This window comes from Sinohyriopsis cumingii, chromosome 2 (assembly GCF_028554795.1).
Source record: "Sinohyriopsis cumingii isolate HCF-2022 chromosome 2, ASM2855479v2, whole genome shotgun sequence".
Lineage (NCBI taxonomy): Eukaryota > Metazoa > Mollusca > Bivalvia > Unionida > Unionidae > Sinohyriopsis > Sinohyriopsis cumingii.
Window position 1 is genome coordinate 148,686,931 of NC_142962.1, and position 72,089 is coordinate 148,759,019.

The 72,089-nt window shown below is 35.4% G+C and overlaps 2 protein-coding genes and 1 long non-coding RNA gene across 3 annotated transcripts in view; 1 reads left to right on the top strand and 2 right to left on the bottom strand.

Annotated features, from left to right (window-relative positions):
• Positions 1-6,177: 6,177 nt before the first annotated feature.
• LOC149806053 (cytosolic Fe-S cluster assembly factor NUBP2 homolog) lies at positions 6,178-42,270 on the bottom strand. The gene is made up of 8 exons (XM_089950923.1): positions 42,100-42,270; positions 35,273-35,385; positions 34,299-34,387; positions 28,381-28,490; positions 26,243-26,397; positions 23,827-23,937; positions 18,330-18,399; positions 6,178-10,110 (listed from the first exon to the last, which is right to left on the bottom strand). The coding sequence occupies exons 1-8, from the start codon at positions 42,113-42,115 to the stop codon at positions 9,968-9,970; spliced, it is 807 nt and encodes a 268-aa protein (XP_089807049.1). The 5' UTR covers positions 42,116-42,270; the 3' UTR covers positions 6,178-9,967.
• A 299-nt stretch (positions 42,271-42,569) lies between these two features.
• LOC149806054 (uncharacterized) lies at positions 42,570-58,061 on the top strand. Its single transcript, XM_089950924.1, has 2 exons — positions 42,570-42,904; positions 50,195-58,061. Exons 1-2 carry the CDS (start codon positions 42,706-42,708, stop codon positions 50,458-50,460), a joined length of 465 nt encoding a protein of 154 aa, XP_089807050.1. The 5' UTR covers positions 42,570-42,705; the 3' UTR covers positions 50,461-58,061.
• A 9,480-nt stretch (positions 58,062-67,541) lies between these two features.
• The window catches only part of LOC149806055 (uncharacterized), an 18,473-nt gene continuing 13,925 nt past the window's right edge, over positions 67,542-72,089 (bottom strand). The window contains exon 2 of the long non-coding RNA XR_016419846.1: positions 67,542-72,089. This exon is cut by the window's right edge and continues 4,027 nt beyond it. This is a non-coding gene — a long non-coding RNA (uncharacterized LOC149806055).

Consider the following 72,089-nt stretch of genomic DNA (forward strand, 5'->3'; position numbering starts at 1 on the left):
CCACAATCATCGTTAACTCAGCGCAACCGCTAGTCAGCATAAATATGCATTAAGCGCAATGGCTGAGCTAATAAAGTTGACCCCGAGAGTGCAACCTCGCCCAAGCTCTTTTAAGAAGAAACCGCCACCTAAGAAGTCATGCCAAACTTCCAAGGCGCGAACCGCAACCGCCACCAAAATCATCCCCCGACTCCAGGCCAGGCCGACAACCGCACCAGAACTAGTGAACCAGTGGCAATGCATAGCCGTGAAGCAGACGCAACATCCTATTTGATTCCATGGCCCCCAGCCTGTGGGTACCCCTTGGTAGGGAGATCAGCAACCACGGCAGCGTGAAGTTTAGGTTTGTGCTGGCAGCCCAACTCAAAAATGGTTATATGCGCTTGCAGTTAGCCGACAAGGTAACATGTTATTTCCATAACCCTAGCATTTCCTCCATGCAGCCCGACAAGGTATAGTCCGAGTTTCTTCTGAACCTTTTCACCCCATCTGAGATATTTTGACATTTCCGTTCGGGTGTGATATCAGTGCGGAGAAAAATCAAGGTGCCAGTCATGATCCACAATCGAACGGCCACTGCGGCTGTCTTCATCGTCATCCCCAACAGTATGGACAAATATATGGTGTTTTCCCTAGGACAGTTGCAGTTTATTAACGGCATTCAGGTCATGGACAGCAGCCTCAGCATGACATCTTATTAAATGGGCGTGTACAGTTACGAGCACAAAAACTGGTGGGAGCATTTCAAATGAAGTGCAGTACTGAGAACTTCGGTAGTGGTGTGAGCCACGCGGAATTTAAAGTCAGGATACGAGCATGCACAAAAGGTTTGGACATGTTTGTGGAAAACAGACGTGTTCCTAGTGACTGACGTGTCCAAGGCCTTTCACGACACCTCGACAGCGAACAACGGCCACGATGAATAACCAGCCAATTGGTGGGTTTCGTTTGATGGTTCTCGACGTTAAAAGCCAGCATGTTAGCGATCTTATCCCCGAATCGCCAAAGGGATACATCTTCGGGGTTGACTTCGAGTATCAAGAAGAACTCCACAACGCACAAAGATTATTCTGGAAAAGTGAATTAGTTTCTACCAGGCCTGTACTTTGTATCAGCTAAAGGGCAAGTTCGCCGACTACACGAGGCTGGTCCAAATATATGCAAGAAGGAGAGCTATTTGGTCCACTAATGGAACCTGCACTTGTGAAGTATCACATGGATGCAAATCAAGAAGGTTAACAGGGCCCTGAATTTGGTCCATGTCTAAGATGGCGCAAGATATTCAGTTAAACACCGACGGGGTGGGGGGCAACGAGTTTAAAAAAGGACTTCTTTAAGCTATTAAATAATTCTGTCTTTTACAAAACGATGGAGTACCTGCAGAAGCGAATCAGCGTGGACCTGGTCAGGTTTGCCAACCCCACATTTAAGTTGAGGAAGGTCTTTGATGGGAACCTGGTGGTAATCCATTCGACAAAATCTCTCCTCAACTAAACCGCCTGATCTACACATGCTAGGCCATCTCCAACCTATCCAAACAACTAATGTTCGACTTCTACTCCAGTCAGTTGTTACTGCTATACGTCGACAACAACAACAACCGGCTTTTAACGGTGGAAATGGAGGATCTCTAGCAGGATTTGACCAGGGATGTGATTAACCCCAAGACAAACCTCTCAGCAGCAGCGCTGACGATAAGGTGGTTGGAAAATTCAGGACGAGTGCAACAAGAACCACATTGCTGAGCTACTGGGCCTTTGGCAAACTATGTACTCTTTATTACTTATCAACAGCCACGAGATCAAAAAGAAAAATGCATAACAAAAGCCACTAAGCAAGAGGAAATCCACCACAGCCTGTAATTGGAGAGTCTACTCGGCATGGAGTTCTGCACAACAGAACCACCATACATAACAACTAGCACAAAATGGGTGTGTACCGCATCAGCAAGACCAGCCTCTCACTCTTGGACATGAAGTGGATTATGCTTCAGTGAGTCACACGCCTACAGCTACTGCCAGACGGACACGTACCTCAGTGAGCCAGCGGGTGAGCCCATCCGAGTCCGTCTGTCAGTGATGAAGACAAAAACACTGTGATAGCATGTGACAGAACAGAAGGTCGTGAGAATTTCTTGTAAAGAATAAAAGCTGTTTCTGGCCTGATCTGTGTTATGTACTCCTGCTCTAATTAGTCCCCACATGGCCACCTCATGCTGGTGTTCCCATCTGTACCTCTGGCTTATGAGTTATAGGGTCATATGCATCGCCCCATCTAGCTTTATTCTCCATCACATCATTGTTATGATTCTATGGTTATACTAGGTACATGTAACAGAAAAGAGCGAAAACCTATATGTTTTATAAAATTAAACAAATAATTTCTCTTAAATACAAAAACAAAAATTTAATAAAAACTTACAGTATTGTGAATTAAATTCCAAATAGCCCTAAAACTTCACAAGTCCAAAAATCTAGAGTTCAAATGAATTCCAAGTGATTCAAATCAATTCCAATTATGAAAGTACTGATGTACCAATAGCCTCAAATGTCCTATGGTGCCAAAAGTTTTGATTTATAACGATGATATAATCCAAAATGTCCTTGAATGCATTCACAGTACTCTCAGACTAGTGATTTAGTCCAATAATTATTAATAAGTACTTTGTAATTCCAGTGAATAATTTAAAGAAATAAATCCTCTCAAATTAAAACACAACAAGACTGATTCCAATTCAGATAGTACAGTAGGAGTAAGTAATTTTGAGGTGAATATCAATGTAAAAGCTATGACACAATAATAAAACCAGGATGAAGGTCAACTTCCTTTCTAAAACATTCAAAGCTGTCAATAAGACCAGGAATTTCCAAGTGAAAAACTAATGTCCTAAACTCACATACAAGTAAATATGTTTACCATTAATAATGATCAGAATATTAAATCTGCAATCTAAGAGAAATATTAGCTATGTATTATGCTGTTCACAAAATAAATATCATGAAATATAGACACACATATCATACAATCATGGAGAAAAACCAACAAAGAATACAAATTAAATATACATAACATCACAAAGCACTGTTCTCATTTCCTGAGCTCAGCCCCTAAACTGGTATGATCTGAGGCTTAGCAGCAAGTTATATAATACCAGAGTCGGCATGAGAAACATTTTTTGTCACTTTGAGCTCCCTTAATGCTGATAAATGCAAGAGCATGTGTATAACTGGATCCATCCAAAAACATATTGTCTACAGAATGGTTGTGGCAGCCCCAATATTGCTTCGCTCTGCAGCCTCTTTCACAGACCCCTTAATGACACTTGTGGTTTTAATGGTGCATACCATATAAGCATGCTGACTGCTATTTTGTAAACTTCCAGTGGTACAGGACATTTACACTGTGTTTGGTGGCTTTTCTTCCAGCCTTTCCTAGTATTTGACTAACTTCCGTGACTAAGACTGTTGTTCAGGCGGTTCCTTCTTCTCGGTGATCATAGGGTGGAGCTTTTTTTAATAGCATTGCTATGGCGGCACACCACTGCAATCATGCCCTCAGTTCATTGTTTGCTCTAGCTGCTGCAGCATGCTGAAGTATTTATTGTTTTGGCCTTTCTTCAGTGTAGACTAGTTAGGATTACACCCTTCTGTTTCTGCATGGTTGGAAAAGCCTGGTCAGAGCTTGGGTTCCCACCCCCCAGGTCCTGCATGGAACTGGTTGGCTGCTTCCCCTGCATTGTATTCATGATAATCTTACAAAACTATAGCAAGCAACAGTGCCGACAGAGGCTTGTACCCCCACCAATAACCATTTGCATGTGTAATATTCTTTCATTATAGCATATCAGTGGACTAATATTTCTCTAACAGGGGTGTAACATATGACGGCAGGTGCCCCATCAATTGGTGGCATAATGGCATTCTGAAATAATAATAACAAGTTTTCTATTACCAGGATAGATACTGGTCATAGAAAGTTATGTGGGTGGTAGTATGTTGGTAGATAAATGTTAGTTGTCAAAAGTTTTATATGACTAGGAAATAGTAGGGAAAACAATTGCGAGACAATGCTAGTCACAGAAAGTGATCTGTGGGTGGTAGTATGTTGGTAGATAAATGTTAGTTGTCAAAAGTTTTATATGACTAGGAAATAGTAGGGAAAACAATTGTGAGACAATGCTAATCACAGAAAGTGATCTGTGGGTGGTAGTATGTTGGTAGATAAATGTTAGTTGTCAAAAGTTTTATATGACTAGGAAATAGTAGGGAAAACAATTGTGAGACAATGCTAGTCACAGAAAGTTATCTGTGGGTGGTAGTATGTTGGTAGATAAATGTTAGTTGTCAAAAGTTTTATATGACTAGGAAATAGTAGGGAAAACAATTGTGAGACAATGCTAGTCACAGAAAGTGATCTGTGGGTGGTAGTATGTTGGTAGATAAATGTTAGTTGTCAAAAGTTTTATATGACTAGGAAATAGTAGGGAAAACAATTGTGAGACAATGCTAATCACAGAAAGTGATCTGTGGGTGGTAGTATGTTGGTAGATAAATGTTAGTTGTCAAAAGTTTTATATGACTAGGAAATAGTAGGGAAAACAATTGTGAGACAATGCTAGTCACAGAAAGTTATCTGTGGGTGGTAGTATGTTGGTAGATAAATGTTAGTTGTCAAAAGTTTTATATGACTAGGAAATAGTAGGGAAAACAATTGTGAGACAATGCTAGTCACAGAACGTTATCTGTGGGTGGTAGCATGTTGGTAGATAAATGTTAGTTGTCAAAAGTTTTATATGACTAGGAAATAGTAGGGAAAACAATTGTGAGACAATGCTAGTCACAGAAAGTGATCTGTGGGTGGTAGTATGTTGGTAGATAAACGTTAGTTGTCAAAAGTTTTATATGACTAGGAAATAGTAGGGAAAACAATTGTGAGACAATGCTAGTCACAGAAAGTGATCTGTGGGTGGTAGTATGTTGGCAGATAAATGTTAGTTGTCAAAAGTTTTATATGACTAGGAAATAGTAGGGAAAACAATTGTGAGACAATGCTAGTCACAGAAAGTGATCTGTGGGTGGTAGTATGTTGGTAGATAAATGTTAGTTGTCAAAAGTTTTATATGACTAGGAAATAGTAAGGAAAACAATTGTGAGACAATGCTCGTCACAGAAAGTGATCTGTGGGTGGTAGTATGTTGGTAGATAAATGTTAGTTGTCAAAAGTTTTATATGACTAGGAAATAGTAGGGAAAACAATTGTGAGACAATGCTAGTCACAGAAAGTTATCTGTGGGTGGTAGTATGTTGGTAGATAAATGTTAGTTGTCAAAAGTTTTATATGACTAGGAAATAGTAGGGAAAACAATTGTGAGACAATGCTAGTCACAGAAAGTTATCTGTGGGTGGTAGTATGTTGGTAGATAAACGTTAGTTGTCAAAAGTTTTATATGACTAGGAAATAGTAGGGAAAACAATTGTGAGACAATGCTAGTCACAGAAAGTGATCTGTGGGTGGTAGTATGTTGGTAGATAAACGTTAGTTGTCAAAAGTTTTATATGACTAGGAAATAGTAGGGAAAACAATTGTGAGACAATGCTAGTCACAGAAAGTGATCTGTGGGTGGTAGTATGTTGATAGATAAACGTTAGTTGTCAAAAGTTTTATATGACTAGGAAATAGTAGGGAAAACAATTGTGAGACAATGCTAGTCACAGAAAGTGATCTGTGGGTGGTAGTATGTTGGCAGATAAATGTTAGTTGTCAAAAGTTTTATATGACTAGGAAATAGTAGGGAAAACAATTGTGAGACAATGCTAGTCACAGAAAGTTATCTGTGGGTGGTCCAAAACTATCCTTTTACTACTACTTGCACTTATTACAGAGGTTGATTCCTATCCACCGCCAAATACAGTTATTCAAAAGACTAAGACATAAACAACATGTGAAAGCCAGGTATTACTTTTGGAAACATGTCACACTGGAAATATAAACCTTCTGTGATTATAATCATAAATATTGTTATAGGAATATTGTATTTTTGGGGCAAATATAAATTATGAATGAAAATCTTTAATATGCTATATTTTGTTTTAAACAACTTATAAATATGAATGGACAATCCTATGGTTCTAAGAAAGGGTAAATATCAGATCATTAAGAAAATGAGGACAGACCAACTTTATGATATTTAAGAATTAAATTTAATGTGCAGAATCAATACTTACAAAAACTGTAATTAGGAAAAATTTGACAGTAAAAGATAATAAAAATATGATTGTAATTGTGAGAAGAAGAAAAAAAGTTTGTAAGTCATCATGCTTTCCTCTGAACAGGAACTAAATTTGCATCAGAATGTAGTTCTACATCAATAACACGTGGCCATACATAAATGTATTGATATGATACTTTATGAATAATTTGCTTAAGAAAATATACATGTATACGTCTCCCATTTAATAAGTGTGAATTATTCTTGTGTATACAAACATTGGTGTCAAGACAACCACATTTGCTTATTATCTGAATTTTCATCATTTGTCATGTCTTTTTTCTTTCCTTCTTGTATTAACATGTAGTGACCTAGATTAATATCTGTGATATAGTTCAATATTAATTAATTACATAATAATAATCGAAACCACTGCACATCTAAAAATATATAAAGCACTGTAAATGCAACATCTAATAAATGAGGAAACATTGTCTTATTATGAAATTTTGTACAAGTAAATGTTTTCTGTTTAATATCATAGAATAACAGTATTATACCATACTTATATACTTCACATTGAACCAAAGATTCCACAATTTTTTACACAACATATTGAATATGGAAATGATGTAAACAAATTCCAAAACTGCTGAATTTTTTCTCTCACAATTTACCTCTGAAGTCCAAGATTGTATGAATTGTAATGTCTTTCTATGACAAATTTAATACAGAAGACTGGGCTGTGCTCAACATGTTTAATCACTCCACTGTAGCACATGTTGCACATTCCATGTTCTTTTTTCAAAAGAGCTTACAACAGTAATAAGGGAAATAACTCGTACAACCTTACTGTGAACTGGACTAATACATGTACATATGCATTATGTTACATGAATAACCAAACAGAGCCAGCAGCTTTTGATATGTGTACATCTTAAGTTATCTTTGCTACCCAAGGTTCTGATATGTTAACTGTATCTACACATACAGCAGGTATTTTAGTGCCATGTCCTAGCAACATCTGTTGGATTTCGTGAGTTGCCTTCCATAATATGTAATGCCAACTAACCAACAGTGTGTAACAGTGGTGCATTGTACATCTGCTGAAAATGATGGACACAACTGACTTCAAAAGGATACTTTGAAAGTTTAACATCGAAAGTACCAGAGAGAAGCCAATACAGGTGTATTTGAGTGAAAGGTATTTGTACAAACAAGGACTGGAAATTGCTTATTTATTAGTCCATTCAAGTTGTGTGCTCCCCTTGTCTTGATCATATAGGAACAGTGTTCAATTTTGAATAACTTAATTTTGAGTCGATGTGTTGGCTTGCCTGCCACCACATCCAGTGAAATTCACAAACCCAAAGCACAGAAATATCTGCTCAATCCACCAAGTGTAGGCAGGGTTAACATATTGAAGCCTTGGCTAGCAAAGATGAGCTAAAGTAAGGCAAGCTGTATTCTCTATAACCCAAATTCCACCCTTCAATCATACACCAGGATAAAGGGAATTAAAAGTTCCTTTAGCAATACTTTATATATACTTTTTTAATAGCCTGGATAACCAGCAAGGAAAATCGGGGAAATTCATTTTCTTGAAAATCAAGCCTTATGCAAATCGAGCAACTGTTGAGCACAATCCAAAAGGTAACCTATGATAGTACCATAATTGCCAATTTTATCAGCCAGAAAGATGAAGTCTTCAACTTTCATGGTTGGAAGACTGATCAGTAATGGTTGAAAAGCATCACTGTGCCGAATGATTTGAATCACTTTAAAATTTCAGAAAGCTGCAATTCCACTGGCAAATTCAAAGATCACCAGAACATGACCTATAAGTGGTCACTGTCAGATCTTCACATAGGACAGTAAAGATCTGATTTTAATTGGACAGGATGATGATTAAAATGAAAACCATATATACTCACTTATAAGTAAAGTCCAACTGCACATAACAAAGATCCTGATCTGCCATAGCACAATGCACCTGCAGATCAGGGTCTGTCTTATTTGTTGTACTGATTATTCATAACAAACTGCATACACTCAGATCAGCCATTGCATTATGCGATTGCAGATCTGAATCTGTGCTGTTTGCAGTTGGACTTGTCTTATAAGTTAGTACATTAAGTACTAAGTTTCACAGCAATCCACCAAAAACTGCAAAATTGTGTCATACATTTCATCCAGGTGAATGAAAAAAAAGGCAAAACTCTTGCAAAACTCGAGAGTTTTGGTTTGGTCATGGTGCTTTAGGACACATCAATACAAGTAAGTTATTTAGTACTGAGTTAGTTGAAGTTAAGTGCCTTGCCCAAAAACACAACATGGTAGCCAATCCTGGCTGATCTAATGGTGGAATTTGGTCACAGTCACACAGATCTTAACCCTTTTTATTTTCTAGCTTCAAATCACATATACATGAAACTGTCGTGAGAGTCTTAAAACTGATTGGAAGATGACCATTCAAGTTATAGGGGTGGAGGGACTGGCTAATATAATCAAACATTCGACTCTGCTTTTTGCTATGTAGTGAAACAAAGTGATCATTTAAAAACAAATACTTCAATGAATACTGGGATTATTTTGTTGTTTTTCCTCTGTTCTTTAGAGAATGACCTCAAAATTTCTTAAGGAACTCGCTCTAAACTCAGTCAAATGGCTTACTCCCAGTTTGGTTTACATGTACACACACCTGCTTTCTCATCACAAGAGCATTATCAGGTTAATACCTTCTACCTTCTGTGTGAATTTGCAGCTAAGTGCATGTACTTTTCAAGCCTAAATACTGGTTTCTTCTTAGAAACTCTCAATGTCTGAATTATGAATTTTACTGTCAGTCAAAAATTAGACCATTGAGACACTTCCAGCAATTATAAATGTTGCAAAAAAACACCCATTTCATGAATTTGTTGAAAGTATTAGCAAGAAATTAAATGTCAGGATTTATGCACATTTTTGATGGAACTACTACCATGGATAAAAACAGATTCAATTGGTGAGTATACAGACTCGATAGTTTACGCTCATTTAGCAGATTTCGTACATATATAAATATTAAAATGAAAAATTGTTTTAATTCTGTATGATTGTGAACAAGCTGATTGCTGTGTCAATGATCCATAGTATTGCACCCACTTCTATCCCCACCCCTCCTTTTTTTTTTGGTGGGAAGGGGAGCAGGTAATGCATCATTTTCTTCAGCTAACTGACTCGGTTACAACATGGTTTGCTAAATAGCACGGTCATGTTTTATGGACCTTGACCACTGTGTTATAGCGGGGACACACTGTATCACTTCTAATTATTTATAATGGGGGAAAACAACACAAAAGCAAGTAATAATAAGCTTAATTTAGAACTTAAGAAATCGAAAATGCTCCAACATGGTATAAACAGCAATAAAATAGTCAGACAACAAGTGGAAGGTCTGAGAATTGATAGTTTGAAACTATAATGCTTTTGTTAAGTTAAACAAGTCCCATGTTTTATCCATGAATGACTTTTAAGCATTTATAACAAGAAATAATACTGACAAATAACAAAATACATTAAATCCTACCAAGTTTGACCGCACAAGATTAAAGACAAGTATCCTCCCCTGACTGGTTAGACCATATCAATTGTCATTCTTGATAGGTTTTCTTGTCTGAATCATAATATGCATTTATCTTTCATAAAATTGCTAAGTAGGATTATCAAAATGAACTGTGCTTAATGATGTATAGGAACTGTCAGATGTACTGGATACAGTTAAGGTAAATTTTCATCCACTAGTATCAGTCTCTGTATGACAGTCTGCAGTGCTTTGATAGCTACCGACCCTGTAAATGCCTCAAAAAAATCTCTGCCCTCTTCTGTGCTCTGAGTTAGATGAGGATCTAGAGGAATACACCCTGCAAAAAAAAAACAAATCAGAAAATTGTGATATCAAAACAGCACTGTCACAGAATTGTCGTTTTTTGTGTAGAACATTACCCAAGGGTGATTTATGTATAATGTACAATATTTCGAAACAGTGAGTTCGGTTTATCCTATGCCGCACATGCGAAGTGCTTTCGATGGGAAAAACCAAATACTTCCAGTGCACAGATGATGTATAACTGCATCATCTGTGTATAAATGCCTCACTGTAAGACTAAATCTTCACATTACGGAATGTCTTGTCAGTGAGCGGTCTACTTTAAGGACCTGCACATCTTCAGCTGTAGAGGTATGTGAGTTATTTATTAATTTCTTGTGTATAAGCTATAACTATTGTACTACCACATTTATTTTTGTACATCTTCTAGGTAGCTTCGGCTTAGGTAGTATAATGCCAATATTTTCTATTCTTGTTTGTGACTTAGCAAGAGATTTATATTAACAATATAAAGTTGCATTTTAAGAAATGTTTAGTACCATATGATTCTTATCGGGCATGGGTAGGTTTACTTTTGAACCTGTTGATTGTTTTGTAATTATTGTGCCGATAATGTAATTTGTATCACTTACCATATATAACATCAAAACATGTTATCGTATATGCCTGTGTCATGTGTAATATAAGATGTATTTCAGTTGATTGTAGTCAAAGTTGTGGAGCTGATTTGGAGTCAACATGGTACCAGCTGTAGAGCTAACCACAAAAGATGACCATAGCAGCTGTAAAGCTGAATCATAGCAGCTGTAGAGCTGAGTGAACAGTGTTGCTGGTCAAGTAATATTAATAATAATAATAATAATAATAATAATAATAATAATGAGGACTTTGTATAGCACCTAATCTTTAGAAGCTCTAAGCGCTTTACAACATTAGACAACACCTATAAGATAAAAAACATATATTAATATTATTAAAAAACAAACACCATGAAATTAGAAAAACATTAAAAAATAAAAAACATGCTGAGAATATTTCAGGTAGAAAACATTATTAGGTCTTTAAGTTTGTTCTTGCAGTCGAAATAAGTGAGTTTTGAGAGCACTCTTGAATGTGATCACTGTGTCTTTGTGTCTAAGTTCAGTGGGCAATTCATTCCACGTTGCTGGGCCCTGGTATGCAAAAGAACGCTGTCCATATGACTTTGTTTTCATAGTGGGAATAATGAGTATACGATTGTCAGAAGAGGAGCGTAAGTATCTTACTGGTGTGTACACATGGGTGAGGTTGGATAGGTATGTTGGACTAGAGTCCGACAGTGAAACGTAGCACAGACAACAAATTTTGTGTTTGATTCTGGATCGAATGGATAGCAAGTGTAGGGTACAGAGCAGCGGGGAGGTGTGCTCTGATCGTGGTACTCTAAGTATGATCCGAGCAGCTGTGTTTTGAACTTTTTGAAGTTTCTGGAGTAGATATTGAGATGAACCAGACAGAATTGAGTTACAATAGTCCAGTCTTGAAAGTACTAATGAACACACAAATGTTTTAGTGGCATCAACTGAAAGATATTTGCGAATTGAGCTGATGCGTCTCAGCTCAAGATATGCAGCCTTGCATCTGTTCATGACATGTTGGTGCAATGTGAGAGCACTGTCCAGAGTAACACCTAGGTTTCATACTGATTGTGTGAATTTAATGTTGGCATTGCTGATATTTATTGTTTGAGGTAAAGGATGTGAATGAGAAAGTCTTTGTGTTGTGATTAGAATGGCCTCAGTTTTATCATCATTCATCTGCAGCTTGTTACATGTCATCCATGATTTCACATCAGAAATGCACCTCTCTACACCTTGGATGGTAGCATCAACTTCAGTTGGATGGCTAGATTTGTATATTTGGGTGTCATCAGCGTACAATTGGTGAGACACTGGATGATGATCTATGACACTTGAGAGCGACTGAGTGTACAGAATGAAGAGAACAGGTCTAAGAACAGACCCCTGTGGAACACCACAACACAGATCAACTGGGCTGGAGTGTATTCCATTTGCAGATACAATCTGTGTCCTGTTGACCAAGTAGGACTTGAACCACAGTAAGGCTGTATCATGAATGCCAAATACATGCTGGAGACGGTGAAGTAATATATCATGGTCTATTGTGTCAAATGCTGCAGACAAATCAAGGAGGGCGAGGACTGTAATCTTTCCGCTATCCAATGCAGAAAGAATGTCATTAACTACTGTTAGAAGAGTAGCTTCAGTACTGTGGCAAGGGCAATATGCATATTGTACATTGCTAAAAAGACTGTTTGAATTTAGATGAGATACAAGCTGGGATAGAACAACCTTTTCTAAGATTTTTGATATGAATGGGAGATTAGAAACTGGGCGGTAGTTCTTTAAATCGTTATGGTCTAGTGTTGGTCTCTTCAGCAGAGGCTTAACAACGGCAGTTTTGAAAAATGATGGGAATTCCCCGGATGAGAGAGAGGTATTAATAACATCAGTTAGTGAAGGCAATACTGGATCTAAGCACTCAAGCAGCAGTGATGTTGGAATTGGATCAAGTTTACATGACTTTGGTGCACTCTTCATCACGACTGTACGTACGAAATCCATAGAGACAGGTTCAAATGTTGCTAATGGTTGCTGCTCAAATTCTGTATACCAACTGTATGGTGACGACGAGTCAATTTAAATTGTGGTGTCAAGCTTATCTCTAATGGCTTGTACTTTGTCATGGAAGAAATTTGCAAACATGTCCGGAAAGTCGAGTGGAGAGAAGGTAGCTTCCATGATCTTAGTAGTGTAGTGGGCTGATTTTGCTGCATGGACTATATCTGTGACATTCTTCTTAGCGACTTCATAGATTTGCTTATGAATAGTGAGTCTGGTGGAAAGCCAGAGCCTCTCAGCTTTACAACGGTCTCTTTTAGCAGTGCAAAGCTGGTCCCTAACACTGCTATACCATGGAGAACACTTTTGAATTGATACTCTGCACTTGGTAGCTGGGGCATGTTTGTCAAGTAATGAACGCAGACAGTTATCGAGTTGTTCTGCGGTAGAAGGTAAGCAAGTTGTCAGGTTAGCTTGGATGTTGTGCATTAGTTTGGTTCTATTTATCATACGGAGGTTTCTCTTAGTAGCAGATAAAGGTGGAGGGTTAAGGACTGATACGTCAAGATGGCATATAATGCAGAGATGATCTGATGCAAGGTCATGGGATACCAGGGAGGACCGTAGAATGTTATCATCAGGTCTATGAAGAATCCAGTCTAAAATGTGACCATGTTTATGGGTGGGTTGGTTAACTGACTGTTTGAGGTTGAAAACATTAATGGAATCTAGGAGTTTTGATGTATTTGAGTTTCCGGGACAGTCAAAGTGAAAGCTGAACTCTCCAAGAATAATCAGGTTGCCATCGAATTTCCATAGTCAAGGAGATTCGGAAACTGCTCCAAAAAGAGAGAGTCAGCCAGCTTGTTTTTTCTACTAGGAGGAGGATGGCATAGGCAGAAAAAACGGACTGGCCTTTGCTCCAGTGTGAGTGTGGTTTGGACTAGTTCAAACGCTGTGTGGTCGAAATTGAATGTTGTGGTGTAGTTAAGACGTTTTATCATGGAGTTCTTTGTGATGACAGCAATTCCACCTCCGCGAGAATTACGGGGGAACGACTTGATGGAGTAACCAGTGGGTGTTAGATCCGCACACTTGGGATCATCACCTGATGTTTTTAGCCATGTTTCTGTCAAGAAAAATATGTCAACATTCTGGTTGTTGATAAAATTAACTATTTATGTGTGCTTTTCTGGTGGTCCTACTGACTGGGCATTGAATAATGCAATGCACAGAGGTATTTCTTGGATAGCTGACACAAAGGTTGACGAATTAATAGGGATTTGAATTAGGTTATCTAATGGTTGAAATTTTTTTAAATAGTTGTGCCAAAATAAGGGAGATAACTGGGATTCTTCTTCCTATTCTATGCCGGCCAGCTTTTTGAAACGTTTCTTTTTTCGCTTCTGTTTACATTTAGGTAATGATGAATGTAGTCCCAGTTCATTTAGTCTAGAGCACAATGTAGCGTGGAGAGCCAAGGAGTGATCATTTAAAGCAATTAATGAGGGTCCATCATAGCATGAACGGGTTGACTGGCGAGTATCATGTGATGGTGGTTTGTTCAAAAACAGTGGAGCAAGACAGCTGAGAAAAAGTCTAATTATTCTCATTTCCAAAACAAGGAGATGAAGAAACACATACGAATTTAACAGCCAATACATAATGAACACAATAACGAAAATGAAAACAGGCAACAAGCACAAATATCATGAAAACGGCACTAAAAAACGGAACAGCTGCTTCAAGCCGGTTAAGCGATAGCAGCCATCTTGTTTCTACATTCAAGTAGCAGGTGATCAGGCACTGCTGACCAATTGGTAGGCACTGATTGCTTGATTGACCAAGGAATTGAATGATGGTGGTGGCTACCTGGAATACTGACTACTTGACTGACCAGTGTGACTGGTAGCCAAGTGTGTTGGTGACGAAGTGTGTAACTCCATACATGTAATCTTTTAGCTGTCGGTTAATTTTGGAGTTTGTAATACCCAGTGTTTTGGGATTGTAAACATATTTCACATGATATCTGTCCCTTAGTTTTCATCATTTTACTTTTTGAGTAAAATACCTCATTTATCACTATCTGAGTTAATTCAGTTTTACTATTTGATTAAAACACATCATTCTTTTCGTTGTGTGAAATGACTGTGAATCATTCACCTTTGTCCTTGTACTGTGTAAGGTCATTTAGTTGTATTTCATTTGTTGCATTATTAGGTTCATGTGGATGATGTTAATTTGTCCAATATTTGGATCTTATACATGCACATATTAATCATAATTCTTTCCTCATTCATCATTAAACACTGTATTTGTATCACCATCAAAAGTGTTCTGTTATAAATCTGAAATCCAACCCGGTTATCTTGTTACAAGCACCATATTACATACAGAGCACAGCAAGCAATACAGGTAAACTATGAATAAACTGATGGCAAAAAATGATGCAAATCTTGATTCAGAAAAAGAAAGTGAATACATACACACATACATATAAACATACATAGATGCACACAGCTCTCTCTCATTATAACTGGGTAGTTGGGATCAATAACTGCTGTGTTATGTAATGAACTGTGGGATAGCAGAAACTGCAGTATGTACTGAACCATGGTATAGCAAGAAACCAAAGAATTACTGAATTGAGGTACAGCCAAGGAACATGCTATCAGGTGAAGTGGGTGACTCAAATAAATGTCACCTTCTTCTGTAAGAAAAGCAAAACTTACTCCACCTTGTGATTTTTAAAATGTTCACTGAACGACATAAGTTTATGGCTTTTGAAATGCTAGTTAGTATTGTATTCCCCAAGTGAAATGTATTGTATGTAGCATAGGCTGGTGTTGACAACTGCACTGAGAAAAGAAATTCATACACTTTCAAAGACAAGTGTTCTAATGGCTGATTGACCATCAAAACAGTACTCATTATTGCTGTGAAAAAGTACCAAAAATAGGACATACGTGGACACACTTCCAAATACGGCCATGTTATTTAAGGTTTATGTGTTCTTCTTGGTGATTACACAATGTATTTTGGCCATATGACTTCACATTACCTAGACTACATTGTTGTAATTACAAATAGGTATAAATGGTTGCCAGCTGCCAATAGAGTATGCAATTTAATTTTATTTAGTTTTCAAAACTTCACCAAAATTTTAACAAGTAAAACAAAATCATATTTTGTGCTTCATTAAGCCCCTACACAATTAGTTGTCAATTTGAGGCATTCACCCAATATGCGTGACCTATGTGGGTTGAATAAATGAACACTATCATGTGACGATACCTGTGCATGTACTCTCATGTATATTTTAGTTTTGAAAAGCTTTTGACTCTGACACAGAATCAAAATGAAGAGCTGCTTAGAACTGTGAATAAAACTTGAATATCCTGATTTACATATCTGGGAAAATGGAAAGAAGTGATAAAGATATATAAAATGTTAAGTTATTATGTGATAGTCATGACGATGTAAAAAAGAAATACTGCAATGAAGTTTATTATCTCTTTCTGTCTGTAGACAAATTTGTATCCCTAATGAATCATAGCAATATATTAATTATAAGAAATCTTTCTTACTACATCAATTTGGCTTTTCTAGACAATCTCTGATCACTCAAAAGAATGGTGAATAACATGCTTAGAGGTAGTAACATCTGTATAAAACAATGCACCAATTATTCTAAATTATGTCTGTATACTCATGACGAACACTATATTTAACTTCTTTAAACCATGGCACACATTATATTTACTTGGACTGTATTTTGTAATATGGGCTGGTGGCCTAAATTAATGAACAAAGCATTAATATTAGTATAGCTTCCATGTGCCAGCACATGTAAATCCTATAAGGATTATAAACCTTTAAAAGTTCTAAACCATATATGAATTACTGATTGATGAAACTGAAACATAATTATATCATAATGATGATTGTTTTTTATGTTCATACTGCCATCTTCCAGCCAAACAGAAATGTATATATTTTTCATTCCATACACAAAGAGTTTCAAATAAGAATAAATACACTGCATATATGATACATTCAAGCACTTACCAAATGTGTTTATTATAAACAGTAGAAAATTTTCTACCTGAAGATAAAAAATTGCTTAAAAACAATGTTCAATGCAAATAAGCATAATGAGAAATTGAGGACAGTTAAAATAAGAGAATCCAAAGCACATACCAACACTTTTTCTGGTACAGTTCTCACTACTCTTAATTCTGCTCAAAAGGAGAAGTCACTTCTCTCTAAAACTGAAGTCTAGATTCACCCTTGATATATGTGTCTGTGTGCTGGAGAGAGCAATAATGTGGATATAAAGCTATAATACCAAGCTTCAAGGGTTTTTTTTCTCCCTTCAACTCAGATTTTCAGTCATTTGATAGACCATTTCAAGCATAAGGTGTAGTGCCAATTTGTCTCCAGAATTGTGTTACAATGAAATGTTTTAGCTGATTAGTACATAATAGGCTACATATGGTGGTTAGTATGTCTGGTAGACGAAGAGCACAAAAACACACTGCAAAGAATCATCAAACAAAGGGAAGCTGCTGACACTCAAAGCCCAGACATCTTTTACAATGGGGAAAAGCTGTACATACATGCATGCACTAATCTATCAATCATCCATACATAGTTAAACCTGCCTCAGTGGAAACCTCTAGGTAAATGACAGATGCTTATAAAGGACAACATTTATTATTCCCATTTAAATTTTTTTAAGCATAAACTAAACCTGCCGATAAAGGGCACCTGTCCATAAAGAATACAATTTTGAGGTAAATACATACATACATACATGTAAATATACATACATACATGTATGGTGATACAATGCTATACAGCAAAACAGCTTTTTACAGTTCATTGTAACAGTTACTATTCCTTGATGAGTTCACTAAATATGTTTAAGACTGTTTAGAGTACAGTATCAGTTTAGTACAGGGGCCCCGAGTGTCCGAGTGGTCTAAAGCGCTCTCCGTTACGGATCACTGCCATCTCACCTCTGTCTGTGGCGGTTCGAGTCTCTGATTCAGCCAATGTGGGTATGTGAGAAAGCTTGCCAGTAGCTTCTCGTGGGTCGGTGGTTCTTTCCGGGGTTTTCCTGGGTTCTTCCTACACCATTAATACTGGCTGCCATGTATAGCCTATCGTGTGCTGAAAAATGGCGTTAAACCCCACAACAACAACAACAACAACAGTTTAGTACAATTTCAGTTTAACTGCTCCAGTGGCCAAGTGATTAGAGTGTCCACCTCAGATGCAGGAGGTCATGGGTTCGATCCCCGGCCGAGTCATACCAAAGACTTGCAAAAATGGTACTAACAGGTGCCTTGCTTGGCGCCCAGCATTAAGAGGTTAGTGTTAGGACTGGTCGGCCTGGTGTCAGGATAATGTGACTGGGTGGGACATCATGCTACATGTCTGCAGCATGATGCCCCAGTGCTAGACATCACTATAAACTGCTACACTGCAGACATCATAGTGACATGACTGACAAATCGTTAAAGCTACGTTAAAAAATCCAAATCACACACAAAGACACACACACAATTTCAGTTTTAAATTAACTCAGATGGTATCTATAATGTTTCATTCATTTCTACATTTTTACCTAGAAATGGTACACTGAACTGTTTGGCTAAGGACTCGCCGCCACCTTTGGAAAACACATTTGTGACTTCCTGAAAAAAAGTACAACAACAAAATCTTACTTTGTAAGTTAACACCTGTATTATAATGCTCTAACAAGTTATATAGTACTCTAGCAAGTTATAGTGCTCTAGCAAGTTATACAGTGCTCTAGCAAAGTATATAGTGTTCTAAGAAGTTATATAGTACTATAGTAAGTTAATTAGTACTCTAATAATACAGATTTCTTGCAAGTTAAATAGTATTCAGGCAAGTTATATAGTGCCCTAAAAAGTTATAAAGTACTCCAAAAAGATATAATATAGCAAGTTAGAGAAGGAAAATGATTTATAAAATTGAAGATCAGGACAAATGTTATTAAATACACAATCGCTCCTCTACAATATGTTAAGTAACTAAAGCTTATTTTCATGCTTTATAAGATAGTAGCCTTGAGTCCAAATAAAAAATGTCCAGATTCCCTAAACAACGAAACAAATCGTAAGATGCATGTAAGAAATTATATAAAAATACATCTAACATTAATTTATTCTCCTTTTTCTTCCAAAAAGAATCAATACCCCAAGAACATGTTTTCTGCACATTAATTTGACACAAGCTGTTCTAAATTAATTATTTTTTTCTTTTAAAATATTGTATTTTTGTCTGTACATCTTGGGCTACATCATCTTCAAATCATCTGTACACCAAAAGATACACAGGATGTGACAGCAGATCCTGTTAAATGTTACTTATAGCTGATGTGGTTTTAAAAAGAACACAACAGTAAATGTATTGTTTTCAGCAATAAGAACAACAATGTGAACAACTCTTAGAAGTGGGAACAATTCTGATTTGCTACATGTATCTGTACTGTACTTTTTTTCTTCAAACTTAAACACAAAATCTTTAAACTTAAACAAGAACAAAAACCACCCTTTAATTTTCACTTTTCAAGTTATAAAACAATATTCTGAGACATAATTTCATGCATCAATGACACCACAACAGTCGATTGTAAAGGGAAGTAACTCATATTTCTTCGCTTTTTTTAAACTCATTAACCCCTAAGCCAAACAGCTAGGCAGTCCCCTACAACATATATGCAGAGATCACCTAGACAGTGTTAGCCTTACCAGTGCCTGTATCCCTGAGACTTGCTGAGAGTACTTGGCTTGCATATTTTTTCAGACAGAGCTACTTGCAATAAATGTCATTTTCTTATTTATGTTCCTTTAATTTAGCTAAAATTTGGCACAGCAGTTCTCAATAAAATTATGTACATAATGGTATAAATTTCATGCAACATGTAGAAATAAAAATCATTCATAAAGATGAAATAAATGAATTTCTTACCAATTTGTTTTTCTTGCCATGAATAATCCATAAAATCCATGTTGAATTCACACTGAATAACTAACACTATCAACACATGAAATTCACCCCATTTTATGTACACAGGAATTCCACTTGTCATCTTTCTTGCAAACTTAACCTCATGTGAATAGTATGTCAGAGTCTGTCAAGTAAAAGTCTACTCCCAGCGGCTGAATCTCGTAATTTTCATCATTTTCTAATCTAAATATTTGCACTATTTTTGCTGCTATTGAAGTCAATTTTTTTCCCCTTTGTTCATCAATGTTCAATCTATCTATGTAGGCTAAACTTTTATTGGTTAAAATGTCTGCATAATTAGGAAATGGCTTGAAATCAACCAATGGTTTGTGATGATTTAACTCATCATGTGGGATACAGGCCTAGACTAATACTGCCACTCAGACTTGGTGCTCAGGAAACAAGCTAGGTAAACTGCGCCATGTTAAAGTGGCACTCGGGAGATGAGGAGGGTAAAGTACGATGAGTTATAGTGGTGGCAGGGGTTAATGAGTTAAATGCATACATTGTATTATGTGAATCAGGAATTGGATTGGTTCATTAAATGTTAATGCCTGAAACTAACAACAAGTATTCCAAGGGATTACATATATTGCCCAATCCCATACCTGATAAGATGTTTCCAATATTGCAAATGATCTTGACCTTGTCTGAGTTGGTTGTTGTTTAACACATTATTTGGTATATCATGGCAAGGAAATGGAAGGTAAGCACCTTTCCCAAGGATACATTAAGGCAGCTGGTCTTGGCAGGTTCTGAAGCAGCAACACTGAGGTTACAAATCTACCAACTGAGCTACCATTGTTTCCTGACCTTGCCTGAGAGTTTCGAGGAAAATGTACAGGTGTATCAACTCAAAGGACAAAAGCTTACTGATTCTACTGTCCAAGTTTGACACCTTTCCCTCTGAGGTTTTGTGATAAGTGATATTACAGAAAACCTTGAACAAAAATCAAACCAAAATTTTCCAATCACATTGTCCTTGAATGAGAGTAATAGGGAGAGAATGGTTGCATGTATATGAAAGGGTAGTACTTACTCACTCTACAGTCCAAGTACTGCGTGTATATGAAAGGGTAGTACTTACTCACTCTACAGTCCAAGTACTGCGTGTATGCGAAAGGGTAGTACTTACTCACTCTACAGTCCAAGTACTGCATGTATACGAAAGGGTAGTACTTACTCACTCTACAGTCCAAGTACTGCGTGTATACGAAAGGGTAGTACTTACTCACTCTACAGTCCAAGTACTGCGTGTATACGAAAGGGTAGTACTTACTCACTCTACAGTCCAAGTACTGCGTGTATGCGAAAGGGTAGTACTTACTCACTCTACAGTCCAAGTACTGCGTGTATGCGAAAGGGTAGTACTTACTCACTCTACAGTCCAAGTACTGCGTGTATATGAAAGGGTAGTACTTACTCACTCTACAGTCCAAGTACTGCATGTATACGAAAGGGTAGTACTTACTCACTCTACAGTCCAAGTACTGCGTGTATACGAAAGGGTAGTACTTACTCACTCTACAGTCCAAGTACTGCGTGTATACGAAAGGGAAGTACTTACTCACTCTACAGTCCAAGTACTGCGTGTATACGAAAGGGTAGTACTTACTCACTCTACAGTCCAAGTACTGCGTGTATACGAAAGGGTAGTACTTACTCACTCTACAGTCCAAGTACTGCGTGTATACGAAAGGGTAGTACTTACTCACTCTACAGTCCAAGTACTGCGTGTATGCGAAAGGGTAGTACTTACTCACTCTACAGTCCAAGTACTGCGTGTATGCGAAAGGGTAGTACTTACTCACTCTACAGTCCAAGTACTGCGTGTATACGAAAGGGTAGTACTTACTCACTCTACAGTCCAAGTACTGCATGTATACGAAAGGGTAGTACTTACTCACTCTACAGTCCAAGTACTGCGTGTATACGAAAGGGTAGTACTTACTCACTCTACAGTCCAAGTACTGCATGTATACGAAAGGGAAGTACTTACTCACTCTACAGTCCAAGTACTGCGTGTATACGAAAGGGTAGTACTTACTCACTCTACAGTCCAAGTACTGCGTGTATACGAAAGGGTAGTACTTACTCACTCTACAGTCCAAATACTGCGTGTATACGAAAGGGTAGTACTTACTCACTCTACAGTCCAAGTACTGCATGTATATGAAAGGCTAGTACTTACTCACTCTACAGTCCAAATACTGCATTCAACTTCATAATTACCTTGTGTGCTTCAAAAATTATAATCTGAATAAATTTCATGATGTTCATCCTCATGATAATAAGAGCACACCTATGATTTCACAGTGTCCTCATCACATGTATGTTTCTACTTGAAGAGTAAGTTCTAAATATACATGCTGGAAACTCTACTCTGGAGGTTCATTCTCTATTCCAATATGGTCGTGCCCAATAAGTCACATGTAAAATCCACTTAGATACTAATTTAGCCCACACAATTATGATTCAACAGGCATTCATAGCTGCCAACCTTCGAGGCTTGAAATTAGTGAAAATAGGGAAACAAATTTAGTGAATTTGAACATGAATTAGTGAAAAATACCATGACAATAACTCCATCCACTCTGACCGTCAATACTACACTACTGCAGTATATCAAGATTGCAATATAAAACTAAAACACTACATATATGCAGAAATATATCTGCATTTCTATTTATTATGGTATTCCTAAACTTCACTTGTTCCTGTGATTATTTATCAAGATATGATACTGTGGGAGACTTGAACTTAATCAAATGCTTGATTGTAAATTTGTTTTCAAAACAGTTTAGACTTCTTGCCTGCTGGTTGATCTTGGTGACTAAAATTGATGACAAATTTTCTGCAACTAAGGAGGCCCTAAAGTCTGTCTTATTTTTCCTCACTAGAGAAAATACTCTTTCACTGACTCTGTTGCTGTGAGGAATGCACAGGAGCTGCAGCACTTTTGGTTCTTCCACAAGAAAATTTTGGAAGCGATCTTCATGTCCGGGAATATTTGTTGGAACAAATGTTTAGCATGGTCTATAGCTGATAAAGGTAGATTGTGTTTGACAAGAAAACTCACAAATAATGCTTCAGCGGTCTTCTGTCGATGGCTTAAAATATTCCAGAGCTGAAATCTGTGAATTCTTAATTTTCCCAACTTCTACCTGTTTTTGGCAACCGATGTGCTTCCTCACATCGTCTCTGCCACCATAACCAATACTAAAATTTGTGGCACACTGTGTGCAAAAAGCATGATGTATATCAATATTTAATGACAGAATGCACTGCCAATATTTGGTATATTCCAAATTTTTTTTAAACTTCCCCTTTTTTTGTTGTTGGAACAATACATTTCTTTTTCATTGGTGGTGGAGCCATTTTAAAGCTCTTACATGTGATGCCGAATGGTAATTCAAATCAATGTTGCTGACACATGAGCGAAGCAAAATTCCGGTTAGGCCCCGGTTTCTCTCAAAAGCATTTGTAAACCTAGTCTTATACATATAGATTAAAATAGGCTAAAATGCTTGCTACCGGGCCAACTGTACCAACCGGCCGTAGTTCTACTAATATTGTGACCAGCAGTACCGGACCATTTCGGCAATTGCCAATATCACGACTAACGCTTAAAGGGAAATTGGTTATTTTATTAAAGATTTAAAATAACTGAGAATTGGAGAATTCGTGAATTCATGAAATTCACGCCAAAATGGTGAGTGTTGGCAGCTATGGGCATGCAAGACAAGAGAGTCTGAGAAAATCATGATGTTCTGTGAAGAGTTAATCAGTCACCTCACTGCCAGAAATAATGCTAGGACTGAGACATGCACATACATGTGGCCATTTTATGCAAGTTTGACAAAAAAAGGTGTATGCTTGTTGAGGCATGTAGTGGTATTACATCAAAATATGGTATAATAGTTATCCTTCCCCGGGTTTGGGATATTTCATCATAAAGAACAACTTTAACCAAAACCTTAACCATTGTTCACACTGACCTCATTGATGGTCGAAAGATACTGATGTATCAGCTTATTTAGCAGACAAAAGAATAAATTAATTCAGATAGATGAGAGAACACCTACCCCACAGCATGGACACACAAATCCACTCATGTTTTCAATGATGCCTATAATAGGAAGGTGGGTCTTCTTACAGAAAGTCAGCTCTCTTCTCACATCCCCAACTGCCACTGCCTACAGGAAGAATGTAAAACAAGGCTTGTCATAATTATTTATGGTTCAAATAAAAACCTGGCAATCATATAAACAGTAATCATTAATGACTTAGAAGAAATAACACATGTCTACAGCAGATTCACTTGTGTAACAATTTCCTTATGGTTGTTGTAATTACATTTATTGATGAATTTGTTTTTGTTGGTTTTGATGGCACTTTTAACATAGTACTAGTATATATCATGACAAGAAAAAGGAAGCTAAGCACCTTTCCCATGGAATCACTGAGGCAGCAGACCTCAGATGGCCTGGGGGGGGGTTGGGTTGTTGAACCCACAACCCTTGGATTAAAAATCTGATGTTCTACCAACTGAATTATTGTGGCTCCCTTCACAGATGAAACAAAACATGATCCACCAATATAAAATACAGGGAGCATTCATCCATAGTGCCAGCTTGGCAACTGACTATGCAGGAAAACCTAGAGCCGGTGCATCGCAAAACATTCTGCTTACTACAATGAGCTCTAAGACCTTAAAGAGGAACTTGTGTCCAAAACCAAGTTAGGGAAGAAACGAAATTCAAGGGCCAATAACTCCTCCAAATGATTACCCGTTAAGCTGGAAATCTAACTCAATAAAGGTCTCATCATTATAAATGTGCATGATATATTTTGTTGAAATCCTACACAAAACAGTAAAGTTTTGCTGTGGAAACCAAAGTTAGCAAGACTGGTACTATAGTTCTTCAAAAAGAAAACATGGCATGCTGGAAATGAAACTCATTAAATTTCCTATCACTATACAGAAGCAAGACAAATCTGGCCAAATCCAAGCATCCTTGATAAAGTAATACATTAGACACCAAAGTCAGAAATGACCAGGGCCATAACCTGCTTGAAAAGATAACGCAGAACACAAGAAATGAAAGCCTTTTATAAGGCTCCATGTAAAATGTAACTGAAATCAGGGGGACATACAATCAGAGGCTATAATTGGAAATGATATTATGCAATGCTGGAGATCCAATTTATTCAAGGTTGAACGAAAATTACTACAATGAAAGTTGAATGAAAACTTTGTTTGAAATCCAAGAATCCTTAGTAAGTTATGCTACAGAAACCAAAGTCAGAAGATGTGAAACAAGCGACAACATCTCCTCTCAATAATGTTCTAGACAGCTTGGAATCAAACAATAATGTTCTAGACAGCTTGGAATCAAACAATAATGTTCTAGACGGCTTGGAATCAAACAATAATGTTTTAGACAGCTTGGAATCAAACAATAATATTCCAGACAGCTTGGAATCAAACAATAATGTTCTAGACAGCTTGGAATCAAACAATAATGTTTCAGACAGCTTGGAATCAATCAATAATGTTCCAGACAGCTTGGAATCAATCAATAATGTTAAAGACAGCTTGGAATCAAACAATAATGTTCTATACAGCTTGGAATCACTCAATAATGTTTTAGACAGCTTGGAATCAAACAATAATGTTCTAGACAGCTTGGAATCAAACAATAATGTTCTAGACAGCTTGGAATCAAACAATAATGTTCTGTACAGCTTGGAATCAAACAATAATGTTCCAGACAGCTTGGAATTAATCAATAATGTTCTAGACAGCTTGGAATCGATCAATAATGTTAAAGACAGCTTGGAATCAAACAACAATGTTCCAGACAGCTTGGAATCAATCAATAACATTCTAGACAGCTTGGAATCAATCAATAATGTTCTAGACAGCTTGGAATCACTCAATAATGTTTTAGACAGCTTGGAATGAATCAATAATGTTCTAGACAGCTTGGAATCAATCAATAATGTTCTATACAGCTTGGAATCAATCAATAATGTTCCAGACAGCTTGGAATCAATCAATAATGTTCTAGACAGATTCAAATCACTCAATAATGTTCTAGACAGCTTGGAATCAAACAATAATGTTCCAGACAGCATGGAATCAAACAATAATATTCTAGACTGCTTGAAATCATGATCCAAGTCAATATAAAACTGCATGCCAAGTTTGATTGAAATCCAACACTCAAAGTAATTATGTGGAAACTCAAGGATAGACAATCATGGGGTATAACTCTAGTAAAGACAGACAGACAGATTGACAGATGTGATTACTATATAGCTCCATCTACATCGTGCAGCAGAGCCATAATTTTTAAAAAAATGAGTAGCATGATTTGTTCATGTTCCAAAGAATTACACTTGCATTCCTAAACACATCTGAAAATGGCTACTTGACAATCACTTCTGTGTTAGTTTATAACATATATCCTGTTTTGATAATGATGTACTGATTACCTGGGGTGTTGTTACAAGTATAGCACCATCAGGATTGTAGCTTTTCAGGTTCTCTATCACTGTGAGGTGTTCATCTGTGGTCCCAGGTGGTGTGTCTATCACTAGATAATCTATGTCACTCCAGACTACATCACTCAGAAACTGCTTGATCATTGCTGTGCAAAACAAACAAAATTGCATGGGATGAAATTTAGACTTAGATGTAGGGGTAATGTATACAAAAAGCTAACATAAAAAGATATTATATGTCTTTGCTTTAGAAAGTAAAATGTTCTGATATTTTAAGTCTGTGACTTAAATTCTCACACTTGATAACAGTCAGCACACCTTCTTGTACAACTCAGACTTGATAACAGTCAGCACATCTTCTTGTACAACTCAGACTTGATAACAGTTAGCACACCATCTTGTACAAAGAAAGTCAAATTTAAAAAAAAAATAATACAATAAACAATCAGACTCAAGATCAGGGCTGTACACATACTTGTCTTCATACATTTGTCCAGTACAAATGATTTTGGAAATCTGACTAGTGTAAACAAATTTCTGACTAGTCCAATCATTACCCAACATATACAAATAGTACTATGAATTTCCGCAATTCTGAGACCATTACAGGTCACCATCTCTGCCTTGTTATTGGATACTTTAGTAATATTGAAAACTAAAATTAGCGTAAAAAACTTAGTATGAACAGCAAGAATGAGTTTTATTATTTATCATTTGTTTTTAGATTTATCAAATACTACTCACCAGAATCACATGAGACACAATTTCGCAGTAGCTGAAATAGACTGGTCTAACACAATGTTTTTGGTTTTCAAATAGTAGTTAGAATTTCACTTTTCAATTTATAAGCATTTATACTTCTTCCTTTGCTGTTTAGCCAGTCTGACATCCCTTTGTTTCTGAACAGGTTTGACACTAATATAAATATCCCTGTCTCCTTCACTGATCGATATAAATATCAGTCAAGACTTCAATACTGTAGCTATGACAGGCAATTATGGGTTGGGTTGAGAGCATTCCATCTACTATGAACCAAAGAACACACCCAAATTTGATGTTTTAAATGTCAACTTAGTAAACTTTGCCACTTGACAGCAATCTAAACAAATGAACCCAAGAAAACATATTGGAGTAGTCAAACCCATGACACTGTACTTCACATTTTGACTGGTTTTCCAAATCATACTGGAAAGCATGTCTATTTAAAAGTAAACACACAGTAATCAGTCCATGTTATTGATCTTATTGCTTTAAGTAATAGTCAAGGTGTTAAGCAGCCCATGTCTGATCTAATTCTTAGTAAAAATTCTTTGAAAATTCCCCTTTGCATTTCTCCAGATGATGGATAAGTAAAGATATATAGGTAAACAAGTATTCTTTATGATTAAAGTGAACAAAAAATAACTGCTACCTGCTGTTACAAGTCTATGCTCTTAAAATATGTAACAGAAAAGAGTGAAAGACAACAAGCTTAGTAAAATTCAACAAATAATTTATTTTCAATGAACAGATCATGTTTGGTAAAACCTCAAAAATTTATACCCACAAGAATGAATATTGTTATAATGATGCATTATATTCATACAATTAGAAGGGATAACAGAAATGTATCTTCTAAGCATTTGTATGAATTCTGGAAGGGTTTATCTAAAACACTATATTTCTAAATCAACATTTATCACATAACCACTTAGCAATGCATGGATCAAATTAAGGCACAATACTATACATTTAACTGTACTTACATATTTAGGTACTAAATTTCATTTTTTTCACCCTACATTGCAACATCTGATGAATAATTATGTTTTATTAAATGCAAATTCCGAGTGTAACGCATTTTCAGAATTTAAATGGTGGTTATGAATTGAATGGCGCCTCAGTGTTTTGAGAAATTTCTTTGTAATAAACTTTTGCAGTCCTAAAACTCAATATCTGAAAATGAATTTCTAAGCTAAATAAATTGAAAACATTTCAAACATTTAGAAAACAAACTGTAAATATATTTTTCAATCTTATAAATCTTCTCATCTCAATGCAATTGTCTGGTGGGTAATAGTATTTTTGTAAATAGAATCTTCTGTATTTCCTGTACCCATGTAATTATTAACACTAAATGATAATCCCACCATTTTTCTTTGGTCCTCTCCACACTACAGCATCATCTTTATTGGACAGAAGGAATCCAATTGACATTACCCCAAGTCTCTGTTCCTTGTCAATATAAACTGGAAGCCATCTACAAAAAAGAAATAGATCTGAGTTTGTAACATATGTATTCCACACTGAAGACAAAAATGATGTATGTAAAAAATTATTTTTAAAAAATGTAGAATAAATCTCAATTTTTTTATATATACTGGCATGCACCAAAAATCTGCTAGTAAATTATGTTTTATCTGACAATACTTACATGAACAAACTGACATTAGGAAATTACCTCTGCCACCTCTGAATCCAGCCTCCCCTGAAAGACGAAAAAATGCCATTCCATCTATCATTCATGCATGGGGAAATAACTTCAGATTAACACCTCATGCCTCCACTGGTGACCATTACTATAATAGATGTTTACCAGAATGCTTGCATTTGTGGGAAATGGTGGGAAAGATTGACAGCAATGTGATTGGGTAAGCATTTCAGAGAAACGTAATTTAAAAATTTCATTTTTCCATCAAATATATTGCCCAATCACATTAACATTAGAAGAATAAGTAAGATGACCAGGAAATGCTTCAGCATCCAACCTCTACCCACTTCACCCTGTATCAGCATGATGACATTATACTTGTGTGAAGAAGATCCCTGTATCAGCATTATGACATTATACCATTATATTTGTGTGAGGAAGATCCCTCTATCAGCATGATAACATTATACTTGTGTGGGGAAGATCCCTGCATCAGCATGATCACATTATAATTGTGTGGGGAAGATCCCTGTATCAGCATGATCACATTATACTTGTGTGAGGGGGATCCCTGCATCAGCATGATAACATTATACTTGTGTGAGGGAGATCCCTGTACATGTATCAGCATGATCACATTATATTTGTGTGAGGAAGATCCTTCTATCAGCATGATAACATTATACTTGTGTGATGGAGATCCCTGCATCATCATGATCACATTATACTTGTGTGAGGGAGATCCTTGCATCAGCATGATGACATTATACTTGTGTGAGGGAGATCTCTGTATCAGCATGATAACATTATACTTGTGTGAGGGAGATCCCTGTATCAGCATGATAACATTATACTTGTGTGAGGGAGATCCCTGCATCAGCATGATAACATTATACTTGTGTGATGCAGATCCCTGCATCAGCATGACAACATTATACTTGTGTGAGGGAGATCCCTGTATCAGCATAACATTATACTTGTGTGACGGAAGATCCCTGTATCAGCATGATGACATTATACTTGTGTGATGGAGATCCCTGCATCAGCATGATGACATTATACTTGTGTGATGGAGATCCCTGCATCAGCATGATGACATTATACTTGGGAGGGAGATCCCTCTATCAGCATGATGACATTATACTTGTGTGAGGGAGATCCCTCTATCAGCATGATCACATTATACTTGTGTGAGGGAGATCCTTGCATCAACATGATGACATTATACTTGTGCGAGGGAGATCCCTGTATCAGCATTATGACATTATACTTGTGTGAGGGAGATCCCTGTATCAGGATGATGGCATTATACTTGTGTGAGGGAGATCCCTGCATCAGCATGATACATTACACTTGTGTGAGGGAGATCCCTGTATCAGCATGACATTATACTTGTGTGAGGGAGATCATTGTATCAGCATGATGACATTATATTTGTGTGAGGGAGATCCCTGTATCAGTATGATACATTATACTTGTGTGAGGGAGATCCCTGTATCAGTATGATGACATTATACTTGTGTGAGGGAGATTCCTATATCAGTATGACATTATACTTGTGTGAGGGAGATTCCTGCATCAGCATGATACATTATACTTGTGTGAGGGAGATCCCTGTATCAGTATGATGACATTATACTTGTGTGAGGGAGATCCATGTATCAGCATGATGACATTATATTTGTGTGAGGGAGATCCCTGTGGGATTCTGCACCTGGCTACTGCCTTATGTGTAATAACTTCCTGGGCAATTTCAGCAAGAGTTAAAGGTTATGTCCAGAACTGAGGTTGAGTCTTCATGAACTGTTGGGACAGCAATCAGTGGCCTAGTGAGATCAGCTCTCTCCTTAAAGAGGCTATGTAATGTAAACAAAAGTTGGAGAAAGCTGACTGAGCATGCCAGCCAACTTAACCATGCTTCAATCTAAGACATTACATCTGAAGGCCAGGTTCATGGAAATTGCTTGTATTTCATGAGATAAAATCTTGAGTCACATCTGATCCATTGAGGGCTCATCATATGCCGTTTTAATAACACACTTTAGCCAAGCAGCCAGAGCTTGTAGGTTATGTTTTGCTTTCTCACGTCATATCTGCTATATTCCCATACTGTTGGGGGTGTGGGGTGTGGGTTTTGAGACTCAAAATGTGTGCTTTGAGGTCACATGGGGGAGGAGAACAGCGCATGTGGTGCACAAAAAGCAATGTCGTCCGATTGATAAACTTTAATTTCATATAAGCCTACAGAAAATGATTGGAAATTCCAGTGTGAATAAAAGAAACTAACTTGTCTGTTTTCTTTAAAGCATTTAATAAACTTAAATGGACAAAAATATTTGGCAGAATCAGCACTGCCAAATATCATCACCACATACAAGTGCAAACACCCACATAATCACAACCACAATGATGTTATAAACAAATATACAAGTTTCTGTCTTTATAATCCATTAGATAGCAAAATATTGGCTTAATAGATCCAGTCTTTGCTTTCTCAACAGTTCAGCAGGAATGTTTATATATAATGTAAAATCCAACTTCAAAGAAATGTTTCGGCTGTTCACAGACTTGTGTATAATCTTTACCATGATGGCTTAAACATTCTCATTCAAAGCAATGTGTAATACTTTTTGTTCTTAAAAATGCATCTCTTTGAGTTACCTATAGCTAAAAACAACTGGGTTGTTCCACTTTGTGAATTTCACCTATGCAAATTAGCATAATGGGCTCCTCCAAAGCAGTCTTCCAAAGCCTTAACATACCTGCCTAGCTATTGCCTGCCAATTAAGCAATATGTGATATGATGACTGTTTATACCTGACCGCCGTGCATATTAATTGCCTCTGTGACAAGCAGCTGCATAAACTGCCCCAAAAATAGTCTTAAACAAGCTCTAAGCAGGACTGTATACCATTCATACATGCTACTACAGTACATGTTCCAGGTATGTATTAAGTTGGTGGTGGGGTTTTTTTTGGTGAAAATTCTTGAAAATGGTGTATTTTTAATCACAACTGTGTCAGGTGGGGGTGGGTGTTTGGAAGTATAACAATGCGTTTTTAACATGACATGTCGCAGGTATGCCACCTTAACCAGTGAGAATAACCTTTAATGGCCATAGCAAACATTCTCCGTGTGCTTCAGATACAACTTGAGTGTACATACTGGATCCCACTGTTTGGCTTCTTGCAATGGGCTGAGCAAAGAGGGAGTGCAAATATAATTGTTTTTACTGCAAATAAACAGTAACCCATTCTTTGATACAAAACCAGTTTGCATCATTAGTACAACTTAGCTGTTCCATGGACAGCACATGCTCATTCACCCTGCAAGCTGAAACAAGTCTTGTATGACAACAGCTTCAGAGATGTCAAAGACAAGGGTTCAAAAGTTTAGATGAGTTGAGACATGTCAAGGCTCAGCAGACGTTCCATACTGGGAACAATGTGAGCAAGCACATTCTTGATATTTCAAAATGAGACAAGTCAGAAAGTTTCTCTCATCTCTTCCATGATTATTGAAACTGTGTGAAATCATGTAATGTTATCCCTTGATTGTAATTGAGGCTGGCCTTTTGTCCCAAAAGAGGAAGAGAAGGCACTTAGCCAATTTAGGAATGGTAGTTGAGAGTGATGTAATATGGATAACATAACACCAATCAGGGAAAACACAACTTCCCATATATGCCTTCAAAGTGGAGGGCCAATTATCTGTCAAGATACTCTCTCTCTCTCTCTAAAACTGAAGTGAAGAACCTTTTGCACAAAGATGGCATACTAGCAACCTTTGATTGCACATAATATGAAAACTGTTTCAAGGTATCTTCATCTATATATGATGGCACATCTTCATCCATATATGACGGCTCATCTTCATCTGTATATGATGGCACATCTTCATCTGTATATGATGGCACATCTTCATCATACATGATGGCACATCTTCATCTGTATATGATGGCACATCTTCATCGTACATGATGGCACATCTTCATCTGTATATGATGGCACATCTTCATCTGTATATGATGGCACATCTTCATCGTATACGTTGGCACATCTTCATCCATATATGAGGGCACATCTTCATCTGTGCATGATGGCACATCTTCATCCATATATGAGGGCACATCTTCATCCGTATATGAGGGCACATCTTCATCCGTATATGAGGGCACATCTTTATCCTTATATGAGGCCACATCTTCATCCGTATATGAGGGCACATCTTCATCCATATATGAGGGCACATCTTCATCCATATATGAGGGCACATCTTTATCCGTATATGAGCGCACATCTTCATCCGTATATGAGGGCACATCTTCATTCGTATGTGAGGGCACATTTTCATCTGTATATGATGGCACATCTTCATCCATATATGATGGCACTTCTTCATCTGTATATGATGGCACATCTTCATCTGTATATGATGGCACATCTTCATCCGTATATGATAGCACATCTGCATTTGTCCAGTACTGAAGGCTTTTTATGCCAGGATGACAAAGTTGATACAATTCTACTTATCAGTCTTTTATTATTCCACTTTTAACAAATACAGCATATCTGACAGTATATTGGCAACACATTATAATCACAAGACCTTCAAAATAGGATGCTTTCTGTCAAATTTGAACAAATTCTGTTACATAGTGTTTTTATAAGACGTTTATGGTCTTTTTATATTTAGTAAGACTATATTTTATGCTTTAAATTTTAAACCATTTATGCCAGGTTGCTTTTCTTCAAATTTGGTCAAATTCTTTTCAGTGGTTTTTGAGAAACCTTTTACATTTTTCCTATTCAAGCTAGGATGCTGTCAAATTTGATCAAATTCTGTTGAGAGGTTTTTGGAGGAATAAATCATTTAACAGTTTTTCTAGTTCCAGCAATGGTGCCAATATTTGATGATGGATCAACATCATTTGTTTTTCCTGCCAGGATGCTTTCTATTAGTTTACAATTTGGTTATATTCTGTGGCCATATTAAATGATGGATCAGCATCATTTGTAAAAACCTTAATGTTTTTCATGCCAGGATGCTTTCTACTAAATTTGGTTATATTCTGTGGCCATATTAGAAGATGGATCAGCATCATGTTGTACAAATTCACAAAGCCATAATTTCAAGCGCCAATACTTCCTGCCAAGCATGACTTAAACTGGATTCCTGCCAAGCATGACTTAAACTGGCTTCCTGCCAAGTAAGCTTGAAACTGGTCCAATTTTGAAAATAGGTTGAAAGTAGCAACTGCAGATGGATGCTGGGTCATGTTATGCTTACGTATGTAATGCTACAAAATGGAAATAGTGTCTTAAATGTATGACAATCAAATCATATTTATATATGTATACAGACTGTGTCAGAAACTTAAATATGTCTGAACTAAATGTTGAAAGTAGAATGCATTTTATACAATATACTTTTGAAAGAAAGGTTTGGGGTGAGATTATTAATACAAAATAAATCTGATTATTGAAAGCCTATCCCTGTTTAAATGATTTAAAGCATTTCGTTTTATCATGAAGAAATTTACTGAATGATTTTAGTACTAATATATTATGTATATCTTTTATGTATGTACTGTAAAATATCTCTTTGAGAGCAGTGAGATTCTGTGACTGTACTGACCCTTCCGGGCACTGGTGGATATCTTTTTCCTCCACATTAAACATCTTAGGAATGCTTGGTCCACACAGATCTACATCCAACAGTCCAACCTGCAATGCAGAAAATGCATATCAAAAGTCCAATGCACTCAGATGGTTCAGTAAATATGACAATGTGTGTCACTATAATGTGAGTTTTTAGAGTGGCTGGAAAATGATGAAAAGACTATCACAAAGAGTCCAAAAGTTTGGTAACTAAAGATTGTGGAGTACTTGAGTTATTGCACTATTCATATTACCCCCAAAATACCAGTAATTCTCCTTGTATAAAACAGTATACCCTTGGAACCATTTTCATGTTCCAAAATCTTTTGGGGATCTACATTATTTTTATTTTTTAAACTTTATTTTATATCTGATGCACAACAGGTGTCCTCACTAATGATAGTACAAATCCTTGCAAACAGTCTGACGGTATTATTAGCCTTATTCAGAAGTGCACAACTAATTGAGGGGCCCCAAGTGGCCAAGTGGTCAAAAGTGCACACCGTTACGGATCATTGCCATCTCACCACTGTCTGCATGGGTTCGAGTCTCAGGTTCGGCCAATGTGGGTATGTGAGAAAGCTTGCCAGTAGCTTCTCGTGGGTAGGTGGTTCTTTCTGAGGTTTTCCTCGCTTCTTCGTTCACCATTTATACTGGCCACCATGCATATCCAACAACAACAAAAACAAAAACTGATTGACTAATCTCACAGGTCTAATTTATGCATACTTAAATAGACACAAAGTACCCCTTTACATCAAAAATGAACTTGCTTGAATTATTGATTTAATCTATTTTACCTTTTACCTTTTAAGAACCTACAGTTCTGTAATGAACTTTTTCAAATTTTGCTGAGAAACCATAATAGTGCAAAGTTATCTGCTTTTTTATAATGCACTGATTGAATGTTAATTTAAGCTTAATCCAATGGCAGTAAAGCAAAATTCATACCTTTTTCCCAGCATGCATAAGACCCAGGGCTATCTGTGAGGCCACAGTACTTTTCCCCACCCCACCTTTGCCAGACAGAACCACAATGACATGTCGCACTGTAGACAGATGATCTGCAAAAAGATATAAAGTCTTCTTGTATGCATGAATGTATGTATGTATGTGTTTTACAGCATATTTGCACAACCCTGGCTATAAAGGGTCAAGTTTGGCTGTCAAAAAAGAAGGCACACATACAACAAAATATAACTTAAATAAAATATTTAAAACAAATAATTACTAAAAAAAACCACAATCATATTTTAGATATGAAAAACTCTTTTAAAAATCCAAGAACTTCTCAGCTGAACATCAATCACTGCAGGTCACATCCCTGGACAAAAATGTTGACTCCATTTGAAGCCTCCTTTGAAGTGTAGGAAGCACACAGGGTGTACTGTACACTCCGTTTGAAAACTCCTTTAAGTGTAGGAAGCACACAGGGTGTACTGTACATCCCTCAACCCACAGCTCCTTGAGACTTAAACACTATAGTTAAGATCATGAATTTCAGGCAGCAATGTCTCAAATAAGTAATGACATAAAAAGGTGCACTCCCTTTCAAAAAAGCAATTTAAATAAAACATAATCAACTTATTTACATGATTATGTTACCCACCAAATTTATAATAATGAAAATTATTTTAAATGTACACCAGCAATAAATAAACAATGGGGGAATCTGACAAACTGGGATGCATACCATTGGGTAGATTGAAACAGGCAAGGTCAATAATAAACTGTCCATCATTACACTACCTGACATGTGTACTTTTGCGATAGAACAATTCATGTTTGTCCTGCTCAAGTACAAATCTGCAAAGCCTGAATGCACTATCTAATGTTCATGTATGAACGTAATAGCACTAAAATGTGGATTCTACCTATTTTGAGCACCATATTCTGTAGACAGCTATCTTTGCAAAATGAAAGATGCACCAAGATGGTTTGCATCCAACAAAAAAAAAGATAGACCCAACAAGAATATAGCATTGTAGTGTTCTATGACTGCAGTACTCAATGGGCACACCTTATAACCAATGCACCAGTGACTCTACCCCTTATATCGGAAATGTCTCAACAAGCACCAAGATAATCCTGTCTCTCCCTGATCTCAAGCTTCCTTGTGTGTATATATATATATATTTATAATAGTTCTCTTTTGCTCATTATATAAGAACCCAGGTTGTTTCACATACAATCCCATTCCCATTCCATTCTTCCTGCAAGTTGTTTTTTCACCATGTCTTGTCTTTATCCTTATGTCAGGAATAAATACAAACAAATAATAACATCATTTTTTTATGTTTTAACATTTTGTTTTAATTATTTTATTTTTGTATTGTAGGAAGTATTTTGCTAAATTGCAGACAGAATGACTTTATCACTGCAATCAATGTGTGCAGCAAATGAACTGAAAAATGGATAAATCATTCTTATATGGAAATGACACTGACTCATTAATGAGAATTGTCATTTAACACAATGACACAAATACCATCTGATACCATTAATTTTGTGACATATCAGAAAATGATGATCAGAAAAAAAGACTATTGTTATGCATGATATTTCAAATGAAAGCAATAAAATTCTAACTAAAGTTTTCAAGACTCATTTTAAGTAATAAATATATAAAAATATAAAAGATAAATAATTTTCTTATTTTTAAATATCTAAATGTATCAAATGATTGCCTAAGTACATAAACACATCTGTGAAGACGCCAAAACAGAAACTGGTTCTATTTCTAAGATTGCTGCTGTGGATAATTATACCATTTACATGGCACAAACTCTGGCTAAGTAATTCACTTTTCAAATGTCAATAAAGAATCAAACTTCTTATACAATGATTAAGGAGATACTTTAATAAAACAACAAACTTGAAAGCCCTTCTTTTGTACTCTTCCAAAATTGTATATGAATAAATTGCAATGTTTCCAGAGATAAATATAAAGGATAAATTATTTTCATTCTCATTAGTAGAATATCTCTCTCATTACTAGAATATCTCTGGATTATCATATATATATATATATGTTGGAGTGTGTGTGTGCGTGTATATATATATATATATATATATATATATATATATATATATATATATATATATATATATATATATATAAAATATACACACGCAACACGCACACTCCAACACTGTATTATCCCGGAAAGCAGCATTTTCTGATTAATTTTGCACACACACTGTCTAGTGGTTGTTTACAGATGCAAAGCTGTAGCCAGTAAGGACACAGCTTTCTAGTAGCATAAATTCCTCTACAAAGTCAACATTTTGTATATGTTTACATTGAAATACAATCAACATCACCTCTTTGTGAAGTCCATGCAACTCAACTGATCATCATACAGAAAATTATGGTTGAACTTGCAATACCTGAAGTGGCATTGATTACGAAATAAACTCAGTGTATCATCTGATGTTTGATGATTATAGGTCATATACCGATGATGACATACATGTCCTCACAAAGTTAAGCTTGGAATTTCATTCCATGGTAGCCAACATGGGCATAAATATGACCAAATGAATATGATCATGCTTCTTGTATGTAAATAAGAATACAACAGTTAAACTTTCTTGAAATCAATAATATTTCAATAATAATAATAATATTAATAATTATTTTGTAAACATTTATATTTCTCTTCCCACACTGCATTTAAAATTCATCTAAAATTAAACAATATTTGTTTGTAATTTGTAATGTTGTTATTCATGGATTTCCACTTTAATAAGCAAGTTCACGATAATATACTGTGTGCCGCCATATTTGTTGTGATGTCACGAGTCAAAAGTTAAGGGACCCAAGCGGTACACCCTCATTCATAATGCCATTTAACAGGAGTTAACGATGTCTTTTAACGGTGAGAATTTGTCTTTTGACACATTAGAAAGGAGAGAAATGCATTAAAACAATGCATAATAATGTAATATGCAGGCTGTGTGATTCAGTTTGCAAGGAACCCAAGGATATTGTGACTGATGATGATAACAGTATTTGTTGTGATTATTGTAAAAAAATGGTTCCATTGGAAGTGCCTGTATATCACTCACAAAAGCAAAGAAGTTGAACTTGACAAATGGTATTGTGAAAGATGCTTAGTAAAGACATAAGTTTATGTTGCATATGAACTCCTTTGAACATGCAAAGTGTGAAACTCCTTTGAGCAAGTGTATAATGTAAAGTGCGTTTTTGTGAATTTTTTTGTTATAGTCTGATTTTCTTATTACTGAAAGCAGTCACTATGAACTTTGGTATGTGAAATCATTGTTTTATAGTTATTTAAGCATGATAAATATCTACACATAAAACAAAGAATGCATTAGTTTACACAGTTTATTTCAGTATATAAATTAACAACAACGCAGATGTATATTCTTAAAAGATAGCTTGCATGGTACCATTATATTGCTACTCATATGAAGAATGAGTTGAACATTTATGACAGTACATGTATTTCAATGCTGCTGTACTGGTGAGAGATATTTTTTATTTATCATGGATGTATGCCATTAAAATTCCTAAAAATGCCATTCCTTCTCTTTTCTGTGTGCATATTCTATAGTATGGCTCCTCTTGACTTTTATTGTCTTTTGTAAACAGATGAACAAAAATTTCATTCATCCTAAGCTTGAGGTCAAGAAAGGAAGATACTCATCAAGTCTATTACTTTTCTTATACCATGGTACACAAGAAGAAATCTCATTTTATTTTACCCAATTAGTTTAGGTAATAGTGACAGAGAACATGATACTTCTGGAATTCAGTTTTAGGATGGACTTTAATATCTGTTACACCTGAGAACCTAAGGTAATTGTGGTGATATTTCTGCATTCATTCACTGATTAATGGTGGAAGCAAATTACATAATGCAGCAATTACACTGATAATGTCATCAATAATTGGCAGCAGTGTAATTGGAAGAGTTTCCTTCAAAATCCATTTTTTCCTCCTTTCAGGATCTTTCATCTCCATTGGTAATGGATGCAGTTTAATAGGGCATATACAGTCACAAAACATCCTTTTTCACTTGTGAAGTTCACAGTACTCATTATGCCAATCCTTTATATGTTTTTTTTTTATAATGCTTCATCCTATAACTGCACATCTTTTGACTGCTTGGCATGTTGCTTTCTGTAACTAAAAAGAAAAATGAATGTTCCCAGAAATTCATAACAAGAGGTGTTGACATTGCAAGACTATAGTTATTAAGATACGTCAATATAACAGGCGCACATATCAACATATTGTATATGTCTGTAATATGAGGGATTGTCCTGGGCTTCGCCAATGTCGCAAATTGCGATTTTTTTTCCTTATTGGCGACAAAAATATCCCATCTGGCGATTTTTTTGGTGACAGACTTAATTTGTACATACAATCATGGATTTGGACTGGATAAATTAAAAGGGAGAACGAAAGGAAGCCCCACCTTTGACTAAGCAATGCATTGGAATCAATCTGTTACACAAACGATCCTTTGTTCGTATTGACAACCCCATCTTTACAGTGCATTGTCACATCATAATCTGCTTATGCTGACATCTGGGCTGAGTATTGTACGCTGTGATACAGTCAATCATGCTACCGAACTATGCCTACAACTGACTGACTTCTGAAGACGCGAATAGAACAGATACAATTAATTGAATGGCTAATACTTGTTTTTTTTATTACATATACCAATACAATAGTTTTGCTGAACCTTCACAGAAAACTGATAACCTTTGAAGTACCGACTACTGTGTACAAATACAAAGCAAATGGAAAAATGTCAATCACAATTATATCTGTCACCAGTGCAGCATTTTACTCAATGATCTTTTCCTTTTGCCATCAATCCGTGTTACGGCTAAAGAGACTTAAACTCCACAACAAGAAACAGCAAAAAAAAAAAAAAACAGTTTTGCATAATTAATAATAATTATTTATTTCTCAAAATACAGGAGTGAAAGAATCCCTAAACTGGGTGTGAATTTATGCTGATATATACGGTCCAATATTGCCAGGTGTTGACTCGTGTAAGTTTCATTCGTGGGAATGGAGATCCTATTTTGCTTGTCAAGAAAATGTATACAGCATTCAGTGATCATTCTTGGGATTTAGGAAGCAATTCACTAAAAGCTTTGTGAAGCTAGCCATAAAGGGGGGGAGGGGGGCTGCTGAGAGACTACTGATGTCACCTGTCAGCACTGTAGACTGTGAACGTGGATTCAGTAAGATGAACCTCATAAAAACTGACATCAGAAATAAACTCTGCATCTCATCTCTCGAGAATTTAATGAGAATCGGCATGTACAGATGTGAAAAATTAGACTTTGAAACTGCATTCAAAAAGGAGGCAGCCCTAAAATCACGACAGATCTTCATGTAACATTTTGTTAATGCTTGTTGTAATTAACCCATCTTTTGTAATTTTCATTGCCTGTTACATTAATAGACTAAATTAACACTTGGAAAAATGTACAATACTTGTTCTGGCGACACTTTTTGAAAATTGGTGACAAAATATTGAGGTTGGCAATTTTTTTGGCGACAGCTTTTTAAAAGCCAGGACCATCCCTGAATACGAAGCAGTATTTTACCATGGCTGAGTTGTAGATGGGCCATATTATATACCTCTGCCTTCCTACAATGATCAAAACACTTTGACTTGTCCATGACAGTTTGTTGTCGGAGAAAATTTACTTGTGATTCGGTGTTGTTTTTTCTTTATCTTTTACGCCATGATGGGCCTGTTTACTGTCAGAAGTTTAAGCTTGCCTCATCAGAGACTTTTATCAGCAAATAATGTCTTAACTTGTACCTAATCAGAGAGTAAAACATTCTTACCTGATTGAAGTGCTGCTTATCGCTGTGCTAAATCTCTGTGATATGGGTCCTTTTGACCTTTAACCCGGATACAGCCGTGAAATTCCTGCGCATGCGAAGTAATTTTCCGTGAACTCACTTATTACATTTGTGTGTTTGATTTGATCACTGGATCATTTTTTGTTTTGTAGAAATATAATGCCAGTGCAGGGGTGGACATTCATTCTCATACTTAATTTATGCAATTTATGTTTATTAAAAGATGTGCATACTACCATACTCATGTCAGGCATATACAGCAATAATGTAGAGTTGTTTGCACACGGTACGTTAATCTGGGTCAGTCACAATATGCTGTTTTATTTTCATTTACATGCTTCAGTTGACAAAGATTTTTATATAGGATTATAAAGAGTTAAAGTAATAAAAACTTTACAAATTTAAAGTAAGCAGCAATAGAAAAACAGTTTTAAATTGTACCTATAAAAAACATTAAGTACCGAGATAATAAAGCGTTCCGGACGATATATTAAAATTCTGTACATAGAACAAATTGCCCTTAAAATCTCTTTCGGTATGAAGCATTGTAAGTGAAGGCGGTGAAAAAATTTAAAGATGAGAAGTGTATGATTAGTAGGTAAACTGTAAGAAGCTATACGAGCCCTGTGTTTGAGACAGTCACGTTAAAAATTATAAATCAAAGGATGAAGTGACTAAGTTTTGTGAACTTAATAGATCCTTGTTGTTTATCGTTTTCATAATCAGAAGGCGGTACAAACAAGATAGCGTGGGAACATCATCGTGGCAGTTTTTGTTAAATATCTACAGTATCTTAATCTAATACAAAAAAGGTAACCAGCAGTTCTGCTGTGTACAGCTGAAGCATAATGGCCAAAATATAGTATGATGACGCATAAGGAACGTAAATGGACCGAATGTCACAATTTACCTCTGGACGCAGCCATGACAGATAGTAGACTGGTAGAACACTTTAAATTTTATCCACTACAGTCTCAAGTTTCGGGATTTTACATAATCAATCACTTCTATCTTAGCGTTATGGGAATGCGGACTGCATACAATATTTATTTGCCTCCGAAATTAAAGAGCTACATAACATTCAAATTACGCATCGCCGAATTGATTGATTACTGGGATTTACGTCGCGTGCGCCCAAAGTTTTAAGAATGCCTCCAAGAGGCATAAACAATTTTACGTTAAGTAAAAACACATGCTAACACATTTTTACGAAGAGTTTTATTTAACTTAAATTATAATCAAGGCATATATTAGAATGACCGTAGCAAGTCATGAAAATAAACAAAGTAGTGGGGTCAAGTGTTTGGAACTATTTTGTTATTACGCTTAACATACAGATGTGTCATAACAGCTTGTCGGCGTAGGGATAGTATCCGACAGTGGAGTAAATCGCCAAAGCAGAGTCTCTTATCAATAGTGCTATGTCTAACAATAACATGTGCCAGTCTGTGAAAGAGCAGACCGCTGATTTCTTCTTGCAGTGATCGATTGTTTCTACAAAGGTTTCAGTAAAATAATGGATTCTCTTACGGAAAATACGTTTGTTGTGTATGGTACATCTATATTTATAACGGTAGTTGCTTTGGTAGTTGCTACATGGTATGCATTGTCCAATATCTTCAGATTATGGGAAGCCGGGAAACCAAAACCAGCTGATTCTGAAACTGAAGATTCTTCGGAAACCGAGTGTAATGATGAGAAACCCCAATCGCACGGTAGGGGGCCTTAACACTACCTATGTATCAAGTACATATATTTAATTTTTTTTATACGATTAAAGATAACATCTGGATGAAATTATCAGGGCTTTCTCTTATTGTTCGCGAGTGGATGAAAATAAATCAGCTTGCAAAATTTTATTTTTGCTGGCAGTTTTAAAAAAATACAAATTTCTGATATTTCATATACCGCAATCAGTTTATTTGGGGATAAGAAGCAATTACAATACTTTTCTGTTCGTTTGATTGTAATTTTTAATAGGGCGTAAATTGAACGGAATTTTCACCCCATAAGGATGAATAGACTGAATGCTGTTCGATTTTTACTAAACCTGATTGGGCCCAGATTACAGGCTGATTCAATTGCAGACTGGTTCAGATGTGAAACATAATTTTTAAAAAACAAGAATCCCCCCCCCCACACACACAACCAACCAAAACAATTAAACACAAATACCAGATTTCATTTAGTAGTTATTAATGTTTTCACAAACATAGAGGATGTCAAAGACAAAAGTTGATTTTCAGCTCCTGAATTTACATCAGATAGTTCTTAGCCAAAATCAGAACTAAATAGTGTTATTTATATTTAATATATATTGTGTGATTGACCTTGGTCCATGAATAAGGGTTGAATTTTTGCTTACCTGACTACTGTCTCTTGCCTACCATTGTTTTGTTATGATTGTGAGTGGTAAACATGGTGTTTACTAAAATTTAAGTTCAAGGCCTAATCTTGCCTTTGTGTTAGTGAAATTTTCAATTAGTTTTTGCAGAAAATCAATTACATTACAGGTGAAGTGAGGTTTGTATACATATAGAGGTTTGATGAACAAATTTTTCATTCCAGTTTTATGTCAGTCCTTGGGAGTTCGAGCTTGTAGTTGTGTTCAGACTTAATTATAGAAGAATTATTTATTAAAGTTATTAGAATTACAAGGTGCTCGATGACTTTTTGGACTAAAACGCTACTTTGAGATTATTGTGAATTCATTTGAAGACATTCTGGATTATATAATTGCAATACGCCAAGATTGCTTGTACATTAACATATTCAGGATATTGCTACATCAGCACATTCAGAATTGGAATTCATTCATCATACTCTATACTTTTTGAACTTGTGATAGAAAAGTAAGGATTATTTGGGATTGAATTTACAATACTCTAAATGTCTGTTAAATTCATACTTTATGTCTTGGAGAAATAAATTATTTGTTGATTGTACTAAACTTGTTGGTTTTACTTCTTTCTTTTAACTTAGTTTAAGACCATAGAGTCATAACAAACCAAATATCACTAAGTTATTTTAAGTCAAGATTATATCTTTAGTTTTTCAAGAATTGTATTATATTCAGTAAATTGGCAAACGACTTCAAAAGTGCTATAATTAAAGCAACGGTGATCAAACCGGCTTAACCAATTGATGGTCATATGATCCTGCTATTAGCATTTGCAATTAAACTAATTATTGATAAGGGGGCACTCACCAGCTATTATGTACTTTTGAGAGAGTGACATATGTAATGTGAAGTTTGCATTTAAAACATGCACAGTGGAGAGAATGTTGGCATACCTCTATGTTACATTAATGTAATGTGGATGATATTTCTTTGGATATTGTACTTTTGGAAATCGTACATGATCTAAGCACACTGCTAACTAAAATGACTGCTCCTTTGTGCTAAAAAATCAGTCTGAATTAGTCTAAAGTACACTATCCATAGCAGCTGTTAAACTAGGGACAATGAATTTTGCCAGACTAGACACTACCAGCTTCTGAAAGTGCAATGAATGAATTACCAAATATATAAAATGTAAAAAACGTTATCAGCTCATTTTTATACAATTTACCTCTGAAGTTCAGGAAGTGAAAATGACCAAGTGGAGCTAGCACTTTTTTGAAAGGTGCACATCTGGAGTAAGGCCAAGCTGTATACTCTATAACCCATACATATTACACCCATCAATCATACACCAAAATAAAGGAAATTAAAGGTTCTTTGATTTATACCTATGATATACAAGGTCTTTTTTAAATAGCCAGTATAACCAGTGAGGAAAGCCGGGGAAATTCTTTTTCTTTAAAATTCTAACCCTATGCAAAATGCGAAACTGTAGAGCGACACGTTGAAACAAATATAAAAATGTATGCAATTATTTATTTAATTTTCATATTATGTATGATGTTCTAAATAAAATGGTACATTAATGTTAAGCTTGAAAATAAGCTAGTTGTGCTCATTTTGCTCTTGCTTACATAATTTGCCCTGAGGCATGTTTGTGTGAGTAGTGAGCTTAATTATGGGGAAATTAGAAGTCTTAGAATATAGGAATGGAGTCAACTTCAATTTAAAACTTGCAATAAGTAAAATAAATATATAGTGAAAATGTTTCTTTTCATTTATTTGCAATGAAATTAAAAAAGAAATAATGAGAAAGCAAATTTGCTTATTCCATATAGGCAAATATTTTACACTTTGACCTTTATGAACCTGATCTGTTCCATCCCTTTTCAGACTGAAAAATTTATTGTTGATATCTCAGAAATAATTCTGGCTAGTCTCATGTTCCTGTCATTCAGCATAACATTGGCTGCTATGTTGACAAAATGTAATGTGCATTTTTAGAATAGCTCACTTCTTATCATAAGGAGGGGGGCTGGACTTGTTAGAGACTGTGACACTCATAAATACTGTTCTGTGGGGGGAAATACAGGAGAATTATTCAAAAGGACTGTTTTAATGCTTGCGACTTAAATGTTTCAGCCATACAATCAAAATTAAATCATACAATAATAATACCTATGTTCTCTTTAAGCTCACCAGTTATTATGTACTTCTGAGAGAGTGATGTATGTAAGGTGAAGTTGTTTGCATTTAAAACATGCACAATGGAGAGAATGTTGGCATACCTCTATGCTACATTAATGTAATGTGGATGATATTTCTTTGGATATTGTCCTTTTGGAAATTGTACATGATCTAAGCACACTGCTAACTAAAATGACTGCTCCCTTGTGCTAAAAAATCAGTCTGAATTAGTCTAAAGTACACTATCCATAGCAGCTATTAAAATAGGAAAAATTAATTTTACCAGACTAGACAATACTAGCTTCTGAAAGTGCAGTGAATGAATTACCAAATATATAACATGTAAAAAGGTTATCGGCTCTTTTTTATTCAATTTACCTCTGAAGTTTAGCAAGTGAAAATGACTAAGTGGAGCTAGCACTTTTTTGAAAGGTGCACATCTGTAGTAATGCCAAGCTGTGTACTCCATAACCCATATTACACCCATCAATCATACACAAAAATAAAGGGAATTAAAGGTTCTTTGAATTATGCCTAAGATATACAAGGTCTTTTTTAAACAGCCAGTATAACCAGAGAGGAATGCCAGGGAAATTCTTTTTCTTTAAAATTCTAACCTATGCAAAATGCAAAACTGTAGAGCACCACCTAAAGTAATAACAAGCAGTGATAATTCAAGTTAAGATTCTATCCGTTATCCAAGGGTAATATTAGGAGATACCAACATAAAAAACAGATGAGGAGGTACCAGAGAACCACGATGTCACTGTAGAATCCTACACTGAGAAACAGACCTTCGCCAGTTAACTACTTAAGTTATGTGCTATCATTTATGGATCACATTAATTTCTCCATTGCTATATTATATATATATATAAAATGTTTTAAATAATAATATGCTGTTCTTTATCTTGTATCGACTTTCAACAATAAGATGTGCATAGAGTTAAATAATACATTATAAATGCAGCTAATGAAAATCACTTACAGTGCTTGTTTATAAGGTTTATATGTAAAGAAATATTATGCGAAAAAAAAGAAGCAAAACAGCAGCATACAGAGACCAGTCTATATAGAAGAAAACGAATGAACTGTTTAGATTTTTTGAAGTGTTAGTTATTTACAGAACATTAAATGATACATTATGAATTCATGGAACAAACATTAGCACACAGTGCTTTAAACAAAGATTATTATTTTTTGTCACATGAGGTCCATATAAAAATTAGAACATAGATGAGTAATTTTTTTATAAAACTAAATCATAAATTTTACTGGACCCCACTTAAATATTTTAGTATATAATTTTTTTAATTAGAACTATTAAGTGTATAGGACATACACATATAATGATAATTTAGTATTTAAATTTTGAACAAAAGTGAATGAGCTGCTTTGAAAATATTTAACTACTAAATTGTTGATGCAAGATAAACAGTCGTACATTATTTCATTTTATTATATATAATAACCTCATTATCTTACGTAAAATCAGTGTTTTGTTTTCTTAAATGCAGATTTGAACTTCTTAAAGTACCTGAGAAGTAATGAGAAAGATCATATTTTAAGCAAATGTAAATGCCAGTGGCACAGTCACATTTAAATTCTGGAAAAAAACTTGCAATATTTCACATGGTCTGAAATCTGCCCTTAATTTGGGCTGAATAAGTCTTACCAAATCAGCCTGTTACCTGGAAAATTTGGACAGAAGACAATACAGTTGATTTAGATTCACCCACTTCACATGGTTTCCCTTGCATTTACATTGTTTTGTGAAAACATGTATATTAGCTGGCATAGACCTTTACATGCAAAAGATACCATTATTTTTCAAATTGTCTAAGATTTAATCGTGTGTAAGAAATGCATGAGATTAAAAGCAGTATTTATTAGGCAAGAAAAAGAATGTGTTTCCTATTCCACTGGTTGTAAAATTAGGGTTAGTAGGTAGTTTTTTGTGTCTTTTTTCTCTTCTTTTCGGTTAACATGGTATATATTTATAATGATTAGTTTATATATAATGTACTGGGAAAGCCAAAATATACCAAGAAGAATATTGGGTCTTTTGTAGGCCCCTATGCCAGAGCTAGGAAAGCCAAAATCTACCAAGAAGAATATTGGGGCTTCAGCATTTTTGCTGCGGCTTGTCCCAAATGTAATTAATTCTATAGGTATGTGGATATAGGGATTGGGAGGAGGAGGGTTCAAAGACTAACATTATAACACTTGAACCCATAGTCCTACAATGTAAGATGCCTACCCTGATAGTTGTGATGGGGGGATATGGGATATGGTGTGCCCCTCCCCAGTGGTAACTGTCAGGGTTGATGTCAGACTTTGATGATTGGACCCCCACACTATAACCATTTACCAATAGTCTTAATTTCATTTATAAGTAGCCCCTGTAGGTAATCTAGCCTGTTAATGAACATGAAAATAGATTTATTAAAGAAATTAAAATTGGTTACTCATGAGTCTGGACAACAATGAATCAGCCAAGTCACAGTGAACTGTTCCATGAAAGCATCAGATCCAAGAGTAATTTATATGTTCAACAAAACAACACATCCTTTGCTTTGAATATTGAACTTTTACTTGGAACACACATGCTAGTTTAGATAAAATATTAAGACCATGCTGTGGAATGCTCAAGACCTTAGATTGGTGGTATTGCTTTTTTGCTGTAATTGTATCTAGTTTGTGGAGCCCAGAGTGTCCGAGTGGTCTAAAGAGCTCTCCGTTATGGATCACTGCCATCTCACCTCTGTCTGCATGGGTTCAAGTCTCAGATTCGGCCAATGTGGGTATGTGAGAAAGCTTGCCAGTAGCTTCTTGAGGGTCAGTGGTTCTTTCCGGGCATTTCCCGGGTTCTTCCTCCATGATTAATACTGGCCGCCATGTATAGTCTATTGTGTTCTGAAAATGACGTTAAACCCAGTACCAGATCCATGAAAGTATTGCAGACCAGCACTTTACAGCTCCATTAGCAGTCCCAGCTCCATCTTGACCCAGTGCCAGCTATGTCACCACCCTGTTCCTGGACACCCGGTACCAGTCCCAGATAGTCAGGGATACATATAGTTAATTCCTTGAGATAAATCCAACATGTTGTCAAATTCCAAGCATTGTACTACACAGCCAGTTTTGATATGTAAGTCATTGCGCCTTCCACAGGAGACTTTCCGTAAAGATTCACGCTCACAAGTGCCATGTTCTTAATAGATTCGACAGTGTTCAATAGAGACCATTCCTTCAGTGCATCAGTTGATGATGTTTTCCAGCTTCTGTCCACAGAGCTTTATCCACCTCCATCTTATAAGACGCCAATGGTCTCTTACCAATCCATGCATCAGTTAGTTGATCTTTTGTCAAGAAAAACCATCCATTATTCGAGCAACTACCAGGGTCTGGGGGACCCTGAGTGGCTGAGTGGTCTAAAGCGCTCTCCGTTATGGATCACTGCCATCTTACCTCTGTCTGCATGGGTTTGAGTCTCAGATTTGGCCATTTTGGGTATGTGAGAAAGCCTGCCAGTAGCTTCTCGTGGGTCAGTGGTTCTTTCCAGGCATTTCCCGGGTTCTTCCTCCACGATTAATACTGGCCGCCATGTATAGTCTATTGTGTTCTGAAAATGACGTTAAACCCTACAACAACAGCAACAACAAGTATCTAGTTTGTTATTGATGGAGAATCCCCTGTTCTATAAATATCTACCTAACAGAAGCCCTCAGCAATAATTCATATCCATGTAATTAAAAAAGGCCCTAAAACTGATAGGAAATATCTTTTAAAAAAGTAAAATAGAAATAAAACAATTAATAAAATTATAAAGAATTTGCAATTATCAAAGTTTAATGTTTTATTTTGGTATAAACTTTCAATTGCTGATTCACAGTGACAGCTTACATGATGCCCTTTGGGCATTTTTTGCTGTGTGATTTGGCAACTGACAGTTTATAAAATGATAAATGCAGGAAAAGCATTAAACTCTCAAGTATATTCAAAATCACGTATAAATATATATAATTCCTTGCTCATAATAATGATGGGTAAGGTCAGAACTCCTTGTACTGTGGGTATCATAATGCCAGAAATGATGGTATCCTATTCTGTCTAGTTTTGACTGTATATTAAATTGATTGATAGAATGCAAACTGCTGGTGACATATTTTTAGTCCTCATCTTTGTTATGGTCTGCCTTATATCTTAATTGACTGTTTTGTTTATCATTTCACTGTTTTATTATTTAAGATACCATTGGTTGGTAGAATAGCTTTTAATTCATTAGCTTATATAAATATTAAGTGTATAACATATGTTTTTGTGTCCTCTGGTTGCACATACTTTACAGTTAAAACGCCTGATGATTTAGTATGTTTGCAAAAGACAGTGTATCTTTTGTTTTACAGTTTTCACATAATGGTTTTATATTTATAAATTAACAAAATTTGCTATTTGTTCCCTTTCATTTCAGAGAAAGAAAGTAAAGAAAGTAAAGATTATGAGAGTGTTGACCCAGTGGATTATTGTGAGCACATCCAGAGTGAGGTGAAGAAAGCCCAGCTGCGGGTGACAAACAAGAAGCTGGAGCAGAGCCTCACTGAGGAACAACTGAACGATGAGAGGGAAATTCAACGGAAACAGCTCGAGGAGATTTTTAAACTGATTAAAGACCAGAATGACAAGTTTGGCATCAGCAGCATTGATGACATTCAGGAGCAAATGAAACTATATGCATGATCCAGATATATATCCATTTGTTTTAATGTTCTGAACAATGCTGTATTTTGTTGTTGCATTTCAAATTTTCTACCACATATCAATATGAAAGATGATTGGGTAACTGCAAAGAAAAGATGCTTTCACGTTTTTTGCCACACATCAAAGTCCTGGATTAATCCTTGAATAGCATGACATCATACACGTTAGAGGTATTAGTAGTGCCTGGTTTACCAGGGTATTTTCTTCAGGTGATGCATACCGTATTGGTTGGTCACTGTACTGGTACTTAAGTAGTTCTGTCAGCAAGGAATGTGCAGAAATTCCTGTATTTCAGCATGTTTTCATTTTTCTTGACAATGTAATTAAAACCTTTTATTATTATTTTATAATAGACTTGTACTTGTCACAAATTGTTTTTGAATGTTACAAATATAATTAAAATTAAAATCCTTTAATCACACATTTGGCATGTGTCATGTATGCCAACTTGGTGGCCAAATGGGATGTTGTGAAAGATACTAAGTCCCAATCCAACTGTTGGAAAAATTTCAGGTTTAGAAAAAAATATGTCATTTTTCAGTTATTTGCTAGCGTATGTTAATGGGTTAAGCAAATGCATTCCTTTATAAGACTGTGAGTTATCCAAAGATTTTCAGGAGAGCAGCAGTTTCTGTTTGAATTTTATCATAATTTCTCAAGAACACACAATATATTATAATTTATTGTGTAAGTATTTTGTTTTATATTTTCTGGCCCTCTCAAATAAATGACTTGATCAAGTGTTGGCATCCTACTCAAAGTTTCCCTGCCGAGTGTAGCTAGTAAACTAAGCTGCATTGTCAATACCTCTTACTTTATCAACAAGCTTTCTAATATCAGCACAGTGTGTCAGATACAGTGTAATCTTCATTGTCCCGTTTAGCTAAATTGTTTAAATTACAACTTATACAATGATTAACATGTAGCAAATTCATTAGGTACTGACCATTTAATTTTTGGGGTGGAGGCTGCAATTTCCTGTTAGCTGTGATATTTTATTTTATTTTATCTCAAGATATTTAATTGTGTAGTAGATATAATATGGTGTTTTTTTTTGGTTAGAAAATTTGCATTATAGTTCCGGTTCAGATTTTTTTATTTGCTTATAAGTCATAAACCCCTTGATAGATTTTTTTATATGAGATGTATCATTATAAATCTAAATCAGTTCTTTACGTTAGAAGCCCTTTTACTTTTGGGTCAAGATCACGTTCAGAGAAAATTTGTGTTAGCATTTGGTTAAAGGTTTTTTATTTACTTATATTTCCTAAACCCATACATTGGATAAATCACTATGGAGACAATTCATTCTTTATCATGCTATCTCAGCCTTTTGACCTTGGGTTGAGGGTCACACATTTTGCACCAATTTATTGATCCTAGGTTTACTGAACATTATTATTGTCATTTGAGCATCTGTTGGAACTTTAACATTTCTTATTGAACCAGTACATTTAATAAGAATGATTATTAGTTATATCAATCTATATTTTGCTTTGGTCAAGGTCACTGATTAAAATAAAAAAAGTTTCTACACAATGTCGATTTTACAAAATGCATCTTCACCATAGTTTGTGGATGACTTGCTTTTTTTGGTTAGAATGAAGGACAAGGTCATTGTGTATCAAAGTAAAATGGGTTTTTCAGACTAGTTTTAGTTCTAGAGTCCAGTACTTGACCAAACTTTGTGAATGGCTTGGACCTATGTAATTAAAAAAGGCTTTAGATTCAGGGAACTAAAAGTCAGATGTCAGTCTTTTTGAGTTTGGTTAAATTCTGCATACCTTGACCAAAGGTTCATTGATCAGTAATCTCCAGAGTCAGCCATATTCTACTATTGCCTACATAGAGGACTATTAAACATGGAGCAGGCATATATTACAATGTTCCCTGTGCTCTTGATCACTTGTGTTTAGTGCCTGACCAACTGCAAATAGAATCACCTCAAATCTGCTTGCACATTGTGCATTGGAATACTTTGATCTAAACTATATGCAGTTGGGTGCCCATTTTAATATTTTACATTGGGTAAATATGGTCATTGGTTGAATTAGCTTGATTTAATTCAAAGATAATATCCAGTAGGAATGTGTCTAAGCCATATGTAAAAACAACTGCATCCAAGAAGTTTTTTGGTTAGAGGTCATTGGGTTAGGAGGCTGCATATATTACTCAGCTACAGATCTGTGCCATTTGTATTTGACTCACATTTTTAAATAAGAAATAGTGCCTTACACTTGTCTATTATAATGTTGGTACTGAATGTTTATTGTCTTTGCTTTTACTACATAAATTTAAATTTTTTAAGACCGGGTTCCAATTTCAACAAAAAAGAATCTAAATTAGGTCTAGACATGTATTTAGTCAATTTGATGTCCAGTTTAAATTTCTAGACTTAAGTTTAGTACAGGCTAAGGTTCTTTTGGTTTACAAAATTGATAAGAATCAGTACATACTGAAAAAATAACTCAGCAGAATGCTCTGATAGAAAATAACAATTGGGGGCCAACCATTTAGTACGTATGCATGGAGGTGAGATGGGGGGGTTGACCCAAATGCATACGATTGCATATGGGGGGTGTCGATAATAATTTGTCTAATACTTAACCTGTTCAGCTGGGTTCAGTCTGCATTTGAATTTTAGCAGACACTAAACAAACGTTTTACAGTTATGCAGCTAATTTCTTTGATTCAGCATTTGTGGACTATCTGTTTTATTAAACACATTAATAATATTAATCATTGATCGCTTTTGTGTTTATTAAATATAGGCTGTTTAAAGAAATTGGAGGGGGGTTGTCAAGAGTACATACGCAGGTGGGGGGGGGTGTTAAAAAAGTATGCATGTGTACAGGGACGAGGGGTCAAACTTTGCCAGATTTTTGCATACATACTAAATGGATGGCCCCTTGTTACATCTGAAGGCTAAAGAGATTAATTTATGGGCAAAAAAAATACAACCATGATGCAGCAAAACTTCATATAGTACCATATATACTGACTGAAAAAGTCGGGTAAACTTACAAACAGTATAGACCCTGATTTGCTGTTGCATAATGTGCTGGTAGTTCAGGGTCTGTGTTTTTGTTCTTCTGATTCCTTCTAACAAACTACAATGACCCAGGTCTGCTAGCATGTTATATGATGGCATAATTGGGTCTGTGCAGTTTGCTGTTGGACTTGACTTATAAGCTGATATATATGGTAAACTGCTCTTTGCTTGAGTGTACTTAGAGCAGCTATCAGTATATATATATATGTATAAAGATTGCAGGTAAAGAAGCACCTGTGTATAAAGGTTGAATTTAATAGTTCCCTTTGATGCATTTTTAATAATATTTACCAGCATATAAAGACTGCCTGTTTATACCATTCATTCTTTGATGGTCTTGACTAGTTGTAATACAAAGGTTTGATGACAAATTATCGAAGGTGTGACTTTGAAAATTTAGCACAGAGTTCTTAAATGTTTTGAGTAATAAGTGTTGTAAAATATGCATTTTATTGTCGACGATATACACTGGTGGTTTTGAATTATTATATAATATTATTGTACAACTTAGATAGCTTTACTCAGTATGCATGTACATTGTATCATCATAATGATATCTTTGTCAAGTCTGTGTACTATGGATCAAAAACAGATGTGTTTAGATCTAATCCAGTCTGCATATCCATTAATTCCTGGGTTTTTGTTGGGATGGAAATTTGATGTAGCTTAAGTTTTTATCCAATCATTTTTATTCTACAGGGATTAAATCTTAGGTCAGTTAGTTTTAAGTGATCATTGATCATATTTATCCAGGGTATGAAATTTAATTTGCCTTTGATAGTTTCTGACATTTGAGTTGAATATTGTTCCTCCTAATACATTTTCTTTTTCAATTCATCATAAATAATGTATGTAAATGAACCTGGTGATATTAGGGGGCATAGATAATATTTGTTTGAAGTAATGTTAAATCAGTTCCAATATATTTATATTCCCCATGTTCTTTGATAATCTTTGAAATATTTTATGCTCATATAAGTTTCTACAGCTCAGTACATGTCAAGAAATAAGAACATTTGTGCTAAATCTTTCATTACAAGAACCTGATTTTGATGCCAAAGGTGATTACTCAAATCAATTTTATTATTTTCATAATGGTGGTAATTCAGTTGTCCATATTTAAAGGAGTTAACAACTGCAAGAAACAGTCTGCTTCATATTTTGTTATACCTGTAATTTTTTCCTCATAATTTGTAGTTTCATCAAAAAGTAAGTCCAAGTTTGAAACGGATATTCACAAAGTGCTTCTGATATTGTTTTTAAACATTTAATTTTTGTATATTAATGTTGACTTAACTCTGGTGTAGACGTATTCTGAAATGTCTCTTTATAGTATTGGCAGATCATCATCTAGATTTGTTGTGCCTTTACTGCTTGCAGGGGAGGGGGTATCTTAATTTGGAACTGTTGATGTGTCTGTCTGGACATCACAATGTGGGGTATGTTGTATGTACACATTGATCTGATTTCATTTTATTAAAGTAATTTTTCTGTTCCTAACTGCACTTTTTAACTTATTTAATTTGGGAAAAATCTTGTTTGCGATATTTGTAAAAACAATTGACATAAGAGAGATAAATTTTCACAGGCATCATGTAGATGACCTGATTAGATGTTTATGCCACTTGAGCAAATTTACCATTTTTGTAAAATAAATTTTTGAACTCTTTTTTTGTGTGAAAACTTTTTTATCATGACTGCACAGAAAAACATGACCTAGACAAATGAAATTTGGTAAACATGACTTTGTATATAAAACATTTTGTTTCTTCATTTTTTTGTATTTAAAAAAATAATTTTGGCAGACTTTTTGCTTAGTTTTGGGGCTGCAGTGAGGTCAGCCCATGTTTCACAAGCAAATCAAATTTTGTAAACCTCTTTATTGACGACAAAGCATAAGATTAAATTGTGAACAAAGATTTTTTTCTTCTGTATTTTTTATTGTGAAAGTAATTTTTGTTTTACTACTGGGCAAAAAGTGTAAAAGGTTTGTTACCAGTGATGAAAAGCATAGCGTTAGTCCACAAGTACACTGGTCAGTACAGAGGTCAAGCATCTTTATAAAATATCAGAATCATAGATTAGTATTAGAAATATGGGGACCAATGTATGAGTAGTTACCATGGAGTATGGGGGGGGCATCGTGTGGAAGTTTCACTGTAAATTTACATTGTTTTCCAGAAGAAGACCAAAATTGTTATAATTTTATATCGTCAGTGATTGAATATGTTTATATTATTTAAGAATTTTGAATTATGAATTCTTGATTTCAGTTGAATCCCTCAAAAGTATCACTTTACCATTTATTGCAAATGTGTGGAAAGACTTGTTTTTATAAACAAAATATATCCAGATTAATAAAACTTGCTGGTTCTTGTTGGAATTTAATGTCAATGGGCCTTAAAATATAAAGGTCCTTGAAATGTTGATTATGTTACAATCCAAAAACTAAAATCTAGTGTTCCTTTCATTTAATAATAAATAGTTCATCTTGCCATATATCATGTAAGCATGTAGATATTTAGCTGTATTATTATTTCTCTTGCATCATTCAATTGTGTTTATTTCCAACATCTAAAATATTACTGGACCTGTGTTCAATTTCATATGGAACATCTATGAATGAGGGGTCTTTTTAATTTTACACAGTAGATGTCAACACTGTCCTAGTTGCCAAAAATAGAAAGCACTGTAAACAGGACTTCATGGATTGAAAGTCTTATTTTGGTATTGGGATTCATTCTTCAGTTTTTGCCATTAATTTGCTGCAAAATTTTATTGAGTTCTGGCCCTTGTTTGGCTTGGAATTTTCTAGCCAGACACTTTTTAAGGACTTCATGGATAGAAACTAAAGTTAGTATGAGGTTTAATATTAAAGAGAGCAGGGTCAAGTTTAATTGTTTTTTTTCCTGCAAAGTGTTACAGAGTTTTGGCCTCTGTTTGACTTGTAAATTTTCCTTCCCTTTAATTGCATCATGGGGGGGGGCATATGTGTCTTATGGACACATTTCTTTGTTTAGATTGAGCTCACCTTCCTGGAAGATCAATATGGAGCTCACTTTGGTGCCAGTTTGTGTGTCCATCTGTACTTCTATCAACAATTTAGAGTAAGGTTGATGTGTTTTTTTAGAAGCTCATTGTCAGTGTTTTCTATTTTCTAGCTAGGTAAATGGTGGGATCTACAAAAAAAGGGTCTCTTGTTTGTTGTTCTTTAAAAAAAATATTCAGATGTGCTAAAATATGGCAGTAAAGTAGGGCATGTTGTAGGATACCTTACAAAAGTGCATTTTGGACTGGCCTCAAAGGTCTTTCCTGTCTATTAATGTAAGCCATTTGATTTCTTGTTTTACCTTTAGAAAAATTCCTGCCTAATATAGGGTTTCTTAATATGTATAAAATGAGAGAGAGACTTATTTCTTCAAAAAAGATAGACATTTTATGAACTATTTATGTATGAAAATGTAAATTTTAGATTTGTAGAGATTTGTATAGATAATCAGATTGGCATAAACTCACATCAGTCATAAATGCTGATCAAGTTAGGGGTTAAACAGAAAAGTTGTTTCCTCTGTATACACAAATGCCATCTGTACTTGCTTAAAAGTCTAACTGAAAACAACAAAACTCCAGATCTGCCATAGCATAACTTGCCTGCAGACTGTAGTCTGTATTGTTTGTTCTACTGATTACTCCTAACAAGCTGCACAGACCCATATCTGCCAGCAATTATTCAGTGGCAGATCTGGGTCTGTGCAATTTGCAGTTGGACTAGTCTTATAAGCGAGGATATATGGTAGATTCAAATGGTGGACATCTTAGCATGTTTTAATTGATGTTTATTTGCTAGCATCACATAAAACTACACAGAAGTTTATCTGCAATAATAACTGACATAGGGCATTAGCATGACCTGTCTAAGCTAACATGTGCAAGTCAAGCCATTGTTCTTAGCTTGTCACCATATACAGGTTGTGTAGCTGAAAACAGTTGTCAAAAATCATAGTATGGATACTAAAATCAACTGTAGTTAGGGGGCAAGGTCAATGTAAGGCATGTACCAAGTCAATATTGGTATGTTGTGAAGTCCTTTAGCCAGACATTTTGTGACCAAATATTTGGGATTTTATGGAGGTAGCCAGTATACAAAGAATGGATTAGCACTAGACTGACCAAGTGGTTGAAAGTGCTTGGCTTTATAAATCTTTCACATATCTCATCAAATTTCATCAATAATGTAACACTTAGCAATTTAGGACAAGTTTTGTTAGTATCATGCATTATTCAATTACATCCTCTTAATAGATATAAAGCTTACCAAATTAGGCAAAGAGCATATTGCAAACCAGATGAACAAAGGTGGTCTCATGGTACATGCATTGGTTCTTTTGATTTTTCAGGGCATTGTGTCTTTTTGAATCTCAATAAGTGTTTAATAATAAATTTTATACTTGTTAAATATTGTAAAAAGTTATGAGACGTGTTGTTAAGCTGCATGTTATAAGTTTTATGAATAAAAATATAATATAAAGTTGTATTTGTTCATAATATCAATAAAAGGGTAGAGATCTTTTCCTTACTTTACCATAATAGTTCTGTGAACTGGAATATTTCTCTATCCTCACCAACCTCTATGCCCATCCATCAGTTTCCTTTCCACTCTTTAGCTTAATAGATACCCCATAATACCGCTATCAGGTACCGAACTGCTGTCTTCTCAGTTTGAAGAATTATAATTTGCAGTATCAGTCCCTATGAAAAATTAAACAGTGTTTTAGTAACTATTGAAAAGACTGGAGACACCTGTGTACCGTTATAAGCTTATTTTGTGAACAAGAACTCAAAATAATTGGTGCATATTTCTGAACCATCAGGATGAAGTTCAGACATATTACCCCTGTTCACTACAAGGAAGGGGACAGGGACTTACAGTACACTAGTGAAAGATAGGTTTTATCTATTTAATTACTAAATCACATTGAAGTGATTAAAACTCCTCATTCTTTTTTATTTTTCATTTGTGCATTTCCAACCCACCCCAACTTTTCACAATTGGATGTGGTATTTGCATATCCTTCCATCCCTTTCCTTTTGTCTTTTTAGCTTTTTGAAGAATTTTGAGATAAAGGTCACAGGACAATATTTTCCATCAGAAATTAATTATTAATTTTGGGCCATTTAAAATAAATGGAAAAATATTTACATTGGTATATCATTACTAGAATGTATGTGGTATATCAAGTTGAGGGTTCTACATTCAAGTGTAAGGTTAAATATCAGTATTAAGTTTTTAAGGCTTTCTTCACACTTCCATATGCACTTGTAGCAGTTTATTTACCACCCCACCACCCCAAATGTACAGCCTTACATTTTATGTCTATACAACAATGTTAGGATGTCCCAATTAAATTTTCACATTTCTGCTGACAATTTCAGTGTCATTACAGTCATGTATTTGTATACTCAATGAAAGTGATTGGTGGTATACACTGTTCCTTGTCTTTCCATCCTACACACCTAGGTTTGGTTTTACATTTATTTAATTTTCAGGCAATGCGGTGGATTATTGATGTTCACATGAAAACACTTCTTATTATTAAAATTTTGCATATCAGTTCTGATTGTTAATTCTGAATACATAAAAATGCCATGCACATACTGGTTTACACATTTGATATGTAAATCACCTATTCATAATTTTTCAATGAAAATATTTTTATAATTTTATCTACCTGGTTCTTAATCCATCCATACATCATTCACACTTTTGTCTCTAGAGCTCAGCTTCTTGAGCCAATAACAATAATAATAATAATAATAAAATACTTTATTTATAGAGGGTGCCTCATTTATTCAAAAACTATTGTCCCTGGAGAGACTCTTAATAAGACAGTGCTACAATGTATATCATACAGAAAATTAATAGTAATTATTTATTAGTGTAATATGTCCTTGGTATTATAGATCCTAAATTCTGTTATAATCTTTGAGAAACTTTTACATGCTCAATATATCTCTACTTAACTACTATTACACAGTAATATTTTCTACATATTTTACATGCAGTGGAAGCTTTTTCCACCTATCTGTACTATAGGACTGGAAGATTTCTATGTGAAAGTGTTGAATAAATCTTATTCAGTTTGGATATACTTTGGTGCAGCTCCATGTAGACATTTATGTCCAAGAAATACCTTGTGAAAATCAATCCTTTCATGTATTGTAAGCCATGCAAGTTCTGCAAACAATGCTTTTAAGGAATAATCACTAGATGCATCTAAAGAAAACTTGCACAACCCATTTATGATGTTTATAAATGCTATCAAGCTGAGATTTGGCACAGTAGTTGGAAGAATATATTTATTGTAATACAGGTTTCTGTAGATAAATACTATATTTATTGATTTTACTGAGTAGGGAAATTTGGATGACAGTATGTTACAGTTATACTCAACATTGTTCCACTGTAAATTATTATCTACAAATACAACTAAATTCTTTTTATCTTTGACATTTTCTAACTGATGATCATTTATTGTACAAAATAGCTTTGGGTTCCCAATTTTATGCAGTTTTGGTGATGTTCCCAGTATTATACCTTCTGTTTTATCTTCATTGGATAGTATCTTATTGTTATTCCCAACTTTGAACTTTGGTCTGAGTCTGATCTTGCTTAAATAACCTAAGCATCATAACTTTCAGGGGGCCCCGAGTGGCCGAGTGGTCTAAAGTGCTCTTCGTTGCCGATCACTGCCATCTCACCTGTCTGCGTGGGTTTGAGTCTCAGGCTTGGCCAGTGTGGGTATGTGAGAAAGCTTGCCAGTAGCTTCTCGTGGGTCGGTGGTTCTTTCCGGGGTTTTTCTGGGTTCTTCCTCCACCATTAACACTGGCCGCCATGTATAGCCTATCGTGTGCTGAAAAATGGCGTTAAACCCTACCACAACAACAACATAACTTTCAGTTACAGTGAACTTTGACCCAAAAATCAACAAGGATCTTCCTGGCCCCGAGTGAAAGCTATACACAAAAGTTTGGTAATTGTCAGTCATGAAGAACTTGGTTTGTTGTGCACAAATAATTTCTTTTCTTTGGGTACAGTGACCATGACATTTTATCTTTTGATCCTAAAATTGTTAGGGTTATTTTTTACCCCAATTGATACCCATCCACAAAGACTGGGAAACCGTTTTTCTTCTTTCAGGGGCAGTGATCTTGACCTTCAAGCTCCACTTTGATGTGGTTCTTCCCTACCTCAAATACAAGCTATCCCCAGAGTTTGGCAACTATTGATGGTGGGCAGTTACGGTGGAAACCAAATTAATAATAGATGGACTGACATCATAGCACAATACACTCCACCTTAGGATAGAATTTCAAAACCTGTTTAGCTTCTTGTTTCTCAAATAATTTTGATAATACTGGCAATGTGAATATTGCTCTCCCTCCCTCCCTCTCTCTCTCTCTCTCTCTCTCTCTCTCTCTCTATATATATATATATATATATGGAATGATGAGCAACACAAACCAAAAAGCTGAAACCTCAGAAATCAGCCACACAACTAAGCAAGATCATCACTGATGAAGAGACCATGCTGATATTCCAGAAAATTTATGACAAATATGGTCCAAAATAATTTTAGAGCAAAAATGATTTTCAAGGACTTCAAAACAAAAATGTAAATTTTCAAGAATTTCAAAGCTGTGGATTTAAAATCCTAAAATTCAGTATTTGCAAGGTTTTCAAGAAAGCAAAATAATACAGAAGATAGTTTGCTGGTATATTAATTTAATTTCATTTTGTATTTAGGATGGCTACTTGCCAAGTGAGTTCATGGTTATGGCCCTGTGTCCATCATGCATCAACAATTGCTTGTTACTGCACCAAGTCCCTTTTTTAAATTCAATTTCAATAAAACTTGGAATATGGATTTATATTAGCAAAGTGTTGGACGAGATCCATAATGAGTGTGATTCATGCAAGAGTTCACAGTTCCCATAGACTATTTTCTAGACAAGAATTCACAGTTCCTGTGGACTATTTTCCAGACAGGAGTTCACAGTTCCTGTGGACTATTTTAAAGACACAAGAGTTCATAGTTCCTATGGACTATTTTCCAGACACGAGTTCACAGTTCATGTGGACTATTTTCCAGGCACAGGAGTTTACAGTTCATGTGGACTATTTTCCAGACACAGGAGTTCACAGTTCCTATGGACTATTTTAAAGACACAAGATTTCATAGTTCTTATTGACTATTTTCCAGACACAAGAGTTCAAGTTCCTGTGGACTTTTTTCAAGACATAAGAGTTCACAGTTCCTATGGACTATTTTCCAGACACAGGAGTTCACAGTTCCTATGGACTATTTTCCAGACACAAATGAACCTCCCAATATTACTTTTTTTTTTACATGTCTACTTTTAATTATATTTACAACAACACATATTCTTGATTAGATGGGCACCACTTTGAGAAAACACGAATCTGACAGAACAAATGTTAAAATCTGATGATGGAATTTTCAAAAACTTGGTCATAATTACCAATGTTTTGGCATTGTCCTTTTCTGGATTGATGGGCTTACTGTGAATTAATTTATATTGATTAATGTAAATTTTTGTGTTGTTTGTGAAAGATGGCAACAAAGATGTTTTTTTATGGAGAATCAGTAGTATTATTTCATGGGGATACATACCTATTATTTCATCAAGTTGCTCTTGATTGTTGGTAATTCCAAAATGTATGGGTTGCAGTAATCTTAAAATTCACACAATTTGATACCTCCCCCCCCCATTATCCACAAATTATTTTAAACAAATTTTGTACATTTACCATTTAATTAAGAAATAACCTAAAATGTTTTCCTCCTGAACTGCTTCCAGATTTAATTACTAGAAACTCATGATCTTTGAAAATTATTTCGAGAATTTTGACAGTCAATCCAAGCTGATCAAAATGTGGGAGTCAAATCCACAACTTTCTGGTCATAGGTTTAAAGTCGTAACCACTGCAGCTCGATCCCTTTGCTGATGATCTCAATTGCTTTCAAGTTATGATTCCAGGGGTGAGGTCCCTCACCTTGGGTATGATCTCAATAGTTTCCCAGTTAAGATTCCAAGTGCAGGGCCCCAGGGGAGTAAGGACAGAAATAGGAATCTGTTCTTACTGCACAAATTAACTACCTTTGTAATGCAAAATAAATGTATATACTTTATGGGTGGGGCTATGAACAGTTTCTGAGTTATCAATCACAGTCTAGTCCACTTAGGCAGGAATATACCTAGAAGCCAACAATGGTTGTATAAATGACTTGTCCTTTTTATGCTGAAAATATGATTTGGTTTTGGAAAGAAGATAAATCACACCAACACTGAACTGACAATGTAGCAACTATGTGCTCCAAGCATTTATTTTCCTTCTACATTTCTTTTCCTTCTACATTTTCAATATGTGTAAATTTACATTCACAAACTGACATGTCAGTTACACATGCACATGGCATCTGGTCCACTCACATATTTGTTCCAGTCTACATCCCTAAACTTGCTTCTTTTTTTTTGTATTTACTAACTTTTTGTGCTCTATATTATTATAGGGTTCACATGTTTTTTAAAACTAAAATTTCTAGGTTTCTTATCAAGGATCACTTATGATCCTCACTGAATGGAATAAAAAACATTTGATTTAGAAAACATGCATTTTTAGAATCAAATTATATTTCTGTTTGACCTCTCCCATAATATCTCAATTAGACAATTACTGAATTCATATAAATTTACAGAACATAAATCCAACTTTATTATGCTTGTCTGCATATGTTGGAATAAAAAAAGGTCTTGCAAGCAAGACTTTAAAATTAAACCAAAATGCCCTGAAAGTTATAGGCTATCCCCAGAATTTTAATTTGAAATATCCCCCAATATTAGTCAATTTTGCTTGCCAGAACCCTTACCTCATTCTATTCAATTTGGCATTGAATTGAATCACAATAAGCTACAGTCCAAGCTAGAATCCCATATTTGGATGAAATTACTTCTCTCCAGATATATCAGTAATACCTTTTTATATTGCTTCACAGCAGCTGTTGTTTAAAATAAAATGGCAACCTTGAAAATAGGTTACAAACCTCAACCATTTCCATACCAGAATACCTCATTTCATATATATCTATGATAAAATAATGATTACAATGGCTATTTGTATTAGTAATGCAAGGAATTTAATATTGCAATAAGTGTGTTTGTGGAAATACCTGCTATGCATGTGGAGTAGAGATAACATTTTCAAGATCGGCTATGGTGACATGGTATTCAGATGAACACCATTTACATTCATTTTGCTGAAAATCTCGATATGATTATCCTGCTAAGACACTTATCACAAACTGAGTCACAGAAAGAAGCAAAACCAATAAGTTTGGTAAACTTAACAAATAATTTAATTATGAAAGTTATGAAATGAAAATATAAGAGGAACTTACAGTATTATGAACTGAATCAAAAAGATCCTAAAAAGTTCTATTCAAGTCCAAAAGAATTAAACGCTCCTTGAAAATTTCACAATGACTAATCCTAATAAATGTCTCCTCTCAAATTATGTAAACACAACATTAAACACATCTGAAGACTGATTTCAAGATAATGATTTCAAGATGGATGTCATGGCAGCCATGTTGATGTCAGTTAACAATTTTCACTAAGGACTAACTAGACAGCACAATAATTCTTTTGGGAACAGTCTATGCTGACATTACCAAGAGAAGGAGCATTGACAAGATTTTCAAGATGTCTTACATGGTGGAAATACCAGATGTCTCATGAGCATTTTCATTTAAAACCAAGTTGACATCACAAAAATCTTTTATGAAAACTTAATGTTGATATGAAAATCTGTTTAGAAGGAGAAGTGAGTGAAAAATACAGGCTTTGAGTAACCATGAAGTGACAGCCAGTAGTAAAAGCACAATTAGTGCATCAATAATTATCTTGATTAGCCACTACAAATGTGGCCTCGTATAAATAACACACATTAATTCCTTTACATATTTTCATGTACAATACACAGTTAACCTGTTGAGAGTAAATTATCACCATATGAAATATATAGTCATTAATATAGCAAGTTGACCACTGAAAAAACATATTCTTGCTTCCAAAAGCACTGGCTTGAAAGGGCCTTTTTTGGTATGCCATATATTATATAGCATGAAAGAATTGATGTGATCACAAATATTTAACCCAGGCCACAGTCATCTTCTTCGACTGTAAGGGTGTACTAATAAAGATGCAACCAATTATCAAGTTTCACGACCGGAACATAAATAATACTCAATAAATGATCTTTAAACATAAAATTTCTACAAAGTTACTGAAGCATGAAATTTATGCCAGAGACCAATTTTTCAAAAAGGATACAGAACTTATAAATGTGCATCCACTCTGAAGTTTCATTATTTTATGCAGAACAGTATACATACAGCATGTCTAAAACTCGTGATCATGAACTCATGAAAACTGAACCAAAGCTTGTAAACTAAGAGTCCATCCAAGGGACTGATGCTCTCTATTTTCCCAAAAGAATTTCTAGGTATTCAAGAACATTTCTTCTTGTTAACTGAAAACCACAAGTTGGTACAAGTTTCACCTTCAAGGAATAGCAATAACATGATTTTAAGAATGACTGCTATATTAAGAATACTGGATGTCAGATAGGAACCAATTTCATTTGGTACCAACATAATTAGTCTTAGGGTGAATACTTGAAGTTGAAATGGCTTTCCATCTTGGAAGAGTAACATGAGATTTCATATCGGATGTTAGAGTGACACAATTTTTATTGAAGACCAACTGTACACCATAAGAAGGATTCTAGTGAAAACCCAATTCTGATACAACTTTCAACTCAGGAGGAGTAGTGATAACATGATTTTCAAGATGGCTGCTGTGGCGGCCATTTGGATATCAGATCAGCACCATTTTCTTTAGGACCAAATAGACATCATAAGTCTTCTGGCAGTGCACCTTCTCTTTCTCTCACACACATACATAAGGCTTGTACAGTCTCTCGATTTTTTGTTAAGTAATTTCAAAGAGTATTTTTTGTATTACCAAAATTAAAGTTACTCCACATTTTTCATCATTTTATAAATAAGTAAAAAAGTTGAAGAAAAAACATAACTCATGATCATGTAAATATTGTAAAGGGATTTTATTGAAAAATTCACTGTTTTTGAAAAATTCAAGGACATTTAAAAAATAAAATTAACTTCTTCAAAATTTAAGTAGTTTTAAGGCAACTCCTCAAATTCAATGATTTTTCAAGTTTACATCAACTGTCACACACACTCACAATGATCAGATGCAGTACAATAGACTTGAAAGCACAAGCATGGCAACAGCCATAAATACCAGTTACACAAAAAATATATCACCTTTTACAATTAAATGGTCAACTATTCATGGGGAAAATGAAGAAATTAAAGGCCGATTTGTTGTAAACTGGTGTGCCAAATGTTCTCAAATTCTGACAAATATAATAAATAAATAAATGTAAAAAGAGAATTCTATTGACTAATTATGTATATTTCTCCCAAGCAAATCCAGCAAAAGTGGCCAATACCACCTGGTTGTGCTGTCATAAGTGGGGAGTAGTTACTGTCTGTGCAGCAACCACTAGCCCAATGAGGTTCGGTTCTCTCCTCTCAAATGGAGACATTACATATGAAAGCCAGGTTCTGATGTTCCTGTTAAACAGCAATCTCCCTTAAAAATCTTATTTTGTAACTTCCTTTTGGTGGATGATCAAGATATTGCATGATAGTTAAGAGATATTCAACAATTCATCAACAAAATTCTTTTATCTTTAAAATTTATTGACAACTTTCATGTACAATAAACTACACTGAAATACATGCATTTAAAATAAGTGATGACAACAGATTTGTGCAGTATTAGCATGCATTTAATACTAGCACAAATTAAAACATCAACTTCTATTTCTTTATTTATTAAATATTTTGCATCGGATTGGGCAATGCCAATTCACTCTCCTATTTACTTATGACAAAATTTCAGAACTTTAAAGGTAGAAACACTAATAAATATGCAGAATTTCCTGTTATGATGCTGTCAAACTCTGCTGCAAAGTGCTGCCTATTTACTCCAATTTTTAAAGTAAGTGGATACATCAATGCCTGCTTCCAGATAAAAGTCATTAACAAAATGTCATGAAAAAAGTTTAAAAGAACCAACAAAAGTTGAAGCCAAATTGTTGGAATGAAAAATAAGCAAAAGGCAATGCAAATTAAAAGGTTACATGGCAAATTTCACTGACTGACTTTCAATGGAAACCAACAAAAAATAAATCCAAGGCAAAAATAACTGTCAACTTTGCTATGAAGTACACATCAATGATGGTAAATGATCCCTGTCTTTTCATTTGTTCCCTGTGAATATAAACACTTGTCCATCTAAAAGATTTCATTCTAGTATTTTGACAATCAATGCCATGACTTTACAGACCAGTCTTTGCTATTTGTGCACTTTTCTAACTGCTCACTTATGGCAGAGTTCACTGAAGGAACATCATTATCAAAGAAACAAAGCATAACCAATCTCTATGAAATGATATTAATGTTGTCAATGTCAAAGCCACACTGCTCATGTTTTTGTACATGCTATTACTCACATTGCCAGTTCCAAGTTCATCATGTTGGACGACTTCATATAGCTCTAATTATTGATATTGTTACAGATCATGTTATTGAATTTGCTAACATACATACATATATATATATATATATATATATATATATATATATATATATATATATATATATATAGAGAGAGAGAGAGAGAGAGAGAGAGAGAGAAGAAATGACTAATATGAAAGTTGATAGAGTAGAAGCACAACTGTAGTCTCCTGCTGCTTTCTTGGAGACTGGTATATACTTTAATATTTTGTGTAAGAATTATTATAGAAAACAAATGAAGGAACAAACAAAAACACAACTTTATACTGGTGAATACTATCTCTTTTATTGCACAAGAATACTGAAACATTTGGATTGGGACTATTATATGTACTATGACTATACTGGTACACAAATCATAAGACATTCATTGAATTTGAAACTGGTACTTGTCTGAAAATATGTGTAATTTCTTCACTCACTGTACTTATTTTAAAACAATCAGCTAACTAGTACATGCATGACCTTCTTCCAGCTGAAATAATGTTTGGACTGAAACACTGTCCAGCTTCCACAGCTGTTCAAGGAAAACTTAGACATGTCTTAGCCAGTAGTAGGAGTGGAATGACATGCACATCTAACAACTATATGTTTCAATTTAACAGGATTAACACCTGCATGGAAACAAACCAAAGGTCAATGTCAATTCTGGCTATGATGAGTGCTTCATCAAGAAGTTAACATTAAATCTGCTTTAGGCCTATTAAATGTCTGCAAAGTGAATGCATTGCCTCTAGCTTCAATAACATTTTAAGAAAGCAATTTATTTGGGTAAATTTTTGTTTCTTCTATAAAACTTACCTCATCACATCACTTTAGGATAACTTTCCTTGCTACCTCCAAATCCAGGTTATCTCCCTTTCTACACCCCCCACCCCCTTCCCGCATATATCTGGTTTAAACCAATGTTTTACATGAACAAGACCATAAAGGATGCTCATATTGCAGGGAGGGTGGGAGGGATTATTTGTGATGTAATCAGGTAATCCTTGTAAAAGAAACATAATTTACTAAAAAAAACTTATTTCTCTTGCAAATACATTACCTGATCACATTACAATAGAAAGAATGGGTAAGAGGAGGAAGAAATACTGAGCATGCTACTTCTACCTGTGTCACCCTGGAGGAGGAAATACTGAGCATCCTACCTCTACCTGTATCACCCAGGAGGAGCAAGCATGTTCTACTAACGGTTAGGTAAGCACAACTAGAGACCTTAGTTCTAGGCATGTGAGGAGATCGCTATGGGATTCTGCACTTAATTGGTCTCACCTTTAATGTTTCTCCCAGGCGAATCCAGCAAAAAGTGGCTGATATCTCCTGGTTACAAAGGTGAGCCATCATTAGTGAGGAGTGGTTACTGTCTTCACAGATGCCTATAGCACAATGAGGTTCAGTTCTTTCTTCTTCAAAGCCATGTCCGGCATATAAAAGCTGGAGAAAATGGTCTGGGCATGCCATCCAACTGACTCCATTATCTCTTGAATGGAGACATTATGTTCAAATGCCAGGCTCATGGATATTGCATTATTTGTGAGCCAAGATTTTCATGAGGATACCTGTTCCTGAGAGAGGTTAGTATATGCTGATTTTATAACCAAGTGGCTAGCATTGGAGGTGTTATGTCATGCTTTATGGACTTGAGAGGCAGAAAAAGCATGGTCTAACCATTATTGATATTCTCTGTATGCTTCAGATAAAATCTTAGTGTACAAGATCCTAGAGCTTCATCTCTCTCAACATATCGATCAAGGGGAGGGGGGAATAGTTAATTGTTGGTTGCCTAGTGATGTCAGCCTGTTTTTGGCAATTAGGTTGTGTCATCAATACAATGGATCTGCTGTGACAGAACTCTCATTAAGTTTGGGTCTACGAAGAGAGAACATGCAGCTCAATGACTCTGCACACTGAGACATGCGCTATCAGAAAGAAAGAAGACTGATATAATAGCTGATTGATGAATGTGGATGACAGAGGCTCAAACTTGGATGAGTTAAGCCCTGTCAACACCCAGGGAAGATTCCATTTTGGGAATAATGTGAGTGAGCATGTTCTGGTTAGGCATCAAGTTGGAAAGGTCCTTGTTATGTCCATTATCAACTTGTCCATAATGTCGGAATGTGTCCAAGATATGGACCAGTATCTACTTTATAGTCAGGAGAGCTAACGTACTGGCTTCAAACACAAAGAGAAAGAAGTTGGCCAGTTGAGTAATGGAGGCAAAGAGTGGTGTGGCATCACTGATGTGACACCATTTGTGAAAAACCCTCTATTTCCCTTCTTACACCTTCATAGTGGAAGGCCTCTTCACAAATGAAGACCTCAACTCCTTTTTGTGAAAGGTGTCCCTGACAAGAACCAGGCATGAAGTTTCTCTCAATTTAGGCTTCTTGAGCAGGGTGGGTGTTTTACGACTTTCCTGGGTACATCTGTTGCTAGGGAAATCATTGATCCAGGATTTGTCCCATTGCAGAGGGACGATCAGAACTATCTTAAAGTTAATGTCCCTCACATTCTGGACTGATCCGAGTCTGAGGAATAAGGATTCTGGTGCCCATGGGCGGAGAAACATTGTTTTCTTTTTCCTCTCCCTGCCTGATGGTGCAAAGTAAGGGTGTATGACCTATAATTTACCTGGCCATGACTATTCTGCCATCTGTGAGAAATGCCTCTACTTTATCCCTGCTAATGACTGTCCATTCTTTCGAATGATCCCCGAGTAGATGTCCAGATAAGGTAGCTTGCAGTGACAGATGTAGCAGCAATTTTTATGCTGCCTGATTTCAGACCTCAATTTGATGCCCAAAAATGGAGAGCCTAACAGGAAGGTGCACAAGGTAGCCATATGATGGGACTTCAGACAGGAAGAGTGCATTTCATCTGAAAAGGTCAAGGCCATCAGAACATTAGCCATGGTGTGGTGAGAAGCCCTATTCATGACCTTGGCACTACAGTTCACTAAATCCCAGACGTAATTCCTTCCAAATTGTCTGCGAGGCGAAATATCACCAAGGAGGTTAACTCAAGCAGTGAGGAAGTTTATATAATGTTCCTCACTTGTTTGGAGGCGGTATTGAAGACTTACCGATCGACTTTATAATAAAGCGGTTTAGTCATGCCAAAAGCAAAAACATCCATGTCAATATTTGGTATTTCTAAAAACAGCAGGCATCAGAATGCAACTTATGCCAGAGAGACGAGAAGATAGGTGGCAACTGACTCGAGGCTTTTGCATTACAAGAGTCATTAATTTTTTCTGAGAGATGTCGTGATTTCTGCTTTTGCTGACTGAGGCAATGTCCTAAATGGAGGACAATCATTGTCATCATCTACATCAACAGAAGCTTTCACCTTGTAGGTAGGGATGATGGTAGGTGAAGACAGACACAGATGCAGATAGGATACACTTCTCCTATTGCCGCCTGAAAGCTGAATTCCGTCTGTTTCATTGTTGGACTGGATGATTCAGGCATTGTCATTTCATCCCCTTTGTCTATAGTACAAGTCACATGGGTCATGTAGGCATTCAATACCAATTATTTCAGTCATTTTATAGAATCTGATTTTTTATACCTTTAAGTGGCAAGTATTCGCTTCATTTGGATTCGTTTACATCCATATTTCTTTGGAAGGTCATTATTTAGGTGCCCTGAGAGGTGCATATGGCAAAATCAATGTTAAAGTACGTAGACATTTTTGATGAAATGAATCCAGATTGAATGTCACACGCTGTGATGTTACAAAGAAAGAAAGCTATGCATCCTAATAAACAAATTCGTACTACCATTGACTGTAACAATTCCACTCGACATGCTCTTATTTTGACCAGAGCTTAGTACATGGCCACCATTGTAATAGACTGTAAAGATTGATAACTTTTGTTGGGAAGTTTCTTGATGACAGTTAAAGAGCAGATCATTCAAAAATCAGGATTGAATAGACTCTGGTTAAAGAAAAGTAGGTTAGATTTTTAAAAAAAAACAACCCAATTTATATTTAATTTAAAAAGAATAAATGCACATGCATGACCCATGTGACCTGTACTGTAGCTGGGGATTGTCCACATCTTGTATACCTTGGGTCCATCAGTAGAGCATTCCATATGGCAGTGATGATGCCATATTGTCAACATGTATCACTGTTTTCATAGAATATGCCATCAAAAGTGGTGGAATGTTAGAATGGCTCAGCCACACAGTTCTAGGAATAAAGCTTGTTCACTCTTAAGTGATGTATTAATGTTTGGTCTTGCTGATTGGTTTCACTGAGTGGTATGGTCAGCATAAAATACCATAGCTGTTGGAATATATGGCAGGCCTTGTGGGCATGTTCTTTCATCAACAATCTCAACAACAAAGCCTTAATTATTAGAGAGACCATACACAATTCTAACCTTTGGTTTGAATCATTTCTCATTCCAATTGTATCAAGATCTGGTATTGTCTTCTGAATCTTCATGGGTGTGGGGTGGAAGGGATCCCCCATGAGACTTGTCAGAGATCTTAAGTGGGACATTGACTCAGTACCTCATGCTGAGAAGTAATAGATGTTGCTGTCTGTTTGTGGCTCTTGAGCTGATTTCTAAGGACATTAGACTATGTATTCAATGTCCACATTGCACATGCTTTACATGTGTTTCAGCAGGTACATTTTGTGAACATCCTCTAATTCTTTGAATCTCTTACATTTGTTGCACCACGTTTTCATTTCTATAATAAAAGAGAATAATAAAACACAACACGCATCAACTTTTTGCAGACAGCACATGTCAATGTTGTAGTCATGTGATACAACAAAACCACTTGCTC

What these genes read in the sequence shown, in the direction of transcription:
- LOC149806053 (XM_089950923.1), bottom strand. An exon ending in GAGAGGACCAAAGAAAAATG is followed by an intron (nt 26,398 to 28,380) that starts GTGGGATTATCA and finishes TGTTTTGCACAG; the next exon opens with CAATGATCAAGCAGTTTCTG. An exon ending in GTTCAGTGTACCATTTCTAG is followed by an intron (nt 10,111 to 18,329) that starts GTAAAAATGTAG and finishes TTTTTTTTGCAG; the next exon opens with GGTGTATTCCTCTAGATCCT.
- LOC149806054 (XM_089950924.1), top strand. Translation starts at nt 42,706, where the DNA reads ATGGATTCTCTTACGGAAAATACGTTTGTTGTGTATGGTACATCTATA. An exon ending in TGAGAAACCCCAATCGCACG is followed by an intron (nt 42,905 to 50,194) that starts GTAGGGGGCCTT and finishes CTTTCATTTCAG; the next exon opens with AGAAAGAAAGTAAAGAAAGT.